General features: G+C 41.7%; 2 protein-coding genes across 3 annotated transcripts; one reads left to right on the top strand and one right to left on the bottom strand.

The window, feature by feature from the left end:
* The first annotated feature begins 731 nt into the window (after nt 1–731).
* LOC135233720 (solute carrier family 53 member 1-like) lies at nt 732–16,359 on the top strand. The gene is made up of 14 exons (XM_064297519.1): nt 732–800; nt 1,278–1,329; nt 5,175–5,270; nt 6,304–6,521; nt 6,654–6,803; nt 8,780–8,860; nt 10,713–10,794; nt 11,134–11,321; nt 12,031–12,210; nt 12,930–13,149; nt 14,735–14,914; nt 15,206–15,363; nt 15,689–15,825; nt 16,146–16,359. The coding sequence occupies exons 1-14, from the start codon at nt 732–734 to the stop codon at nt 16,357–16,359; spliced, it is 2,025 nt and encodes a 674-aa protein (XP_064153589.1).
* A 1,554-nt stretch (nt 16,360–17,913) lies between these two features.
* Nucleotides 17,914–44,288, bottom strand: LOC135233746 (nucleus accumbens-associated protein 2). Of its 2 annotated transcripts, none has more exons than XM_064297594.1 (6): nt 43,962–44,288; nt 27,963–28,808; nt 26,115–26,291; nt 25,638–25,743; nt 25,173–25,270; nt 17,914–25,063 (listed from the first exon to the last, which is right to left on the bottom strand). In XM_064297594.1, the coding sequence occupies exons 2-6, from the start codon at nt 28,771–28,773 to the stop codon at nt 24,504–24,506; spliced, it is 1,752 nt and encodes a 583-aa protein (XP_064153664.1). In that variant the 5' UTR covers nt 28,774–28,808; nt 43,962–44,288; the 3' UTR covers nt 17,914–24,503. The 2 variants fall into 2 exon arrangements, with proteins under 2 accessions (XP_064153664.1, XP_064153665.1); XM_064297595.1 differs by lacking the exon at nt 43,962–44,288 and adding an exon at nt 29,402–30,489.
* Between the last annotated feature and the right edge of the window lie 16,660 nt (nt 44,289–60,948).

Here is a 60,948-nt window from a genome sequence, read left to right as displayed (position 1 = left end):
TGTTGGTTGACTATTCTGTAGCAGATCTGATTTGTTCATTGGCAGATGAGTTTCAGTGTACCTACCAAATACTGTTGGTAATTTCATAGTACTGTTAAAGGGTAAAGCTATAAAAACACAAAAATCCATAAAACTATTCATCCACACAATGTCCCTGTAGCTTTCCCCAGCAGGAAATTTTATAAATGATTAAGGATAAATAACACATAAACACAAATGCTACAGCTATGCCACAGAGCACAAAAACCTGATTAAAAATATATAACCTTCATAAACACATGGAGTCTTGGCTTTTATTAATTGTATCCATGTTCACCATGACATCAGTGCTTGAATGGATTGTTGAGATATGATTGTAAACAATTTATTCTTGATTTCTTGATGCAGAACAATAGTAAGTTTTATATTAAGTTTACTATAAGTTTTATAGTGTGATCATGAGAGTTATGCTCCTAAGGATCAGAATCCTGCAGATGAGGTATTTCACAATTAATAAAAGAACCTGTGTGACTCATTAAATTATAAATGAGGGGAGTAATTCTTTGTGCTCCTGAAGTGTGACTGCCCTGTCAACTACCCCCCCTCTCTCTCTCTCTCTCTGTTTTTCGATCAGTGGTACCCACATGTACCAACACCTGGTAATTCAGATCCCATCATAAGAGGAATGGTTTGGTTCATATTCTAATTCTGCTGTGGGTGCACTTTTGGACTCCCTCTGTTTCGGCCTGCACATGAAGTTTTCACACTACCTGGTGACCCACAGGACCCCGGAATGGGAGAAGCAGTATGTCCGTTATGGGGTGAGCTGATCATTGCATTTGTCTAGATTTCAGAGGCCTTTAAGTTTCATTTTGCAATAATGCTTTTCTAAATACAAGAGGAATTAATTTGACTGCAGGTACAAAATGAAGGGGTTTTGGTCTCAGTGATGAAAATAAACATTCACAAATTGAGAAAATTTAGGGGTCAGTTCATTTTATCTTCAGTTAATTTTATCTGTATGATCAGCTATTAAATGCTTAGATCATAAAGGTTTCAGTTACACTGAAAATTATAAAGGCTTAAATAGCAATGTAGTGGCTAAACAGGCTGTAATGTGAGAACAATTTATTTTATCTGTTAATTTACTTGAATTATAAAGCTGAAATTGATATTTTGCTTTTCTTCCAAGCTTGACAGAAATAGATGTATTTGTATTTCCTTTTCAGTCTCCGCCCCCTAGGTCACAGTCCCAATGTGCTGTACAACTGATCTGAGTACAGTCTCTGTTCCTACAGGTACTGAAGACCATGCTGTCTGCTGGAGAGAAAGGAGCACATTGGAATGAAGGTGAGAGACAGACATGATGAAGAATCTCAAGGAAACCAGAAAACAACCATCCACTGTCAGACACACACGCATGCACACACACGCACACACGCAAGCACGCATGCACGCACACACAGTATTCCAATGAATTTAATCACAATTTAAACGCACATCACACAGTCTCTCTTCCTTTTCGAGAATAATAAATGCCACCCAATATTTCACTTGAGGATTTAAGTTCTGGTTGCTGTTTAAGATGCTGGAGCTGGAATGCCTGAATATGATGGATATACTTGTATCTTGTAACCATAGAAAGTCTTTGTGCCTTCAGTGCAATCCGATGTTTCAGAAGCTGTGCCTTCATTTCTTTAAAATGGAGAACAGGGACCTTAAACATTGCAGTCATCCTCAGGGTGCAGTGGGGACACCAGAACACAGAAGACCTATTGTGTAAGCCTCTGTGACCTCGGTGAGGATTTTCATGAAGCAGGGAGTTATAACCCCCTGAGGGATGGACACAAAGGGGGATGGGCATGGTGAAGGAGTGGTGAAGAAACGGCCATTCAAATGCCCTGTGATACACTATTAGTCCTTTTGTAACACAACACTGCAGCTGCTGATATGAAATATTATCTGCCTGGGATGGGGAGTCTGGTTTAAATAAAGTCAGAATAGGGGAGATGAATAATTGAATACATTATGGGTTGAAAGGAGTTTGTGTAGAGAGAAGAGGTGAAATATGCTGGGACTCCTACTGGTGCACAAAAACAAACCCCCGTCTGCTAATCCTCAGAAATCATCACCAAATTAATTATTTATTTTACTCTTTTTGTGATTCCAAACTTTCCTATGAAATAAGCAGCTACATATAATACCTGACAACCTCTAACCATAGGAAATAATGCAGCATGAATTAAAATGGTTGAATTAGAGCATCCTTTACTGTAAATATTGTATTAAATTAAGCATACAAAAGAAATATATAATTTAAGGCAAAGATCCTCATTTAAGAAAAGAATAATAGTTCAAGATGGGAGGCATAGCTGAACAAGATTCCAGTCCAGAGGGCCACATTGTCTACTGGTTTTCAGTGTGTTTCAGAAGCAGTGATTTATATGCTTTATTGTTCCTAATTGGCTAAAGAATCCAATTGACTTGTTCTCAAAACCTTAACTAGCTGCCAATTGAAAGGAATCCCACAGATAATATGGCCCTCCAGGACTTGAGTTGGACACCCGTGGTTTAGAAAATGAGCAATAATTAAGATGTGAGCCATAGTAAAATCTGGAAATCATTTTAGACATGAGTCATAGTTTAAGACATGGGGAATAATTGCACAGGTGAGTCATCATGTAAGACATGGCGAATAGTTCAAGATATCATAGTTCTTGACATGAGGAATTGTTTACAGGTAAGATGTAAGTTCCATCTTCAATCTATTGTCCATATTCGTTCAAGACATGAAAAGAAGTTTAAATACACCCAGCCGACAGATGCCTGATATTTTGCCAACAACAATTGGGGGGCGGGGGAGGGGGTAAGCGCAAGTCATCATTTTAGGGCAGAGACCGGAATCTCTCTGGATAGGAAATAAACAAAACCACAATGAAGATTGAATAGTTGTCTGGCGTATACACAACAAGAGAATAGACAGTGAAAGAACAGTGAAGATGATGACTGGCTCCAAGTCCAGTTCTGAACATAATCTGCAGTTAGCACTGGTTATCAAGTGCAGTCTTGTATGTAATGTAGAATAAAAAGAAGCAGAGAAATCACAGGCGTTCCATGTGGATTAAACGAAGATTGCTACACCAGCCTTTTCTCATTGTCTTCCACTTCTGCCCCATACCATTTTACCCACGTAAAAACTACACTGCATGCTGATTGCCCTGAAGTGCTGTCCAATGGGGACCCGATTTATTTGTTGAATCAGGACACTGTGTCCAGAGGGTTGGCCCTTGCTTTCTGCAAGGGCCAACCACAGCCGACGACACGCATACACCAGGCAGACTGTACCCCAATGTTCGGCCCCTGCTGTCTATTCCTGGTATAAGACATAAGACATGCTTATGGTGTATGTGCAGCTCTATTTGTCATTGTTCCCTCAGGACAGAAACAGAGACAGAGTCCGGTGATTTGCCTCATTATACATGTTGTTCATTCATACCTCCGCATTAAATACTGCCAGGCAGTTTTTGGAAAAATAAATCCAATGTTTGATAAAAGACTCTCCATGTTTGGCAAAAAAACTTTTCTAATTCAATTGCAATTCTATTTTTACAAAAGACATTGGACATTCACAAAACCTTAAAAATTATTCTTACTTTTGTTCTTTAAAATGTACCTATGAAAAAAAAATGAGATTCATGACATGTGCAGACCATTGTTTTTGTGCATATCCCATGTGTATGAAATGATGAATGGCTGGCTGTTTGTAAATCTTATGCACAGTCCTGTTCATGTGATTTGCATAAGGAAACAGCCATGAATTAATACAGGAAAGAAAAGAATATTGTTCCAATCACCTTGATATGCACTTTTGTACATCGATTTGGATAAAAGTGTCTTCTAAATAAATGTAACCTAATGTAAAAAAAAAATTGAATGCTGAATGTTCTTAAAAATGTTTTTACACGCAGTTTACAATGAAATGTGATTGTGCTCATGTATGTGAATAATCAATACATATTTATAAGATTCACAAGAAAAGCAGTCCGTTGGTAGAGGTACACAGAACTCATGTGCAGGAGTCAGAGACGCTGTCTGTGAGTCGTGTTCCTGTTGGGGCTGAGTTCGTTTTTCTGCCATCACCCTGGGCTGGACCTCTGGGTAATACAGGGCTCTAGGGCTGAGGGGGAACAAGGCATGGGGTGTACAGGATATAGTGTGCAGGCTAGATAATATGCTGAGTAGAGAGAATGGTAGTACACAGTATAGAGGGTACATTATAGGAATGCAAGACACATGGTATGAGGTATACATGGTAGCGTACGTATATACAGGGTTTAGGGTACTGAGCATGGTGTGTACATGAAAGTACATGGTATGGAGCTACAGGTTATGTGAGATAAATGGTATGGGAGGTACAGGATATGGGCCTACAGGGTATAGAGTACAAGGCATGGGGCTGCATGTCATGTGAAAAACAGGGAATGGGTAAATGGTATGCAAGAACAAAGTTATGGGGGACATAGGATATGGAAGGTATGGGGAGCAGGATACAAAGCATGTGGGGTATAGGGTATGGATGCATTGGAAATTCAGGGAATGGTGGTACATAGTATAGTGGTGCTGGAGACACTCCCTTTTCTGATGTAAGCAGAGAGCAGGCCTGTGCTCACAGAGCTGAGAGATATGGCACTCACATTCTCAATATTTAATGAATGATCCCTGGGCTTGTTTGTCAGAGGGAGAATTGTTCTAGGTTGTTAATAGAAAAGAATGTTCCACTCTGTGGAGAGATCTCTAACAGCTAATTGGTTTGCAGACAACTTTCTCTCTCCTCACTCTATTATGATTTCGCTCCTATAAGTGATTTGGAGTCTTACAGTTTAATGGCTGGACAGAAAATGGTGGTAAGCAATACAGGCAGACAGGTATGCACAAAAAATAAGATTAACAATAACTCTAGCATAATAATTCTTTGTTTTACCTTGGCACATGAGAATTTGGAGTACATTTTGTTTCATACAGTACTTACTCTTTCCTAACTGAAGTCGATTAATAGAGATTGTGTTAGGGATGTTAATGTAGGAGCTTGTCCAGGTGGTTTCATAAGAATACACCAGCTACAGGGGCTGGGGCCCAGAGCCAACTGTAAAATGGGGCTCGTGCCCATATGTAAGACCCTGCCCTCTTGCCCACAGATGTGGAGTCCGCCCACAGATATCGCTGGGCTGCACAGGATGGCTTCTTCCAGGCCTGTGATAGAGAACTGGTTAAAGTCAACCTCTTCTACTCAGGTATGTGAAAAGAGAAGAGTGAGAAATTTTTCTGAAATGCTAGAAGTGGGCTGGAACGAACCTGTATGGCGTATCAGGATTTCTACGTTTTGTACATACAAGTACCAGCACTTTATCTAGCATTCCAATGCTTATCATAAGCTGTACATATGCAGTGTTTTTACCCTGTGACAGTCTGTTTCTCTCATTGCCACAACAGTCATTGTATTCTCCACCATAACGATTAATTCAAATGAGCCCACCTAATTGACATGTCATACAAATAAACTTAATTACGCAGATGGTACCTTGTTACCTTGCGTAGTTCCTCAAGTAGGTTCCGGAGTCTTGCACACTGCCACCATGCCGGTTCCCTCTTTTCTACTCCAGCGTTACTGCTTTTTTGTCACTTTTTTCAACAACAGAATCTGTCTTTTCAGCACATTAGCTTGGCTCAAAAATGGGAAGCTCCAGACTGGATCGCTGCAGTTCTACATTTTACTCATATGAGTATTTTTTCCACTTCAAGCACTGGTTTGCAGTACAGGTCCAGGTGGAATCACAGAGAATGGTAGTGGTGATTTACTTACAGACTGAGGTCTTTGATGATACAGGTGGGGAGGGGTGGGGGGGGCAGTTAGGGACAGAGGTAATGTTTGTTGATGGGTTTTACAGTTGTAGTTTCTTGTTGTGTATTGTTTGTGTAGTGAGGCTTCCTACTTCTGTGGTGATTGTGTAGTGAATACTTCCCCCTCTGTGGTGCTTGTATAGTGAGTCTTCCCCCTCTGTGGTGTTTGTGTGGTGAGTCTTCCCCCTCTGTGGTGTTTGCGTAGTGAGTCTTCCCCCTCTGTGGTGTTTGCGTAGTGAGTCTTCCCCCTCTGTGGTGCTTGCGTAATGAATGCTTCCCCCTCTGTGGTGGTTGTGTAGTGAGTCTTCCCCCTCTGTGGTGTTTGTGTAGTGAGTCTTCCCCCTCTGTGGTGTTTGTGTAGTGAGTCTTCCCCCTCTGCCGTGTTTGTGTAGTGAATTTTCCCCCTCTGTGGTGTTTGTTCCACAGAGAAGCAGACGGAGGCTTGCAAGCGACTGTGCTTAGTGAGGGATGTGGTGCAGGTGGTGCCAGAGAGCCGAGGAGGTAGGGCCGGGTGCGGCTCACCATGGAGGCCAGGGGGGCTGCTGCAGGCATACAGACTGGCCAGGAAAAGACAGGCAGAGCAGGAACTCAGACGGGCCATCAGATATGTGCACCTCAGTCTGGTTCTGCTGCAAAACTACAGGGTGGGTGGAGCTTATTTTAAACCACACTGTTGTGTGGTCTTTACAATCTTATTCTAGATTCTAGAGACTCGGGGGAGTATGACCTGTATGTATGAAGTGAACACTGTGTCCTGTGTCTCATGGCTGCATCAGGAGCTGAACTATACAGCTTTCTGTAAGATCGTGAAGAAACATGATGCCAGCTTCGCTTCTACTCGGGGTTTGAAATGGAGGAACGAGAAGCTGGATGTCTCTCCTTTTTACAGTGACATAAAAACCAGTCAGCTGATCTCTGAGCTGGAGGTCTGGGCATGTACAACACACAAGCACATGCATGCGCGTGCACACACACACACATGCATGCATGCATGCATGCACATACGTCCACACTCATCTCTCTCTCTCTTACACATACACACAGTCATATACAATGTGGTTTAAAAATATTTGGAGGGTGGCACAATTTTTGTTGTTTTGGCTCTCTACTCCAGGACATTACATTTGAAATAAAACAATGAATATCAGCGTTGACTGTCAGCTTCAGTCTCATAGTATTTACATCCATATTGAGTGATTAATGTAGGAATTACAGCCATTTTTACACATAGTTCCCCAATTTTAGGGAATGAACAATAATTGGACAATTAGCTACATGGCTGTTTCTTGCCAGATGTATGTCATTGCATCATTAGTTCATGCACAAGAAAGCTAACAAAATGTCTGGAGTTCATTCTAGGCTTGGAATTTGCATTTGGAGTCTGTTGCTGTTGTCTCTCAACATGAGGACCAAAGTGTCAAAGCTGGCTATCATGAGGCTAAACAATCAGAATAAATTAATTGGAGACATAGCTAAAACATTGGGTGCATCAAAATCAAATGTTTGGTACACTGTAAAGAAGTAAGAATGCACTGGTGAGCTCAGCAGTGGAAACCAACCAGGTGGACCATGGAAGACCATTATAGTGGATGACCGATGAATACTTCCAGTTGTGAAAAACAAGCTCCCTTTTAAATGTCAAATCGATCAAGAACACTCTCCAGTATGTAGGCACAGATGTATCAAGACTAAAATAAAGAGAAGAATACACCAGCATAAACAGGAAAGAGATTACCACACATCTACCAATTAACATGCTGATCTGGTGCTTCTCAGAAACAAGATGGTAAGCAAAATGAAGGAACCAGTCTGGTGCTCACAGATATTCAGCCTTATTACAAACGGACTGCAAACAAGGCAGATGTTTGGCACATGTGCCTTCATCAGAGTTAGTGGCTCTGATGAAGGCACAGTAGTCAAAACATCTGTCTTGTTTGCAGTTTGTTTGTAAAAAAAAAAAAAAAAGCTGAATATCTGTGAGACTGATTCCTTCATCTTTGTACACCAGCATAACCTCAGAGGGGTCACTGCAAGATTAAAACCATTGTTAAGAACCCGCAGGTAAGTTTGCTAGAGAAAAAAAGTGAATTAAAAAACTGTGGAGAAACTAGTATTACCCTCTACCAAAAGTGATGGAAAGAGGAAAGCATGGAGCAAGAAAGGACCTGCTCATGATCCAAAGCATACCACCTAATTCTGTGAAACATAATTAGGTGGTATGCTTAGTGGAGGTAGTGTTATAGCTTGGGCATTTATGGCTGCCACTGGAACTGGCTTACATGGCTTTATTGACGATGTGAATCTTTTGACAGCAGCAGGATACATTTTGAAGTGTACAGAAGCATCTTTTCTACTTCAACAAAATGCCTCAAAATTCATTGGGCAGCACTTCACCGTGCAGTAGGAAAATGATGCCAAAGAGTTTTTCAGGGCCACAAAGTAGAATGTTCTTCATTGGCCAAGTAAATCTCTTGTCCTGAATCCAATTGAACATGCATTTTGCTTGCTGAATCCCCTGAAACAAGCAGAAACTGAAGATGACTGCAGTACAGGCCGAGCAGAACATCACCAGGGAATATACCCAGCGTCTATGAGTCACAGACTTTAGACAGTCATCTAATGCAAAGGATTTACAGCCAGGTGCTAAATTTAACAACTTTGTTCATGACTGTTAATTTGTCCAATTAATTTAGGTTCCCTAAAATGGGGAACTATATATAAAAAGGGCTTGCTATTTCTATTTCCAATATGGATGTAAATAACCTCAAATTAAAGCTGAAAGTGTGCACTTGCTGGAGTACAGAGCCAAAGCAACAAAAATTGTGTTACTGTCCAAATATCTATGGATGGCAATTTATATACCAATTTTTAATATGTTGAGATCTGATGTCTCATTTAACAGTCTCTCATGTGTCATCTGACTGGAGGGGACAAACTGGAAGCCATGCAGAGGCTGCAGGTGCCACCTGCAGTGGGAATTCAGGTGAGCGTTCCCGTTTGCTGGAGTTAAAAACCAACCATTACTGAGGTCCCTTCCCTGCAACCTAATGCCTGAACCAGGCTCTATTTATTCAGTTCAGCTTAAGCTTGCTCTATTTCACAGTCAGAGTAGTTTAAATTAAAAATAGTGAAATTTAATCTTCACACGTGCCTAGACTTAAAAAAATAATAATTCCACAACTGTATTTATTCCTACTTTATATATACTAGTTGCACCAGGAGTAAAAGACATTTGTACATTTAAATCACCTGTATCAGTGGCGGCTGGTGATAAAATTTTTTGGGGGGGCGCAGTTTTGGGGGGGACAAACAAACTGAAGCAGCACTTCATAGCTCAGCAAATAAAATTAAATACATTAAATAAATAAATAAATAAATAAATAAATAAATAAATAAATAAATAAATCTAGAAACAACACAACACACTGTAATGTTGCCTAAACACTGGCTAGTAGCACTACTTGAACATATTTTGCCCTCCTTAATAATATAAAATAATATGTAGAGATGAAAAAATTCCCATTTCACCTACATCACATAAAGCTACCAACAGGCAACAGCTCAATTTCTAAATATGGAACTACTAAAGTCATTTTTACTGCCACTGTTAAATTCTATGTCATAAAAAGAGTAGGAAAATATTAGCTAACTCCAATGTCATTTATAGAGCCTTCTGCTGCCATCTGCTGGACAAAATGTGAATATGTGAATTCTGAAGTTTAAAGTTCAACAAAACTCACCAACCCACGGAATATCCCGGGATTATCGGAGCTCTCACTCTCATCGTGGCCACGCAAAGCCAACTCAAAGGCTCCACAAAATTTCACACAGTCTATTATTCTGGACAGGATGTGTCGATTTTGTCATCTCTTCGTTGTGCCTTCTAATGCCAATCCTGTAGCCTTCACCTAGCTGTTCAGCAATGCTAAGCCTGCCAAAAAAATTTAGTCTCATACTATTGTCTAGGTGGCTGCGGCTACTTTCGTGCCGTTTGCATTTTTCAGAAAGATGTTATAGGTCTTGTACCCCCGTCGTTGTCCACAACGCTTTGGTGCCGACACTTTGAAATAGCAAACAGGGAAAGCAATAAAAGGTATTACTTACACCACATCCAGCTAGCCAACTCCGTTTGTCATAACAAGAGTGGGAGAAGCCCCGGGTGTATGCTCGTCGTCGATCACTTGCCTGCTGCTGAATTTTTCCACGGTTCTAGTTGAAGTTGCCATCTCCTGAAAGTACCGGTCAGCTAGCTAAGGAGCAGGAGTGACAGCCGCGCATCCGTAGTAATGGCGGGCGTGAACATGAAAGATAGCGTCAAGAATTGTCCAATCACATTAGATCAAAAAACATAAAAACAATACCAATTCGCTGCCAATAAAAGCAGGAGTGTCTGGGGCGCAGAGAGCTGCACCCCGTGGAAAATCTGAAACAACCATTTAGAGAGCAGCCTCAGGTCACCTGCTTGCCAATAGTTGAAATACTTACATACACGCTCATTTGGCCAGCGCCTTTCACCCAGGAAGTAGGCTATAATCACACAGAAATTAACCAAATACAATTTGATTTTGGAACCAATTTTTAATGAATGCTGTCAGCGCGACAGACTACCAGCCACATTGAACGAGTAAACAATTTTTATTTTATAATTATTTTGGGGGGGCGGCGCCCCAGCGCCCCGCATTAAAGAACCGCCACTGACCTGTATTAAACAAATCCTCCAGTCAAGCAGTGTTCCTGGTCAGTTTGAGATACAATAATTGGACTATGTCCAACGTCTAACTGCGTCCAGGTCACGTAACACATATTATATCACTGAGCTTGTGCTGTCTCCGTAGCCTGCCCCAGTATGGGCTGCTTTTCGGATGGGGGTGACCTGTGGACTGGTTTTAGCTCTCCTGGTCCTCATTATTGTACAAGGTGAGAGCACCTCACATGCATACACACACACACCCACACACATATATAAAAACACACACATTGTTGAGCATGGCCTCATTAACAGGCTGAACTACTGGTGTGTTTACTGTTTTTTTTTTAATTTATTGGAAGGATTCTTTGGAAAATGTGTTTCTAAAATTTATTATTTTTTGTCACCTCACAATAAATATAGTGCCTGGCTGTTGGACACAATTAACAGTCATTCCCTATGGGAGTACATGTGCCACATTCTGTTGCCTGATATTTACTGATTATAGACACTTTAGATCGTTAACTTTAGATCTCCTCATCACTTTCCCAAAGACACTTCTGTTCCAGCTTCACAGGCACCTGAGTGGACAGCACTGAGGCCTTTTTTACAGCTCTACAGAGGTGGCTTCCTGCTCATCCAATTCATCTTCTTGTTGGGGGTCAACATGCACATCTGGAAGAGTGCGGGGGTCAACTACATCCTCATATTTGAGCTGGACCCAAGGGACCACCTCTCAAACCACCATCTTTTTGAGGTCAGAGTGAGAAATAGACATGAATTTTACGAAAGTTTAAGAATTATTATATTGGCCAGGATATTGCATGTGGTATTGAAGTGTTCTGAGGCACCAGTGTTTATGGTTCTACGCTATATGACTGATTCATATAGTTTTGCAAGATAGTGAGAAGTTGTACGCAGAGGTGTCACTAGGGGGGTGCGGGGGGTGCAGACCGCACTGGGTGACACCATCAGAGGGGGGTGACACAGAAATGACTGCCAATATTTTTTTTTGTGCAGTGTTTTGTGTAGCGACGAGTTGAATTTCTCCGAAGCAGTTTACTGCCGATTGATTTAATTAGCGGTATTAATGCGACGAAAAGCGCTCTGAATGCATAACACGCAATTCCTTGAGGCCCCCCCAACTGCACTCACCCCCCCGGTCGACGAACTTCCAACCCCAACCCGAACGTCCAACAGCACGCCCCCTCCCCCCGTTGCTAACTTTGGGTGACACCAACGGTCAACCGCACCGGGTGTCACCAACCCTAGTGACGCATGGTTGTACGCTACGCATAATTGCTTCTGACTTAGATTCTTCTGGTTAAATGCAATTAAATCCAATTCTGAATACAACAGATGCAAATACTGTTTAAATGTTTCCGAATATAGATTATTCAGTTAAATCATGCGCTCAGAAGATGAATGTAGTTGTAAATTTGTAATGTTCTTCTTTTGTGGTGCAGGTCGCAGGATGCTTAGCGCTGTGTTGGGGGGTCAGTTTCCTGGCTTGTCTGCATGCCTCCCTCCAACCAGTCCCACTGCAGCTCCAGCCCCTTGTATTCTACTCTCTCCCTGTTCTACTGCTGCTGAACCCCACGCCCACTTTCCACAGATCCGCCCGCCGCCGGCTCCTCACACTGCTGGTGAGACTGGCTACAGCCCCGCCCACACCCATCTTCCACATCTCCTGCCCCACACCCCTCTTTCTACCCCCAGCCACTTGCTCTTGCTGGTAGTTAGTAAGGTGTGGGTACCCACACCAGATTTCCACAGTCAATAGCAGGATCATCTTACAAAGACTTGTCCATTGCTGGTTCAAACCTAAACTCTAACTCATATCATGATCCCAAGCACCTACAATGAAAAAATTACCCTGTTATTTTTTTTATTTTTATTTTTTTTGAGAAGCAGACTTTTGGGTTTGTACTGGAGCAGAGGGGTGTTCAAGTAGATGGGCTGTGACAAAAAGAGTATGGCAAAATATGCATTCACTCAGAGATGAGGTGCATTGAACTGCCTTCCAGTTGGAGTCTGGTTAAATGCGTATATTGTACAGGGTGTGAAAAATTAAAAAACTGAAATTGAGGATTGATATATACTGAGATTTTAAGTAAAAGCTTGAATATACAGCAATGAAACAAATGACCCAGGTGAATTCTAAAAATGTCTCACCCTCTCCCACCCTCATCCTCTCTATCTCCCCTCCTCTCCTTCTTTTCCTCTCATTGCGCTTCCTGTCTGCCCTCTCCACCCTCTCCCTTTATCCCTTCTTTTCACCTCTCTCTCTATTTCCTCATTAAACTTCCCTCCCTTCCTCTCACCTCCTGCCCCCCACCCCCTCTCTCTCACACACCACCAACAGTGCAGGTTACTCTCCACCCCATTTCGTCCAGTCACGTTTGCTGAGTCCTGGTTGGCCGATCAGCTGAACAGCCTGAATCCGCTGCTCCTAGACCTGTGGGGTCTTCTTTGCTTCTATACGTGTGAAGTGGACTGGGGGGACCCCTCCACCCTTAGCTCGCCCCCCATTGGTGAGAAAGGCAGCTTAAAAAAAAAAAAAGTCTGTATTTTAATAGTGCCTTGAACAACCTCTAAAGCCGCGTTTCCACCGCAGGAACTATACCCCGGAACTAGGAACCTTTTGAGGAACTCAGTGCGTTTCCACCGCAGGAACTAGGGTCTAAATTTAGTTCTGGGGGCTTTGTTTTACCCCCCAAAACGTTCCTGCTCGGGGGGTAGTACTTTCCGAAAGTACAGGAACCTTTTGGGTGGAGCTTGCAGCGCTGAACATTTCTGATTGGTCGAGTACTCGTAGCATTTGTGTTGTATTTATTTTCCGCCATTACCCGCCATGTTTGAAAATATGCAGCGGCAAACCAATTTATTTTCATAATAACTTCAAATCAAACTTGTATGTTATGCGGCGCAGTAGCCTCCTTTTGGTTATAGCCTGTCAACGTCTTGGAATTATAACGTGTGCTCTTCTGTTCTTTTCTTGCTTTAGTATTCGTTTTATAAAATGCTAAGCATTCGTGCTGGGACAGCATATTACGTAGGCTACCAAAACATTCAAACGGATTAATTCGGTTGCTGAATATTTTCTTCCGGATTTTCTTTGTTAGCCCGTTGTAATTGACTCAAAACGTTTGATACAGTTATGTGAGGTATGCGGTAGTTCTGCATAATTAACATTGGTGATACAGTACAAGCACACTGGAAATCACCTTCCGCACTTTTTATCCGGGTAAAATAACAGGTTAATTCTAATAATCTTCCCTTTAGCTTTTTCAGACTGCCGTAATTTTACTCAATGTTACTGCCATTTTTCAATTCCACGAAAAGACCAGGAAGACTATGGACTCATTTATGGTGCATGGTTCGCATCTGGAGGGCACACTTCGCTGCTCGGCTAGCAGTAACTTCGAAGGAAAGCAAACGGTGGCTGTACCAATTTACATTTTCACGCAAGTCCGAGTTTTCGTTCTATTCTTGTCATATTGCGATTAGCCTATATGGAATTGACGACGAGAAAGTAATAAAACAGCTGATTGTTTACAACGTGTGCATGTTTTCTGCTGTTAATGAATGTGTTTGAGAGGATATATGAAAATCAATAAATACAAAAGTAACCATATATAGGCTAGTCATTGTTGGTAACCCGTTGTATATAAGTGGAATAAACCCCTCCGGGCTGTCCCGGTTATTAGAAAATAATGTAGGCTACTTCGGTGGTAGTATGGGGTTACAGAAGAAATTATATGACAGATGGACCGACGACAACGTCAGTGGGCTAATTTGCTTAATCTTCGCGGTATTTTAGACCCCGGTGGAAACGCAGACAACCATTGGCTGAAGGAACCTTTTAGTTCCTGGTAAAGTAGTTCCTGGGACTGAAAGTTCCGGGTAATTTTGGTGGAAACGCGGCTTAAGTGAAGAAGCAAAACTCCCCTCATACAAGTTGTAGCCCTCGTTTGGATGATGCACAGCAGCCATTTTGCACCACACAACAGCCGAGGAGAAAGAAGGAATCTTTAAGCCAACTGAAAGGGTGAAGCAGATTCTGAGACACACATCTGAGATTCGTTCTCTCTCCTCCCACAGGACAAACTGACATGTGTAATTCACTCTTCAGCCTCTCGGTCTGTGTGTCTGTGTTTGATGGTGCAGGGCCCCTGCAGCACAGACTGACGTACCTGATTCAGTGCCTCCCCCCGTGGCTGCGTTTCGCTCAGTGCCTACGCAAATTCTGGGACAGCGGCGAAGCCATGCCACATCTCCTCAACGCTGGCAAATACTCCACCGTCTTCCTCATGGTCACCTTCGCTGGGCTCTACAGCTTAACCAGAGGTAGAACCCCCCCTCCTCTGTGGGGTCTGTGTGTACAGGGAGAGCAAGGTGGCGTGTGGGGTAACGGAGGTGTTCAGAGAGAAGGGAGGGGCTAGATTGAGGAGCAGGGAAGGGGATGGGTTGGGGGATGTGGTTTGGACAGGGGAGGGGTTTATGTGTGGCAGGATAGGATGTGGCTGGGCAAAGTACTGGGAGTTTGCCCTCACACTGGCAACTCCAGTATGAAGGCTAGTATACTCTAAGCCTGGCGTCATTGTTTAACCTCTCACATCCCACCTGCCTTCATATCAGAGCGCCCTCACCTGGCGGGTGTGAGGATGTACCTGTACCTGTGGGCGGTGGCCACATGCCTCAGTGTAGTTGTAACCATCACCTGGGACCTGAGGATGGATTGGGGTCTTCTTCAGGGGTACGGCCTGCTGCGGGAAGAGATGGTGTACCGCAAGCAGGTACCCCTTGCCTGTCTGCACCCCTAAATACACCGCTACCTACCTCTCCACAATGCAGGGAAATGCTAGACCTATTAAGTTATTGCAGGGGTGTCCAATTCTGGTCCTGGAGGACTGCACTGTCTGCAGTCATTTGTGGTTTCCTTTGAATTGGCAGGCCTTGAGAACAAGGTGTGTACTCTAGCCAATCAATGACTTATTAATCGCTCATGTTGAAAAACATCAAAAACCAATATAACTGTGGCCCTCCAGAAATGGAATTTGACACACCTGAGGAACTGTCACATGAATTTTCACTTTTTCACATTTTTGGGGGGCGCATTAGGGCTTCTACTACAGCGCCATGCTGGGGGATGTTATCTTGAGGGTGACCTGGGCGCTCAACATCATCCTGGCCCAGATGGGCAACTCAGACTCTGTGGCTACTATCTCCACCGTGCTGGCACCTCTGGAGGTCTTCAGGTGAAACTGACACCTGTCCCAGCACACCAAAAATTAGAAATTCAGTCTGCCAGGACATTTTGATTCATTCTTTTTGAATCAGTGGTGAATAGCAAACACAGAAAAACTTAGAACAGGGTGCCAGGCTGGTGGAAAGCTAACTGTCATAACGGTCTTTAATTTTTCTTTGATATTCTTTCATGATTAACAAGAAGCCAGCTGTAAACATTTTTTTCTTATATTACTAAAATAATTCCACATGAAGCTAACTAAAAGGTAACATTACTACATTAGATTTACTCAGCAATTAAGGCTCACTTTTACCTCTTGTGATGATGCAGAAGATTCATTTGGAACATCTTTCGGTTGGAATATGAGCACCTGAACAACTGCAACCAATTACGAGTGGTACCAGACCTACATCTGACCCAACTGACCCTGAACAGCCACTCCCTCCTGGAGAGGATCATGGACCAGGAAGACCTAGCAAAGGATCATGGGAAATGTAGTACAGTAAAGAGGAAGCCTAATCTGATGCTCTGGTGTCCAAGGTGAAGCCATGACAGAAGCATGTCTACTGAGTGTGGCAGAAGGCTAGGAATTTCATCACTTTCCTGAATAAACCACATGCAGTATACTGAATAGTGATTCAATCCTTTTCTTCCTCAATAATTAACACCATACAGGAAGCAGACATACTCTTTTATCACTTTCATAATACAGACATTCTACAGGCCCTATAATAGAAATCAAGGCAGTAATTTCTTATATACTTCCTGAGCTTAAAACTCCATACAGCAGAGACCCCGGTTCAATCCCCGGCAGCGGTACCTCCGGGTTGGTCAGGACTCATACCCTCACCGGCTTCCCACCCGCGAACACAATTGGGAAGCTGGCGAGGGTATGAGTCCTGATCGTTGCATTAGCGACTCCTACTGGTTGGTAGGGGCGCCTGTTCAGCAGGGAGGGGATCTGGAGGAGATAGCGTGAACCTCCACACGTGCTACGCTCTCCCAGTGAATCTCCTCGCTGTCAGGTGAAAAGAAGCGGCTGGAGAGTCCACATGTATCGGAGGAGGCATGTGGTAGTCTACACCCTCTCCAGACCGACAGAGGATAGCGCATCGACCAGGAATGTGATACACACAGGGAATTGGTATAATGACTAAAATCTGGGAGACAAATGGGGGAAAAATGGCTAAAAAAAAACTCCATACAGCAAACAGACTAGTGCTTTGATTGACTTCATCAATTATAAACCGTGTACAGGAAACAGTCAAGTGCTTTTGTCACATCCTCTATCAAATAAACCGACCACACAGGGAAACAATTAAGTGAATCCCATCTGGTTGAAAAAAGGAGTTCTGGTTCTCTTCAGTTTTGTTAAGTCCAGTTGTTCCTGATACTATCCTCTTAATTTCCTATTTGATTGCAGAACCCAGTGCAAAAAGACTGAAGTCTCATTGGATGGTGCAGAGGAAGGCCGTATGTCTGTCTGAGGTGCCGGAATCCGCATGGACCCTGATTTATCTCACACATCACACACCTGCTTACCAAGATGGAGGGTCTGTGTGAAACACAGAGCTTTTGAGAAAATATTAAAGGTTTAATTGCAACCTATAAATATATATATCATATAATTTTAACAGTACAAACAAAAAGATTGAAAGAAACAGGCTAAATCTTTCTGAAACAACTAAAATAGAACATCATTTCAACCCCATATTCAAAGCCAGGCCAACCCAATAATGCGATTGTTTAGAAGGGCTGTAATTCATACATGGGTCACTCAATATGGATGTAAAATACCCACAAATTAAAGCTTTCAGTCTGTACTTTAACCTCATATGCATTGTTTTATTCTAAATCTAATCTGATGGAATACAGAGCCAAAATAACAAAAATTGTGTCACTGTCACAATACTTTTACATACAAAATATACCATCTATATAATTATATATAATATATATTACTGTATAGATTATATATAATTTACTGGGTGGGTGAGCTGGAGGGTCCCAAATCATATCCTGCTCATTATTTTTAACAATTAAAAAAAGATAAAACCATGAATTGATTAAGAGAATCGATACAGTAAGACGCAAGAGCTGACTGCTGCAGTAAGTTTTATTAAAAAGCAAATGAGTATTGCATTTGAAATAATACACTGCTCTCTCACCCCCATCACGCTGTGACTAAACCAGAGAGGTTGAAGGCTTCTTTGAAATAAACACAAAGGCAGGAGATAACAATAAATTGCTCTGTATTTATGATGCATGACAGGTAGAATTTTTGCTCTTTTTTTCCACTGCTCTTGCTTATGATGTGTTTTGTCTGGCCAAGCGCATCAGTGACATCCTCGCTGGTCCGGGGAAGTGTCCAGCGGCAGGAAACTCTCCTAAAAATTGATATTTCGGTTCTTCTGGCCCCCGCTGAATTCAAAAAGTCTCTTTGAAAGTCTTGCTCAAAAGTGGAAAGTCTCTCACTCCTCTTCGTTCGCTCGGTCAATCGTATGTGAGGATCAGTCCACTGGTGTCTGACAGTCACAGGCACAATGAAAGCACCAAACTTTAAGGGTGAGGTGGCTCTCTCAAACACCAGCATCTGCCAGACTGACTCATATGCTGTTCACAGCTGCATTGCCCACAATGCAATGGGCCTCCTTTCTCCTCCTGATTTTCATTGCTCTGAGCACTTTCTTCAGGGCTCCTCTCATATCTCTCTCACTAAAAACTGTAAAGTGCATTACATTGTTATTAACGTTCAATACAGACTTCATTCTGTGATATCTGATTATGGTACATAAATACATACGGAAGATTAATTCTCACACGGAGGTGCATGCACGCACATTAGAGACATAAGTGGATGCATACATACACACATACATTCATCCATACATTTTTACTGCTATCTCCATAACCCTGGAGATTCTATGTACAAAGCTCATAACCTGGGGATCATATAAACTGTCTGAACTTGATGTCATATTTACACTTGATTTTGCATTGGGTGGTTCACCTCACATGTCGGCAGCAATTACAGTCAGATATATCCAGACATAGTGCAAGCTCTGAAAAAAATCAATTCCCAGTATTCCCTATGTCTGCAGCTATTCCCAAAATCCATGAGCTATTCTGCTACCTTGAAGGGAATATGAAGCACTCAGTAATATGATTCCGGTTCATTTTTTTTACGAGACCACACCTGCGCTGCTGGCTGGCTGCTCTGAAATGGGTCCAACTGTGGGACGGGGTGACGAGTCTGCAGTGACCACTTTATTATTCACATTGTTATTAAGACAGATTATGTGGAGAAGAAGGTTTTTTATGAATGCGGATGATTTGTTCTACAGACCACAAACCGCAAGCCAGAAACTGTGGTTGGGTGGGAGGGCAAAACTACTATGGTCTATGAGTAGAAGAGACAGGCTTGCTGGCTGATAGTTGGCTACCTGCTATGAGGAACTGATGCATCCAGGTGGGCAGTTTTGAATGCGTTTTGTTTAGTAATACTCATTTTCAGCTCATTGACAGTCAGCAGTCTAGTAATAGGAATAGCTCAGACAAATCAACCAAGTGGTGTCACAACCTAGTATCTGCAAAAAAAAATTTTTCAAGCAAATACGGGTTCATATTTGTGTGCAGGGCTTGGTCTTATCCATGGTAAAAAGCAAATGAACCAAGTCATATTAAGTGCTTCATGTCCCCTTATACAATATACAGTATTTCTAACCCAAGTAAAACCAGTTCTAACTCTGTGGGTCCCAGGTCAAATAATGGGTACTCCAAGGCCTGTATAGAGTCAAGGAGAAGCAATTCTATAACTTCTAACTCTCTCTTTGACTCCTCTTTCTTCTCCTTTTATTTTGGGTATACAAACTGAGAATGTGTCTTAAGGTGACAGGGCCTAGCTCCTTTCATACTTGCTGGTGAGAAATTGTGATTTTGTGCAGAGAACATCATGATACACAGCACACAACTGCCTGCCAAGTCTGTCTCATCAAGTCTAATCTCCTCCAGTTTATATAGAGTAATCCATAAATATGCTTTGAATGCCCACAGCACTAAACTTGGCTCCCCTTGAACACACAGGCCAAGGGACTTCAGGCACAACATGGATATGAACACACAAGCACACATGCACACGCGGGCATACACACAAACACACACACACACAGATACAAACACTCCAGGGTTTGCCTGTGGGTGGCAGAAAGGTCAATTTCCCTCTTTCTGTTGATAGAACATTCTGTGATTCTAATCAGCCTAAATAGTAATAGCGATTAAGAGTATTGCACCTGTGTCCCTCCAAGTGTATTGTTTTAAGGACAAGTTCAGTTTAGTTTTGAGTAAAAGAGGACTGGAGGTATTAAAGCATTTAGCGTCTTAGGGACCGTATTTGACAAATTACATTGGAAGACCTGTTCACTGACATGACAACAACTAACAAACATGCAGGGAACTTAGCACAAACTCCTCAGAAAGAAGGAATGATCCAGGACTGTCAACCTCTGGGAAATTTTGGCAATGAAGCAATCCTTCAGTCAGGCATGCACACAAACAATGCCCTCCAAAATTATTCACATGCTTCATAAAGATGAGCAAAAAAAAAGCTATACAGCTATACAATAAACAATACTTATAATTAGTTGTATGTTCAAAAGAATGGGAAGAAGTATATTTGTGTATACAATTGCTCACAGAAAAACGTTCTTCCAAAAAGATATTTGTCAATTATTAATACCCCTAATAATTCTTTTTAATAAAATCCAATAAAAATAAATGGGCATTAACATCTGTGGGAACCGTAACATGGCCTCCTATGGCTTTCTGGTCCACTAAAAACAAGGTAACACAAATGTAGAAATCCATATGTTATCCATCTGACATAAAGAAATCTCAGAAGAAACTAAATTAAAGGTTGCTGAACATTGCAAGTCAGGAGATGGTTGCAAATAAAAATGGCACAGCTATAGATAGCACTTTCTGCTGTTAGGTCAATTAATTAAGCTGTAAAAGTGGTAAACCTGCCCAGTTGAGGACACAAGTGTATCTGCACCATTGCACAGTGAGGCTCATGGTTTGGAAGCAAAGGAACATTCAAGATGGTAAATGGACTGCAATTATATAGCTCTTTTATCCAAAGCGCTTTACAATTGATGCCTCTCATTCACCCATTCACACACACACTCACACACCAACGGTGAAAGGCTGCGAAGCAAGATACCAATCAGCTTGGTGGGAGCAATTAGGGGTTAGGTGTCTTGCTCAGGGACACTTTGACACGCCCAGGGTGGGGGATCGAACCGGCAACCCTCCAACTGCCAGACAACCGCTCTTACCTCCTGAGCTATGTCTCCCCTATATAAGAGCTAGAGATTTACAGAACGTGGTTTCATCTTAGGCTCACAATCTCCACATTTACTGTCAGACACCACCTCCAAGTCAGTTGGCTTTTTGGAAGGATTGCCAGAAAGAGGCCTCTTTTCAAAAATCTGGAGTTTGCTAAATGAAAAGGTCTGACTGGAATTGCACGTTTTTGACAGATTAGATCAAATTCAAGCTTTTCGATCATTTAAGACCAGCAGTGGGTTTGGCATAGAAAGAAGAGTGCTTAAGTCATAAAGGATGTAATACCTACATGGAAATATCATGATGGATCATTGATTGTATGGGGTTATTTTGCATCTCCTAGCTCTGATGCTCCTGTTATGGTCAATGGAATCTTGAACTCCAGCAAGACACTTTGGCCAAAAACCTGATTTGTCCTGCCCAAAGGCTCCAACTAGGTTGAAAATTGATCTTTCGGCAAGGACTATCAGAATTCAAGAATACAGAATTAACTGACCAAGCTCCAGTTAATATACAAGATTAACTGTCAGTTGAATTGTTTTGCAATGGTCATCTCAGTCTCCAGACTTGAGCCTAATAAAAAGGTTGTGGTTCGAATTGAAAAGTAGTCCAAGTCTGGGTACCAATGTGTTCAACAACCTCATAGAACACTATAGAAGAGGAGTGTAAAAGTAGGGATGGTAGAATATTGAAAACTAGGGTGTAAATATTTCTGACATTTAAGAAAATAAAGGTTTTAAAAAATCATACATTTATTTTAATTTCATAATTAACGTGGAATATTTCCCATGTTTGAGACTTAAATACAGATCAGTACTTGTATTATGTATTTTATACTGTCTTTTTTGTTCATGTATATCATGGGTATGGATCATTTTGGAGGGCATTGTATAAAGATATTTTAAAAACACACACACACACACACACACTTTTACAGCCAACATTTAAACTGTCATTTCTCTGACACTGCTATACATGTTTTTCCCTCGGTGCAATAAAAACCTGTCTAGCTCATGACAGTGCTACTTCCTACAGGAGGAAAACTGGCCTAATAATATGGGACATTTTCAGCACAAGTTATGGAATTTAACAATCACGTGCATCATAACTGAACGACCCCCCCCCCCCCAACACACACACACACACATGCATGCACACACACACAGACATACACGCGCACACACAGACAAGTAAAGTATTATGCGACAAGTAAAATTTTATGTGACTTCAGAAAAATTCTACCCTTGTAAATAGAAGGCAAATGTGCAAATTGAAGCATTCTCAAAGTAAAACAGCTACTGGGTCATTCCCTCTGAGCAGAAATCATAGTATATAAATACAATATAATGGTATTTGGGAGAAAGCAAAGTACAGATGTACGTCAGAGTTTACATTAGGTTAAAAATGGGGGAGCGTGGTGGGCAGAGTAAGGCAGAAAGAACACAGGAACTACGTTTGTCGTACAAATAACTTGAAGCATTTAAGCATTAATTATGCCCCTGGATCTTCTGATAAATAGAAAAATGCCTTTGAAAGATACTCCAAACAAACTGCTTGGCCAGTACATATCCCTGCGCATGGCCTCAAGGGCAGGAAACCGAAAGTGACCCTTCGAGAGTAAACATTTGTGGTGCCCTACCCCACAATCCATTCACAAAGACTTCACCTCTCATAGTGCAAATGCTATTGGCCAATGGGATTTCTGAGGGTATTTTTTTATCAATAGAGTCCAAAGTTCAAACACACAGAGCGTGCTCAGTTTAAAAGCCTCTGAGTCTGCTTCAGCTCTGGGGTTTGACACTTTGACACGCTAAACCTTAGCTTCCTCACCTGAATCTTTCCTCATCTGTAAGTTTCAACTGAAAAAAGGGGGGCTCATAATCATTGACAATAATTAATAGCACATCTTCAGGCAACTGCAGCACTTTTTCTTTTCTCTTGAACATTAGTTAATGGCTTGATTCTTTTATTCTTGATTAGCTTTGCATGCAAAAGTTTGTCTTTTGGAGACTGTGTGCACTTGTGTATAAGTGGGATCTGAGAAGGCATGAGTAGTGATGGGAGAATGAGGTTTTCCATCCATCCATTATCTATACCCGCTTATCCTGAGCAGGGTCACGGGGGGTGCTGGAGCCTATCCCAGCGTGCAAGAGGCAGGAATACACCCTGGACAGGCCGCCAATCTATTGCAGGGCACACACACCATTCACTCACACACTCATACCTATGAGCAATTTAGAGTCTCCAATCAGCATACCAGAATGACGTTTTGTTAACCCCATATTGGGGTGGAACTACAGTACCTCACTCATTGGCTTTAAACAATCAATGTTCCCTCCACACAATGATTTAAAAAGTTTTAAATCAGTGAGTCACTGTTAGTAAATGGTAGCTCTGAATATTTTTTCAAAGTTTCATTCTCCACTCACTAGGCATGAGTGTGTATGTGTATGCACATGTGTTTGTATGTGTGTGTATGTGTCAGTATATTTCAGGTCATGTGTGAGTGTGTGTTTCAGAAAGTCAGAATGGGCGTGCGTTCGTGTGTGTGCGGGTGTGTGTTTGCATGCGTGTGTGTGTGTTTGTGTGTGTGTGTGTGAGTGTGTTTGGGGGAGAGGGAAGTTCCCACACACTAACAGCATTAATTCTCTCCACACTGAGACAGTGCTTTTCTGACAAGGGATTAAACACACAAAAGCTGCCAGTCCAGTCCTCTATGCATCGCCTCAAACTTTTAAAGCAAAAACATTATAAGGCAGTCTGCTGAGGAAATGCTACGGCAGCCATCTCTCACTGTTTTCACTGGCAAACCTTTGTTGACCCTTAAGTGTCAAGTAATTCTGCTTTAGACCAAAGTTTCTCATCCTCCACTAAGCAGAGCAATTTCCCTTCTTTCTTCAGAATGCTGTGCTCTGCCACGTAAATGCAGAAAAAAACATGCGATTGTGTTCTCCCGACTTCAGTCCGCCCAGTTTACTGCATTTCAGTATAATATCTACAGTCAATGAAGTCAGTTTCATCATTATTACTGTCGCTGTACACATTATGAAATCCGTGTGTAGATGGACGGATACTTCAGTCCACTGATCTTGTAGAAGTAGTAACTTCTTACAAGCTCCAATCTATTCTGGGTACTGTCCTGCTGTTTGTTTTTCACAGTGTTTTCCATGAACTAGTATTCATCTCTCTGCCCATTTCTCAGAAACTTTCCTAACCCCCCAAACTGTGTGTGTGTGCGTATGAGTGTTTCTGCTCCTTAGTGTGGTTATGCGTGTATCATCTGTATTTATAAGGTTGCAAGGCCCTTTTGATGGGCAGAACAGTGAGTTGGGCAGACAGGGGGACTCACTGGACATTTACCCTCAGCCCCTCTCCAGTCTGCTCCCCCTGCTGTCCCTCAGGGGAGGAGGGCTGGCAGCCCCTACCCCCCGCCCTGTCCCCCACCTCTTCCTTGGGACTAGGCAGATTCACACCCGCCGAACCCTCTGCACCCTCCAAGGGAGCCTCATCTTCCCCCTCCCGCTCTTCCTCCACCTGGGCTGCATTCAGCTCAGGCTCCACCCCTTCCATCGCAGGCCCTACCCCTGGGCTGACCCTGCTAAGCTGCAGGTGAGTTCTATGGGTCTCTTTGCGATCCCTGTACAGCTGCTGCTCGAAGTTTAGGCCAGATGGCACCAGGGCTTTGAAGTCGGCCTCGAAGGGCAAGGCCAACCCGGCCTGGCTGGCGATCACGTGTGCCACATTCGTGGAGGCCCCGCCCCTGCACACCTCCATTCCGTCAGGCAGCATGGACTTGATCTTGGGAAGCCAGCGCTTCCGCACGCGTCGTGCGTTGGTGCACATGTCCGCTGCAATCACGTTCATCTCGCTCTCCTTGAAGTTGGGGGCGAAGTTTTGACAGTAAACTGCAGCAGTGAAAGAGGAGAGGAGGGGCTTTTAATGTGTGTGTGTGTGTGTGTGTGTGTGCATGTGTGTGTGTGTGCATGTCTTAAGCAGAGACCAGAGGAGACTCACGTTTTACAGCGTTGAGCACACGGCTGTCGAGTGGTTTTCTGCTGGGATCGCAGGTGGAGGAACGTATTCCTGTCCCACAGCTATTAGCTAGTGTGTTCCTGAATGGGACAGTGCCTCCATCAACCACCAGAGACTGCTGCATGTGCCACTTTAGAACCCCCCTCTCCCCTACAGCCCCTACAGTCACACAAACACACACGCACACAAAAACACACACACACGTGAAAAAAAAAAAAAACATATATACATATATATATATATATATATATATATATACAAATACACACAATCACACACATACTCACGCGCATACACACACACACACACACACACACACACAGTTCCAATTGGAGCTGCATGCCTGGTTTACCCCAACACAACAAGCCCAGAACCCGCCCCTCTCTTAGAACCAAACCTTGTCCAGCAGAACCCCACGCCCTTGACTGAGCTGGATGTTCCCCTCACCTGTCAAAGAAGGTGGCCAGAAGTCGGCGCAGTAACACCTTGTGCTTGATTCCAGCACACAGGTGGCAGTTCATGAGCTGGCCCCGGGTCATGAATACGCCAGTGCCTGAGACACACAGGGGCACATCTTACACAGAGGCCTGACAAATACCAGGCTTACTGGACCTAAACTCCCCATTGGGTAGCATTGCTTTGGAATACATCTTCTTTAATTTCGGTGAGGCAAGATAGCCTATATTATTTGTAGTACAGTAACTTGGCCTCATTTTGATATCAATACTTTTAATGGCAGGCCTAGATTTTGCCAGTTTAAATGAATGACTTATAGATAGTGGTTTGTATGTGTGAGTATGTGTATGTTTTTCATGAGATACACATACACACGTACTGCACCACACTAATGCATCACTGCATTGTGTGCACTGTACCACACTGGACTGCTCAAGAACTTTTGTATCACACTGCGCTGTGCCATACCTCCCACCAGCTCCAGTTTCTCCCCAGGGTCCCCCTCGGTGTAGAGTTTGGGGTGACAGCGGTAACCAATCTGGCTGATGAGGCTGGCTGGCAGTGACACCAGGTCCCGGCGAAGCAGCACGCAGGAGCGGCTCTCCAGCGACAGGGGCATGCCCGACACCTCCAGTTTGTCCTGGACTAAGGGGCGACAGAGTGAGACTAACCAATCACACCATCTCTTATAAACTCTACGGACAATCACACATGATCTGTTAAACTTGAGAACCAACCCCATGGTGTCTCTCACAGGCACATTAATAGCCGGTACAGATGCAAGGCATTGATGCAATCTTGTTTAGTACTGTAGTACTAGTAGTACTGTATGTGTGAGCCATACTTTAGCAAACAGGTTAAAGTTACAGTTGTGAAATATGACAAAGAACACAGGTCTGCCCCCCATCTCCCCGATTCACACAACTCTACAAATGAGTACACTACACACACTAATCCAATATCTCACAGTCACCCTCTGACATCACAAATAATTAGAAAAATGAAGCAGTTCATAGTTAATGAAATGACTCCCTGTCAGAAGAGGTTGGTTGGACATCTTACACTGTTGATATCTTCAGATCAGAAGGAAGATTCATAGCTGGAATAAATACTGACTAGGCTGGGGATATTGTCAACGTGACTGTTCATATTTCCGAAAGGTCGCAGGTTTGATTCCCGGGTAGGACACTGCCGTTGTACCCTTGAGCAAGGTACTTAACCGAAATTGCTTCAGTATATATCCAGCTGTATAAATGGATACAATGTAAAAATGCTATGTAAAAGTTGTGCAAGTCGCTCTGGATAAATGCCTGTAATGCAATGTAATGTAATGTAATACACACAGTAACATTACTATTTTTAACATTCTGGAGCCAACTCATTTTGGCACTCCCAAACTTTTGTCATAAATTTGTTTTCATAAACTCTGGAGTTTTTTGAAAGACGCTTGGTGTGAATGTATTAACCTGATGTTGACTCGTAACAGATAAATATCATTTTGGTATAAACAAGAATGCACAACCTAAATTTAAGCTCCTTGACTACTTCATCTTATGGGCTGCAGCATGTCCCTGTGACTGTACGTTCTCACTCTGAGTGATAAACATTTTTTCCTACACATGAACATTTTTTCATGACACATTCTTTCTAACGCCTTCACTTCTTTCCAATTTAAAGTTTACTCTGTGGCTGAAAATAGAACACACTTTACCCTGAACTTTTCTTGTGAGGTTAACATTCCCTTTAATCAGATGTTGACTGACTTGTTTCAGTTTTTCCTGAGATCCATTGTGTCCAGAGTAAAACTTTTAAAATTATTTTGTCCATTTTACAAGGTTTTATAAATTTCTCTTTCAAGCAGAAAATGTGTGGGAATGTAATTGTTTCTTGTCAATCACATTTTCATTTGTATGGATAGTACTTTGAACTGGATTCACTTGTATGAAAAGTAAAGTTTGATTGATCTTAGATTGTTATTAGTTTTACTAATAACAATTTTAATTTTAATCATTTTACACTGCGGGCATTTAGCAGATGCTCTTATGCAGAGAAACTTACACCACAACTTTTAGAATTTTTTTCAAAGTATCTATTCATATGGCTGGATATATACTAAAGCAATGCTGGTTAAGCACCTTGCTCAAGGTTACAATGGTAGTATCCTACCTGGGAATCAAACCTGCAACCATTAGGTTATAAGACCAGGTCCTTAACCATTTTACTACACTGCACCCCCGGCCCCCCACCCTTCGTAGTTAGAATCGGCGTTGCAATCGGGGGGGTAAAAGCTCATTGGTGTTTTTCTGAAGGACTCACTGGCATATGTGCTGGCAGAGCGGCTATAGAGTTGTCCGTACGCGTCCTCGGCCAAGCTGTCATATGACTCTTCCTCAAACTCCTCATCCTCGTTCTGGTAGGAGGTGGGGCTGTCGGTGGGGGGCAGGCTGGAGGCTCCCGGACTTGAGCCCTCCCCAGGGGTGAGGGGATATGGCTGCAGGCCCCCCACCCCCGTGTAAAACAGTGAGCCACTCCTCTGAGGCCGGGCCCCCATGGCCCCTTCGCCCCGCCTGACCCCGGTCCCCTGCGCCGTCACGGGGGCTTCGGCTGCCTCCTGCTTGATCCTGCGGATGCCTGCCGTTGCCAATGGCGCCGACAGTGACCAGCCAGGAGGGCCCAGGGTGGGTGCCGGGGGGGGGCTGTGGGGCTCAGAACCAGGGTCATCCTGCGCGGTGCTCTGGGAGTCGCAGTGTGGGGAGTTAGCCTTGAACATGAGTTCCATGCCCCTCTCCACGATGTGCTGCACCTGCAGGTACCCCGCCGTGTACATCACCACCAGCTGCTCGCTGGCCGCCATAGTCAGGCGCCCTGTGTAGCAGAAGGACAGGATCTGCGCAAAGCAGGCAGGCGCCACTGACGACGGCAGCTCGAACTGCTCCTTGGAGCTGCCGCTGAACAGGTCGCGGAAGTATAGGCTGCTGGCGGCCAGCACCGAGCGGTGGGCCTGGAAGCTCTGCCCGTTCACCACGATGGAGACGTCACAATGCTGTCCCAGCAGCCTCTGCTCATTCAGGCTACCCAGCACTGTGCTGCCGAAGTTTGGGATCTCAACCTGCAGGAGCTGGGACATGATTTCACCAGGGACTGGACCAGCTGGGGGGGGATCTGCGGAAGCCAAGAGAAAAGCAGAGGGTGGACAGAGGGGTGGGAGATGAGGGGAGAGTTACTGAGATAGCCAGGTCCACACTCATATAATCACATGAGCACATGCCATCCCCTAATTTCAGTGTCCATTAGACTTTGAATGAGACCTCTGACAGAAGAAAAGTGCAGCATTGACACAAGCATGTCAATGATAAACATCATCCCTGCTGCTACTGCCTCCCATTAATTCCCAGCAGCGTGCTGCTCACTCATGCTCACATGATTAAGCATCACAACCACTATGTGAACTGTGAACGCACCCCCTCCCTCCCCAGAGCTCCTTTTCAACACCCCCATCATTATCACCTCTACCATCATCATCACCTTCATCATCATCATTATCATCCCAACTATCATTACATTACATCATCCTCATCATCACCACTACCATCATCTTCACCTTTGTTATCATCATCATCACAGCTATCATCACTTTCATCATCATCATCATCACAACTATCATCACTTTCATCATGAACATTATCATCATCATCATCACCATCAACATCACCAGTACCATCATCATCATCATCATAATCACCATACAATCTGACCTGTGGTCCTCAGTTTGTAGGAAGATGTATCGCCAGGCACGGATAATATAGATTTTTCATGTTCATGCACCCCAGAAAATCATACCCAAATCCTCACTTTCTCTCCCTCTCTGTCTCTAACCCCCCTCTCTCTCCAGCTGTTTCTTGCCCCCTTTCTCCCACTCTGTCTATCATTCCTTCTATCCCCAGCTCTGTTTCTCTCTCTCCTGCTCACTATCTATCTTTCCCTTCCTGTCCAGTTCTGTCTCTTTGTTGCTCACTATCTGTCCCTCCCTCCCTCTCCAGTTTCCCGTCTCTTCTGCTTTCTTTCTATCTCTCCCTCCCTCCCTTTCCTTGTCTTCCTTTCAAGGCTGAAATTAAGAAGTTCTGCAGCTGAGAGCATATCAGTGATGGGGGGTGGTTTGTGTGGAATCAATGCAGCATCTATACATCAGAGAGAGAGAGAGAGAGAGAGAGAGTGTGTGAGATAGAGAGAGAGAGTGTGAGAAAGAGAGAGAGATAGAGAGAGAGAGGCTACAGTTACAGCCTGACAAGAGACTGGGAGAAAGGGAGGGGAAGGAAGGAGTCAGTTAAGGACAGAGAGAAAGCTGCCCAACAGAGATGGAAGTGGGTCATATAGCAATGAGACAGAGACAGGTGTGCTAAGATGAGGCTTCACAAGAGCAGGCTTTAGAAACAGTGAGATTACTGACAGCATGCTTATTGAAAGTGAAAATGCCTGCGAGCGTGCGTATCCCTGAAAGTGGTTTTGAGCACCTATTTTTAGTATAGTAATATATGTGTACCTTAGTACAGTAATCTATGTGATGTGCATTTGTGTCTGAGTGTGTGCATATGTATGTATGTGTGTTTGTGTGTGTGTGTATTCCCATTCCACTCAGGTGTGTTTCCAACTGAGACACACCAGCTCTAACACTCTCACCAGTCATAGCTTAGTGTCAACCCAAGCATACACAACCACCCCTAGACTAGCAATTCATGTCACAAAAAATGCTAAGAACAGACTTGAAAGACATGAGTTTTAAAAAATAAACATAATTGTGTTTAGGAAGGTTCTGATGGTAGGCTAGGGACTGCCACCCTCCTGTTTAAAACTAAATCTCCATCCTCTCCTGCTCCAGAGCACTAAAATGAGTCATGTGCCCACAGCCTCGCCCCCCCCCCTTTTCTTCCCCCAAGGCTGCTGCCTCTCTACCAATGAGTGCACAACGCTGCAATGCAGTCCCTGCTGCCGCTCAGCATGCTGGGAAAGGAGCCCGTAGACATGTATGTGTGAGGCGTCCGACCACCAGGAGCCGCGGTGCAGGGTGTGATGAGTCAGGCCCGTGGAATAACATGCTAAATATAGACCCTAAAACTACACATCCAGCACCGCTCCGCCGAGTAACACACCCCTGCAAAACTAGACATCGTTCTATAGGAAATTACACATTCCACAAGCAAAAAGTCTTTGTTAAAACTACACCTCACGCTATTTTTCTAAACAACCTGCACCACACACACCCATCCTAAAACTATACACCACAACATCAGTTTTGTGTTGTGTGAATCTTAATTGAGTGTATGAATGATGTGAACTAAATGTGTTTACATGGAGTAGTTACCAGGACCTTTTTTGTGTATGTCTGTGTGTGTTGGGGGGGCTGCACCTCTGAAAATCTTGTTTCTGAACTGCTGTGGAAAAAAGACCAAGATAAGCCATAAAAGATATATTGTGCTAAACGAGGTAAAGCACATACAAAAAGAGAGGGAGAAAGAAATGAAGAGTTGTCTGTGGAATAGCCTCCCTCCCTCTTTATCTGAATGCTGCTGCTGTGCTTACGTCTGACTGCACAGACACAACACATTCCACCCAGGCTCCCTAGAAACAGGGCAGCCAATCAGGGCTCAGGATCTTCTGCCTCACACTGGCTGCAATCTGTACCAGACAGACAGGGGCTCCGAACTCAAATCCAAGAGTGCAGCTGCGTAGGAAAGACAACCTTTTACAGCACTAAGCATTCTCTACCACTTAAATTGTTTTTAAAAATGTCAGTTTTCATTAAGGATCTCCCATCTGCACCAGTTCCCTTTTTTGCTCAGCAGGATCCTCATTAAAATGACACAGGCATTAATCATGCATACCAGTCCAGAGCTATTCACTTGGCTTATGATGCACAGGTGAGTCTGGGCTAAAAACTATTTCAGCTGGAAATCCTGTTCAGGGAGTTGGACTTACGATGCATTCTAATTGACAACTTCCAGATCAGAGTCCACTAGGTCAGCTCCATTGGCCGTGGGGTATCTCTGACCTCCCCTCCCTCACTTTAGCCCTCACAGAGTTACAAGACAGTGTCAGATAGTCTGTATGTGGGAGACTGAGAAATAAATCACTAAATCACACTTCAGGTCACAATTACTTCCACCATCCTGCTAGTCAGACTAAGATCTGTGACTGTGACTTTTTTGGAGCAAGTTAACAAAACAAAAAAGCAAACATTTCTCTGTGGCATTTGTACATGTGAAGGACAACATTAAAATCCAGAATTCCACAGTAAACACTCCAGGATCACATCAATGTCAAATCAAAGGAGCTGAGAGAGATTCTGCCCGTATCTCTTGCAGTGAGGCACAGTATCTTAGAGTATGCTTTATAGTGACAGGTGCAGCGTATGCAAGCAAAAAAAGCAAAGTCAGGGTGAGCACAAGTGCCTAATTATGTGCTAAACTGCTTCAGAACAAAGGCATCGGGGTCTGCTCCGCCCTGAAATCTACCTTTCCTTCAACACTGGTTGGGTTACAGGCCAGCCAGCCCGTGCAATGCGGCAGTCACCATCTTAGGCTCACAGAGATCAACATGAATAAATAAAGAGTAAGAACCTGATACCGAGATGAAAAATTAATTTTCTGTTTTGGGCAGAAGTTCGATTCTGGCCCGCACCCCAGAGTGAACCACCTCTTTCACTCTTCCAAGCCCACCCCCAGAACACAGGCCGCTTCCAACATCCAGACTTCAGGAAAATTTGCCAGACTACATCAGCAGGCTTTCTGCTCACTCCATCTATAGAAAAATCACCCTGGAGCTGTTTGGTGGATGGAAAGAAAAGCCAAATAAAAGCTTTGTGATTATTTTTGGGAGGGTATTGAACTTGACTTCAGACATGGCGCAGCTGACAACTGTCTGCAGACTACATCTATTACAGGAGCTTGCTTCAGCTTGGAGGGGCACAGAGGCAAGGAGAGGGTGAGAGGAAGTGTGTGAGAAGCTGAGACAGACACTGGAATGTCGTAGTTTCATTTTATAGACAGAAGCAGGGAACAGACTGCTCTCCTGAGGCCGAGTGGTGGTTTCTGTGAGTGAAGAGATTTCATCAGATTTTTTTACCCTTTAAGACTGATGCAGCCTCTTCTCTTTTCTGTAGACACAGCCCAGCATGGGAAACCCTGCTAAAGAAACTGCTGTGCCTGAGAAAGCTTACTGTGGATGTGTGCAAATGTACATTAATATTCATGGCGATGCAGCAAATCAGAACATGTTTAGCATTGTGATGGGCATCGGAGAATCTCAAACGTTAAGCACATGAGGCTGAACATATGAGCATTAAATACAGTATCTGTGTTAATACTCTTCTGATGTGATGTAACTCAGGGTCATAGCAGGTCACTTATTCCAACTCCCCAATTTGAGGGTGTTTACATCCATATTGGGTAATATGTATAGGAACTACAGCCCGTGTTATATAGGCTCCATTTTAGGGGAGCAAAAGTAAATGGACTAATTAATACAATCTGAAACAAGTAATTATATTTAGTACATTCAAGGACTGCCTTAAGTCTGCGACCCATAGACATCACCAGACATTAGTTATCCCACCCTGGTCATGCCTTCAGCAAGTGAACACATGTTCAGTTGGATTCCGAATGGGGGATTGATAGGCCAGGCAAGAATATTCCACTTTTTTGGCCATGAAAAACTGTACAATGACTTTTGAAACATTTGGTTGGATCAGAGAAGATATGTTTTTGTACACTTCAGAATTCATCTTTCTGTTGCTGACAGCAGTTACATCATCAATGAAGACAAGTGAGCCAGTTCCACTGATGAGGGGGTGTTCTTTCGATTGTGAGCAGTTCCTTCCTTTCTCCACTCCATCCTCGTTCAATCACTTTGGTACAGGTTAATACTCATATCATCCCTCCATAAGACTTTGTTCTAAAACTCTACCATTTTTATGCACTCTAATCTATGTTTTTGAGGATTATGCGTGGTTTGCATCTGGCAGTAAACCCTCTGATCGGTTCGACAGTTGAAAAGGGGTTTTTCTTCACAACTGATTCTTATTCTTCAGTCATCCGTGTTCTTCGGTTATCCACTTCTGTGGTCTTTTGTGGCCTACCAGGTTGTTTGTTATTGCTCAGCTCACCAGTGCATCCTTACCAAATGGTTGATTTTTGACACACTCAGGGCTTTTCCTATGTCTCTCTTTTCCATCCCACAATGGCCTGCTTTACTGGCTGTTTTGGGTCCTCATGTTGAGATACAACAAGATTAGGACTCCAATTGCAAATTCCTAGAATCAACACTGGACCTTTTGCAGCTTTATTGTGTTTAAACTAATGATGGAAAGACACAAAACTGACCAAGAAACAGCTGAGCAGCCAATTTCCAATTAGGTTTCCTCACCTAAAATAGCAGGACCTGGTATGAAAGGACTCTAATTCCTACATGGATGACCTGATATGGATGTAAATGTCCTAAAATTAATCTGACAGTTTGCACTAAATCTCATATTCAATGTTTTATTTCAAATCAAATGTGCTGGAGTACAGAACTAAAATGACAAAAATTGTGTCACTGTCCAAATACATTTGCATTTAACTGTATATGGACCGTTTCAGGTATAATTATGGCATTGTGGTTAAAATCCTGGGCTTGCAACCAAATGTTACCAGGCATTACTTTAGATCTGAATAAGTTGCAATAGTTTATTAATTATAAATGTATTCAAAAATGAAAGGCTCCATGGATTAGACTGTCTGCAAACACTGTTTGAATTACTAGTGCTATAATAATGAATAATGATTAAAAAAACAATTAATAAATGAAACAAAGTATGGGGATAGAAAGTCTCATATGCAGTTCACAGTCTAGCTCTTTTTTCACAGTGTACTCTGAGTATCTCACACACACACACACACAGCCACACGACTCATATCTAACACTTCCTGCACTAATATTTAATGTTTCCTACTTCAATGTAAAACTACTTCTCTCATTTAAATCGGGCATTGACAGGCTCTCTGTATCAGAAGCCGGACAGCCTGGCCTGGTGGTGCAAGCCCAGAGACATGCCCTTCCTGGGGGTCAGGGGGGGACAGTTGGACAGACTCAGCCACACAGCATCCGCAGTCAGCCTGTCAGTGCGTTTCAGTTCTCTGGAAGTGCAGTGTGTTCTGCATGGGGATAGGGGATGGGAGGGGGGCACTTGTGCTGTACAGCACTGCCACTCAACACCATAAAAAGGGAATTTATAAAGCTGCAGCACTCTGCCTTTAAAGGACAAGGCTCTCCACTTCCTATATGAGTCAGCATAACTGCAGAGAGAGAAAGAGTGAGAGAGCAAGAGATACAGCGGGTAAACAAATGAAAAATGACATGTGTACTGCATGCTATATGAGGTATGTATAACTGTTTGTTTATTATTATTATTATTATTATTATTACTTCAATGACAGGTCTGTGTACTTCCCTTCTCATTATTCTTAATTCTTTTTATTAGCATTTAATTAGCATTATTAATTCATGTATTATTAATGCCAGCAAAGGATATTTATATTATTATCAAGCCAAAAAAGGATTATTGATTTGAATTCAATTGAATTGAAACAGAGAAAGAGACAGAGAGAGAGAGATAGATGGAGGGGGAAGGAAGATTTCTTATCCCCAAACCCTTTGGGCTACTGCCATTAATCATTCATAGAGCAGGGTATTTATTGTAGCTTTAGAGGTGAAGCGCCTTACCCCAGGGTTCCAAAGAAATATACCAATCTGGGCAGTGAATTGTGAGCCCACTACTCCACCCTGCTGTCCCAGAACACTGACATGGCCAAGGGTGTATAATACAATAATTATGAGATGTTCTGAATCATTTTCATATATTTTTCCTTTTTATGTGCCCAGAGTGACTGAGTGATCACCAAGGGCTCTGCTGGGCTCACCAAGCCTTACACGTGGGCAGCAGCAAAGGCAACTAATTCTCCTGTTGCTCATATCATGGCTCATCACCATTTTTGCTTGATGTGAATGTTTTTTTGTTTATTTTCATAATGAAACACAAGAATCCAGTCCACTGTTGTACTTGCAAGTGTTCATTGGTTCCTCATAAACACAACTTGATGAGATCAGCAATCAAAATAAGCTAAAAATTAAGTGTGAATTAACTAATCAAACTGCAATTTAAAGGCAAATTTGCATCCATTTGTATTTTAACAAACCAAATCCTGGCCAAAGAGGTGATTTGCTAATCAGAAATAGAAAAATTTGTGCCTTCGAAACATATGAGAGAAAAAAAACAGTATTATTTTATCACTACAGTCTATGCTTTCTTTCCACATTGATTTATGAAAAATGCACACCATTTCATTGATTCACAACGGCAGCAGATACATAATTTACTAATTTGCTGCTTTGAAGTCTCTTTAACCCTGTAAGGTAGTTTCCAGGCCACTTTTAGCTGTGATGCATTTAAATGAGTGAGCCACCAGTAAAAGAAAGTTTAGCCTTAGCAAGCCTGTGTGGATGAAAGGTAATCTTTTTGTTTTCTTATTAAAGTGGTCCTAAGTGTTAACTGCCCCCTCTGGTCACATGTTTTCTGTTACACCTGGCAATAATGTTGGCTATTATCTCACAAAAACTCTCTCTATGGCCCACAAATTATGTGACCCAATGCCGAATCTGTAGTCCTTACATAAAGATGAAACTTAAGATGTCTTGCTGTGGGAGCAATTTTTTAAATGATTTCCCACAGAAACAAATAAGACTCCCACAAACATGTCCATGCGTAAACCATTTAGGACCTCCAATTCCAAATCTAGGGGGCACCATCACTGTCTGTAGCTGAAGGATGTTCCTCACACTGCTCAGTGTATGCATGTGCTCTCTCTCTCTCTCTCTCTCTCTCTGCTTATCTCTGTCACACACACTAACAAAGATCATTAACATCCCTTTCTTGATTGTCCGCTATGCAATGATCCAATCTATTCAGTGGATAGAAATACCCCTGCAGCCCAAAGGTACCTTTCCGTCTTTGGGTGTGTAGTGCAGTCATGCGTTAGTCATACGTTCTTTGCCAGGCAACACACAGCATTTTCCTGCTGAAACTGCTCAGCAATGATAGTGGCTCTTTATCCTGATATTTCAAGCAAAAAACGATGCACCATGAATCATGACTCTACACCAGATGGGATATATTGTATACGAGACAGACCTTAGTGGGTGGAGGGGTACTGGTCTGTACAAACAGTACAGAATAAGAATCTAAACTGTGAAAAAATTACAGAATAAATAATACCCCCATTTGGCTTGGCTATGTTACTGCCTCCTGTTTTATATTGTTTATATGCTTATTGTTTATATAGTGTGTATATGTATCTGTGTGTATATGTATGTGTATGTATATGGATATGTGGGCACTCTTGTTAAGGGACTGTAAGGGAGGGAATATTCACTGTTTCTTTGCAGCTCAAATAGTAATGTGTGGTAGAGTGAGTCACTGTGTATTTGAACTGATGTCTAACTGTAAAACCCATGCTAGTATATGCTGCCATATATACAGTACAAGCCAAAGGTATTAGGCCACCTGTGTTTTTTATTTATTTTTTAAACCTTAGGTAGAGAATTCAGTTAATATATGTGCGTTTATTGAATGATGAACCAAAGTATACATTTTTTTTCAATTTCTACCTATAATAACATAAAAAGGGGAGTTGTACTTAAAAAAATAATCTTTCCTCAAAATTACAATTAAACCAATTATTGAAAATCTATCCAATCATTTTGCAAACTGGGGGTGGGAGGGAGGCAGAGGGGTAATTAAATTGAGTAAAATATTATTATTAAACCGCACGTAGCCTAATACTGTTGGCCTGTGCTGTAAATAAAATACACCACAAGCCAATGGTATTTATTTGATTTCATTAAAGCTACAAGAAATACAGCAAAGAAGAAGGCATTTGGCTTAGCGATCAGCTTTAATGTACGGGGCCAGGGAATCATGTTGTGGCAAGGTTTTGCAAAGAATTTGCAAAGAAGCGTAAGACTTCCAGGTGGAGTGTTTAGTACATACTCTGAAGGGTCCAGCTGATAGGCAGTAATGCTAACAGGAAAAAAACAGGAAGATCAAGAGGCAATGGACAAATATCTTGTGGTGTCTAGCAAAAGAGACCATTGTAAAATTGCACCACAAATACAAGAAGAACTGATTATAGCTAGAGAGAAACCAGTTTCCCTGAATACAATAAAAGGGCAACTATGATCGGCTGGTCTAAAAATGATGTGCATCTGCCTTTTCCCAATCCTTCTGGTCCAGTGTTGATGTCTACGTTTATTCTAAGCAAAATAAATCTTCTTGTTATTGTAAATAGAAATGTGGAAAAAATGGTTGTACTTTGGTTTATAATTCAATAAATGTGCACATATTTACTGAATTCTTCTCTACCTAAAGACTACAGGTGGCCTAATACTTTTGACCTGTACTGTATACTGTAACTTATACTGCCATATACATTCATTTTCCTTAATTTTTTAAAACAAAATATGGAAGTGCTGGAATGACTGGATGTGTTCAGTCATGATTTCATTTATCACTGCGAAACACCAAAAATAAAATACCCCCCCCCCCCCCAAAAAAAAAGAGACCTAAATTAAATAATATTTTAAGAAAATATTCAAGTAAACAGAACTTTCCATTATTCCTTGATGTTAAATACCACAGGCACAGCCATACTCTTAAACAGCGCTTAAGCCCCACAGCCAGAATGAAAATGACACCAGAGGTGGATTTCCCTCCTTGTTCTGAAGCGCCTCACACACAGTCTGGCCACATGAAACAGGAAATAGAAACAGTGAAAGTAATAATGAAGTCCCCGTAATGACTGCCACTCCCCCCTGGAGCCAGCATGAGCACATGCTCTGATCTCCACATGAGACCAAATCACCCGAAATAAATAAATGAAATGATTCTGCCATAGATTTATTTCAGAATGTGAATTCAATTCAAAGTGCAGGTGTAACCAGTTAAAGCAACGATGGAGTTTTTCAGGGCTAAAAAAATGGAATGTTCTTGACTGGGTAATTTAATCACCTAAACATGGCATGGCAGAGCATTGCCAGAGAAAATACCCAGCACCCCGTGATGTCTATGGGTCGCAGACTTCAGGCAGTCATAGAATGCAAAGGATTTCCAACTTAGAATTAAATTTGATGAATTTACTTGATATTACGTTAATTTGTCCAATTACTTATGTCCCCCTAAAATAGAGGGGACTACATATAAAAAGGCTGTAATTCTTACACAGATCACCCAATATGAATACTGAAAACCCTCAAATTAAAGCTGGCAGTCAGTGTTTTATCAAATCAAATGTGCTAGAGTAGAGCCAAAACAACAAAAAAATTATGTTACTGTCCATATATTTACAAACCACACTGTATATACAGTATGTACCAAAGAGTTTTACACCCATTCAAGAGACAGGAGATAAGGGGCCAGTCTCATGTAAGTCACAGATTAGGAACCAACATGCTGATCCATACACAAAGTCACAATGTATGCATACAATGGCAGAACATTAAGTCTAGATTTAGAACTTTCAATTCATACTGATATGGCACACCAGCTAATGGCACACCTGTGAAAACTTTGATCACAGTTTATTAATATTCTTGTAAACCTGCTAGTGTGACACAAAACTACATTTTCACATTTCCCACAGACTGCCTGTCTAATACAATAAAAATAAAACAAATAAAATCCAATATCAAGCACAAAAACGGGATTGTGAGGAAAAGATAACAGACTTAACACCAACCCTGTGAGGGAGAAGCTACAGTAGCAGCCTAACAGGGTGGGTGGTGATAAAACCTTAACTGTGGCTTTATTATGAATCTCTCTTATTCTCTGTGACATTCTGCACCAAATTTATATAACATGAATCCAATGGCATGCATCTAGCCCTAATGTTTTCAGAGAAGACAATTCAGACACTGTTTTCTACGGGGAGACTGAATGACAGACAACAACATTAAAGTAGAAAGATTTCTATAAGAAAATAAGCAAACAAACACATCAAAAAATTTGGCAAACACTAAAAAATACAAACATGAAGTTACATAACAAAGACCCACTTTATCAGTGCTACAAAGAAATTTAAGACATAAATTTAAAAAGAGATTTGAGATTCTAACAGGGAACATGTGAAAAAAAGCACATTCACAGTGAACATCAGGCAACTGAGACAGAGAGTAACCCCATGTAGGGGAATCGCAGTGCAAATTTTCCACACCATCTTCAACTGAGAAGTGGATGGGGGGAAACATCTGGCAATCTGTTTCTGCATACTGCAATGGGAAGCTTTCTTATTGTTATTTGATGCTATATTCATGTCCTATTATTCCATTTGTGGTGCTATAGTGGCAGTAATGTAGCTATATCGAGAGAGAGAGAGAAATCTGTATGGGTGCTAAGAGAGAGAGAGAATATTTCCTGATGCACCACACGGCCACAGCCTTACTCAAGGGAACAAAAAAGTGTGACATTCAAGCATTCAATGTAAAAATGCAATCCATAATCCATTGATCCACACTGCTGCACCACACCAGTGGTACTGCACATCTGGCCTCAAGATATGCAGTTAAAGAAAAGCATTTGGTGCCTGTTCCCTCAGGGTCTGGGAATGAGAAAGTGGCCAGTGAGGCAGTCTTGTTTACATGCCTCACATGCAGCACTGTCCAAGAGCACAAGACTGCAACAGATCTGGGGTCTAATTAGCTGCAAGGACAAGGAACACTCAAATAGTTTAATAAATGAAGGAAGAAAATATGGCCTGTCCTGGTTCACCTCCTTGGGTGAAAGGCAAATCCTTTGCAGAAGCGATTTGGATGAGACATACTGCAATTTTCGAAACGCTTTACTTCAAACAAGCAATTAAAAGGTTGAGACAGAAGTAGATGCATATGCGTAACTAATGAGGAAGGAATGGAGGAAAGATTCTGCAAATGTATGTAAATCACAATGACAAGTCACAACTCACAAAGAGTGATGCTGTACAGAAATTTGTGATAACATCAATAAATAGCTTGTAGCGATGGAAATAGCAAATAAGTAGCAAACCAAAATAAGGTAAATTATACTAACTGAACCTTTAACCAAATCTTACAGTAAATAGTAATAACTTTTTAACATTCCATACAAAATTCCATTCCATTACAAAATACTATTTATGATTTACATCTGGTCAAAATATATTCGAATCAAACATATGCACTGGGAGGTTTCAACGTCACACCTGATCAATGTTACAGCAGAATGACAGTGGAGTGAAAGAAGACATTCAAATTCTTTTGAAAACTATCCACTGCCCTCTCTTGCATGTTTCCTTGCATCGTGTTCAGAAGGAATTAAGGAAACAAAGCAAGGTAAGAAAACAAATAAACCTTACAAAGAATTTAAGCGCAGCCCATATTAAACAGGACCGGCCCAAATGTCCACGGCAACCTCCCTAACCCCCATCTTTATGTCATGCCAGGCTGTACAGTTCCTCTCACTCTGCCTACACAGTAACTGGTGGGGTAGAGTCGAGGAGAGATGCAGCGCTCAGACCAGTAATGAAGCAGGGGGAATCGTCAGAGTTACAGACAGATTTGTTATGCAAAGCATGTCTGTCTAGCGCTAGGCAAATTGACAATCAGCTCAAGACCTTACACTGTTTTTTTTCCACTTTCCTTAGACTCGAGCCAGATGCTGCAGAAATCTGAGAATAAGTGAGGGTGCTTGAGTGTTAATGTGTGTGTATGTTTCTATGCGTATGCGTGCGCAGGTTTGCATGTCCATGTCTAAGTCTGTGTATGTGCATCCGTATGTGCTAGTGTGAACATGCACATGTCAGTGTACATCTGCATGTGAGTGACCAACCGTGTGCTTGTGTATGTGCATGAGCGTTTGTATGTTCCTGTGTATGTGTGTTTCATATGTATGTGTGTATGTGTGTGAGAGACAGAGAGATAGAGAGAGAGGCAGAGGCAGACAGAGAGAGAAAGAGAGAAAGAGACAAAGAGAGAGAGTCAGAGAGAGATTGAGAAACTCAGTGACACTGATCCATGAATAATGAGACTGAGGGAAGATACATACTGATCACAGCAGAGCTGTGAATGTGGCTACACCCCAGGCTTTGGCAATGGGGCTGTTCCCCAAAACTAACACATATTTAACTTATATATCATATGATCGATTTAGTCCCACTGCATATAAAGAAACAGATGCAAAAAACATGAAAATAGCAACACATTTCACACATGAAATAGCAAGTTCTCCTAATACAGAAGAGAGGATTAATTAACCCCATTAGAAAAGCATTTCAGACTTTTTAAAAAAACTTAATTATTAGCCAAAATAGATGAATACATATTTAATTCCTTATCTTTAAGAGAGTGCATTCTTGTAACCTAATTATTTCATGTCATGTATTGAACCTGCTGATCAAGAGCCCAGGGACTTTTTCAAAGGGTCTGTTCCTCATAGGAAAAGCTGAGTCACTGATCTTTGTGACCCTATATGACTCATCCCAGACTCAGACTGTCCATCCGATCCACACAGAGGCCCATCTGTCCCTCCAGGCACACCGATCAGCACACCTGCCCAGTTTCTTGTGTGAGCTTTTTGTCTAGGTGACAGACAGACTTTGAGGATAAAAGCATATTCAAGATTATCAGGTTCAATGTATGATGTGAAATATGATATCAGCTTCTAGAGACTTCCCTGATCATTTTTCATTCTTTACTCCTCCCTTTGGCCACTGAATCTACACGCAAATTCCTTATTAGAGCACTGAAATGCATGAATTGCTGATACGAATAATTTCAAACGATGATCACTGATTTAACATGCACATCACAGCATTTCTGTACAGTATGCAGATGTGAAATGCACTAATTTGAACAGGATTTCATAAGAAAAACTAAATAGAAATAAATTATATTTGCAGTTCATTCTCACGTTTTATTATCCTAAAGTCCAGCAGCACAACACTAAAGTCAAAGTAAGGCTATGTTTTGAGAACACTGTCTTTTCAGAGTCCTTCACATTAATTGCTTAAGGCAGAAAAGTACGAGTCGTACACGGTGAAATGTTCAATGTTCCGCATAAAATCAGCTCTTACAGAGTTTATATGAGACCACTATGGAGTGGAGTGGACTTATACAGACTCCGTTCGTGTAGAATGAACACTGGACATTTTACTCAGTAGGACTGGCATCTATCTCAACTACGATAGTCAACCCAAAATATTTCTTTAAGTTCTGATTTATAAACATTTAAAATTGCTTTCTATTGTTTACAAGTAGCTGCACTGATATAATTTAGTTAACGTCTTCATTCACGAGTTGTAGCTACACCTTACAATCATTTCTACTTCTTTTTTTGTTTTTGACTCCATCAAAGTAGGGAAGATGTTCCGAATTAATAGTGCTTTATTTTGACCGTAGGTGCGAATGTACGCGTTGTCTTTTATGTGTTCAAGTATTTCCCACAGAGACCTACCTTGTTCGTGCATCACGTTGGATAGTACTATAATCACATTTTAATTTGGACTGAATACAAATTTGGTGGTTGAGCGGTCCCTGAGAAAATCCAATACTCTTAAACCCATTCTTGGACAATCGAAATGCAGTAAAATCACATATTCTAGCAATGCACCCAATAACACCTGACATTCCACTTATACGAAGAGGTTAAGTTAACTTTTGATCGTACTACAAATATATTTGATAGTAGTTAAAATCGTTTAGGTTTTCAGGGCATACTGATTTCGATCGTGTCTCTGTTCTGTGTGTGTACGACAGGGACTCGTGCGTGTATGACGTTTCCATGAACTTGTGAGCGACAGTCTGAGTACACTATACCAGTGTAAAACGTAAACACTAATTCGTTTCACCGTCATGAATATCATCCGAAAAATCACAATATCCCTTCTTTACAGATGAACATTACAGCAAGTGTTTAATTTCTGCTTTGGACAGGCATCACATAAGTCCCCCGCTTTTTATGGCCACGAATAAAGTTGCTTTATCAAATCAATGTCAAACGAGGAAACACCGCAGAGCAGACCTAATGCAAAGAACAATGGGCTGCGCGTATCTGTCGTTAAACAAATAATAGATCAACATATTTGAACAATCCCGTTCATATATTTTAAATGTATATTTATTATTCTTAAATCGCTCAATTTGCATTAAAATTAAACTATAATCAAGGTAAAACGTTAAACAATATAGATTCCGCGTGATGCAGTTCTGAAAAGAAATTACCCGTTATGTCTTTCCTCCATAAAAGCAGACAGCTCTCGTCCTTGGCGTTCCGATATTTCTTCGGATGCAATCACGCGAAGTTGTGGAGTCTGAAATTCCTAGGGCCCTACTCTTGTTTGCGGGCTTGCCTGATCTCTCACTCTCTCTCTCTGCCTATTTGTCTGTCGGTTCCCCTGTCCAGGAAGTGAGTGCATTTAGTAAGAACGGCAGCTGAACTACGCTCTCTCGGACATCACTTCGAATTTTAAAGGAAAACACTCAATGTCCTCAAGCAGTATTGCGGAAACAAGAATAAGTAATATATCTTTCTTAAGATAGGCTACGGCATTATATAGTACCTGCACTGAAATACGTAGTAGAAGTGGACTATGGAATCCTAAAATAAGAAGCCTGCCAAAATCGACATTATGCATTCAATAAAAAGCTCAAATAGCCTATGCTCCATCAGCCATCTGATAAAGTAATAGATCAGTAGGCAGTAGGTAGGTACTGCGTGGTGATGATGATAGGTGGTAAGATAACATTTGCACAACTCAAAATAACTTAAATGTTGTGTAAACAAGTGATGTGAGTAAATGGGTTTCTGAAAGTTACTTGTAAAAAAAAAAAATTTAGTAGGCCCAATACACATAAGTTGGTCATCTTATTGGGAGCAATTCACTGTTCAACTGATTGATTAACTTTATCAATTAAATTGATTTGTTTTATTCAGAATGTTTTGTACCATATCCAACACAGATATTCGAGTACAGCTGTTAAACAATTTGAATGAATATTACATTAACAAAAACACACCTCCAACAACAAATTTCTTTCACTCAGAAATTGTAGCAGTTATAAGCAATATATTGTCTATGTTCATTTGAGAGACCGATGCTAACAAAACAGGCAGAATGATTATTTCTGTCTTTTCATTAACACAGACATAACTCCAATAGTGAATGTCTTCCATGGGTAGTTTGTTGCAGATAAAATCCATGGTATGTGTCAATGAAAGCAATGGCTTATGGCTGATCTTATGAGAGCTTATGGGATTCATCTATTTTAATTTGCTCAGTGCTCATCTGTGATGTCATGTACAGTTGAGGCCAAAAGTTTACATACACCTAAGCTAAAGACATCCAAACTCAATTTTTCACAACTCCACACATTTCATGTTATACCATACATTTCCTGTTTTAATTCAATTAAGGTATGTACTTTATTTCCACAAGAGGTAATTTCAAAATAATAGCTAAAAGATTTATTTTAGCTTTTATGCACTATATCAGATTTTCAGTGGGTCAAAAGTTTACATACACTTTTATTAGTATTTGGTGGCATTGCCTTTTAATTGTTTAACTTGAGTCATATGCTTGGGGTGGCCTTCCACAAGCTTCTCACAATAGTTCGCTGGAATGTTTGCCCATTCCTCCTGACAGAACTGGTGTAACTCAGTTAGGTTTTTGGGCCTCCTTGCCCGGACATGCTTTTTCAGTTCAGTCCACAAATTTTCTTTGGGATTCAGGTCAGGGCTTTGTGATGGCCAGTCCAATACTTTCAGATCTATAGATGAAATGCAATATTAGAAAAAGGGAACCTGAGTAAACACAAAACATTTTAAAAATGATTTCATTTATTTAATGAAAAAGTTATCAAACACCCACATTTCCCATGTGAAAAAGTTATTGCCCCCTTGTACTTAATAACTGGTTGCACTACTTTTAGCAGCAATAACTGCTACCATATGTGTCCTATAATTTGATATCAGTCTTTCACATTGCTGTGGAAGAATTTTAGCCCTTTTTTTTTTTTTTTGAAGAACTGTTTTAATTCAGACGAATTGATGCTTGTTTCAGGTCCTACCACAGCATCTCTATTGGGTTCATGTCAACCTTTCAGATGTTAATTTGCTCTTGTGTTTTGGATTATTGTCTTGTTGCATAACTCAGTAATGCTTCAGCTTCAGTTCAATTTTTTTTTGGTACAGAGCAGAATTAATTGTTCCTTCAGTAATGGCAAGTTGTTCAGGTCCCAAGGCAACAAAGCATCCTCACACCATCACACATCCACCACCATGTTTGACTATTGGTATGATGTTCTTTTTATGAAATGCTGTATTTGCTATGTGCGACAAGCATTAATGTTTCTCTTGGTTAGCAGTGGTTTCCATCTTGATACTCTCCCATGAATCCCATTTTTTCCCATTCTCTTTCATATTGTGAGTTCATGAACACTGACCTTAGCCGAAGCTAGATATGCCTGCAGTTCTTTAGATGTTCTTCTGGGTTTTTTGTGACTTTCTGGATGAGCTGTCGCTGCACCTTTGGAGAAAATTTGGCAGGCCGGCCTTTCCTGGAAAGATTCACCACGGTTCCAAGTGTTCTCCATTTGAAGATAATGGCTGTCACTGTTGTTCAGTGGAGTCCCAGAGCCTTAGAAATGGCTTTGTTAGACATATGTTTCAATAACTTTTTTGCATCTCTTCAGGAATTTCTTTTGATCATGGCCTACTGTAGTGTGCTCGTAGAAACTTTGTGGTGACTACTTCACTCTGATGGTAAGGTTCAGTATGAGTGGAATTTTGATTCAGCTGGGCTGGCTGCAAACAGGCCTGGCTATGTTCTATCAGCTGAATTTAATTATCCATTTAATTTGGTTAATTGGTTGATTGAGTAGGGAAATTGCTTGGATGTTAGTTAACTTTTTTCATGAAATAAATGAAATTCTAATTTTAAAAATGTGTTTTGTGTTTACTCGGTTTCCATTTGTCTGTATTAATATTACATTTTATCTAAAAATCTGAAACCATTCAGAATGACAAATATGCAATACTAGAGGAAATCAGGAAGGGGCAAATACTTTTTCATGGCACTGTATATCACTAGCCTCTTATGCAGCACAAAGCATTCTCTATTTAGGAGCGGCAATGCTGCCACCTATTTAAATATAAATGGATCTCAACAAAAACACTTTTTAAACAAACAAAAATGGCAAGTTGCTCATGGATACAGAGCACTGTCTATAAGCCATTAATTAAACTTTATAAATCTAGGTCTATCTTTAAAAGTACTGATTTCAACTTTCCAACTTACAACAAACAATACTGGCTATCTTATCTCACACACGTTAAAAAGCTCTATTCCAAAGCAATGCTACACAATGTTTTCTAAATTACACTACATGGCCACAAGTATGTGGACACCTGACATTCAACATTTCATCCGAAATTTTCAGTATTAATACAGAGTTGATCTAGCTTTTCATGCTATAACAACCTCCACTCTTCTGGGAAGGCAACTATACTATTATACTAGATGTTGGAGCATTGCTGCAGGGATTTGTTTCCATTCAGCTAGAAGAGCATTAGTGAGGTCAGGCACTGATTGTGCAATTAGGCCGGGCTTGCAGTTGGCTTTCCAGTTGATCCGAAAGGTGTTGAATGGGGTTGAGATCAGGACTCTCTGCAGGCCGGTCAATTTCTTCCACACTATTCTCAAAAAAAAAACATTTCTATATGGACCTGGCTGTACGCCTGGGGGCACTGTCATGCTGAATCAGGAAAGGGCCTTCCCCAGGCTGTAGGGGAAACACAGAATTGTCTAGATGTGATTATATGCTGTAGCATTAAGATTTGCCTTCACTGGAACTAAGGGGCCTAGCCCAAACAATGAAAACCAGCCCCTGACCAAGGGGTGTCCAGTTACTTACCATCTGAAGATAATGTGGTCATTCAAACTAATGTGTCATATCAATGTGTCAAATAACAAAAAATGGCTCATGGAAGGAGACAAAATTTAAAAGAATGTTTTAAACAGCTGACAAAAACTTACACTCCAGAAATCATTTGTTTCCACTCAGTTGTCAAGTAAATTTTACAAAAATGTTCAAGTTCTTGACATAAAATAAATACAGATTTTAACCAAATATAAAATAGGTACTGCAGATAGAATGCTTCTTTATCTCCATGGGGACATTTTTAGCAGCACATAACATTCACATTTACAAACAAACATTTATAGCCAGAAACAAAAAATTATAAAGAAATACACATAAAAATGACTAATATTTTGGCCTATTAAATTAATATTTAATCTTAAAAACCAATCCAGACATTTGTTTGCTCTATCTGCTGCTTTGAGTGTATGAAAATGACATCATGAATAAAATTCATCATCATTATTATTATTATTATTATTGAAATAATTTTGTTTCATTTGTTTAAATTTTTGTAAATGTGAATGTTATATGTTGCCAGAAAAATTACCCTATGGGGATGATAATGTATTCTCTATAGTTATGCTTTGGCGAGGCTGCATGCCCCATACCTACACCGAGAGTTTGGCACTTATTGGGTTTCCTACAGAAGTAACACAATGACCACAGACTATATTATACAGCTGTAAAAGCAACATTTTTGCAAATTTTTGGGCAATTATTATTAGATAGAAAGCTAGCTAGCTTCCATTCCACACAGAACCAAGGTGGTAACCACAAAGCTTTACAATGCCTTTTGCCTGTGCATTAGAGTGTTCCGCAATTGGCTACTTTGATTAGATTTTGTTATTGGTCATTGGCAGATACAAGCTAAATGTCCAATGGGGAGAATTATTGATTGTGGGAGTGTAGCAATTGTGATGATGTAATCGGCAGGAAAAAGAGAAAAGAGAAGAAATGCAAAATAACACAAGTTTGGGGCTTTATTGTGTGGACCTGTGAAGTTGTTTGTGAATTCTTTCTGTTTACATGAGGTCAAAAGGTAGAGACGTTTATGTTTTTAAGGGCAGAGAGTCTGTGGTCATTGGTGATATTTTTGTCGGAAACCCTGAGAAGTGCCAACATCTCAGTGCTGTATAAGTATGGGGCATACAGCCTCACCAAGCCATAACTTGGTTGGATGGCATACATGCTATCCCAGATTTAAATTCTGAATACCCACCCTCACATTTTTAAAACTTTTCTGTACCACACAGAAATTCACCACATACTGTACATCAGAAGCATGAGATCTTTTCATGGACTCATTTCAGCCAACTCCACATGCAATCCCATAATTCAATGCAACAACGAGGACACCATTGCTCAGCCCTAGTTTGTAGTAATGCATAGTTTGCATAATATGGCATGCATTGCATTTGTACTTTGAGGGTGGTAGTTGCATATCCAGTGTTATGCAATATGTAATGAGTGCAACTGAAGGATATGGACCTAAGGCTTCAATAGAACTCTATGTATGGTAGAAATGTTGGGTTAATCAAAACAGTAGACCCATACAATGGTGATGCAGGAGAGAAGAATGCATTGCACTGTTTCTATGGTGACTATTCAAAAGTCTCAGTCAGTACATAACTTATAGTCATATTCTGACAGGAAATACACCCACACACTTTAAAAACAAACTCTAAAAGCTGGACTTTATTCCAAAATGTGTATTTTACAGGTGAGCAATGCAGGCTTTTTCTAGACACTGAATTGGTTTCTACACAGCTTTGTCAAATCACCACCTGGAACATTTTTGCTCTGACAGAATACTTCAGAGGTGCGTGTTTCCTTTATTGACCATTGGTTGAAAAATGATTCATTCTGGTCACACAAACTCAAAAGCCATGATTGACGGTAAAGAGAATGATTTGCAGAATGTGTTGCTGTACTCTGTACACATGGGCTGGACCCAGAACACAATGGGCTGGTGTTTACAGGGGTGAGTGGATCAGAGATGCTGCTGATTCCCACACAGCTTTTTTGGAGAGGGGAAACAACTATGCATTGATTCCATTCTATCTGTGTCTCTAGAGAGTGGAGTACGGTTGGTACACCCCTGTCTTGTTTATAGAGTGTGAGTGTGGGAATGTGTGTTCAGATGAAGTTAAGACACATGAAGGAACTTAATTGTTAAAACCTATCAATAGACAAAAAAATAAAAATAAATGGCCATCCTGAAATTTAAAGCCCATAGATTTTGCACAAAATATGGAAATATCTCTCATTTTAAAGGATATTTAAAATTATGCTATTTGCTATGGATTAAAAATTAATTGAGACATACACACTATAGTAAACAGTGCTACAGTAAAACTTTCACAGTAAGAGTTTTAAATCCTCCATTGTACCCAACCTTATCCTCAAACACCCTGGGACAGGGAGTACATGTAATTTACACCCTCACAACTCTGGTGTGTATAAATTATTATTCTGGCTACCAGCTCCGGAATGACACAATGATTAAAGCCCATGCCAATTGCACCGATGCTAGATGCACTCACACAGCTGTGACTGCAGCAGAGGTGCATTCTTGTTATCTGCGTAGTTTATAGCAAATACAATCTACTATAGTTAGCACAAGTCAATTTTTAAATCAACCACAAAATAAATGAATCAGTCATTTATCAATAAAATAAACTGCCTTTGATTTGGCTCCCTGCACAATGGGAATGTCACACAAGCAGTGTGCAAAGCACAACTGAAAGATGTCATTTAGATACATACTGACACACACCAGCGTGATACCCCTGGGAGGGAGATCCGGCAGATCTCCAAATGTACATGAATGCATCTATGTTATCCGTCAGTTTATAATACACAAATTCCAGCCTGAGATGGGCTGCCAGCCATCCACTCATCATCAGGACTGGGTCCACGGACCCCTGACCCTGGATGCAGTTCTTTTTCGTCTTCCAGATAGATAGTTTGGCCACTCCTGATAAAAAATTGAGGAGAACATGTACAGACCTTTCAGCAGCCGAATACAGTCGACCACAAATAAATAACTCAAAAGAAAAACTTGTCACCAAACCCTGAAACCACTCCTCTAACTGCCTAAATAATCCCTTAATTTAGGGACACAGAATAAAAAGGTGTTGTAAGGATTCCCCCCTGAACAAAAAGGACAACCCTCCCCTATACTGGGATCCAGGTGCACCAGATGTCTATTTGTGGCTATGGCCCCATGCACAATCCTCCACTGGAGGTCACCTGTCCGTTTATCAATGGGGGGCTTGTACAAGGACCGCCAAAAGCCTTTCAGGGAACAGTCTGGATCCAAAATCTCAGTCCACCTCGACGCCTCTATCCCTGCTAAAGAGCGTGAGTGTGACACTTTAACACAGGTGTAATAAGCTGCTTTCTTGCCTACAGTCTCAAACTCCCCCAACTCTGGGGTTGTAAAAGACAGTAAGCGCCCCCCCCCCCCCTTCCTGCCACTCCCCAACAGCAGGATAGACAGTCAAAGGAGGAAATACATACTCACACTCATCATCCTATTAGTCAGACAGAATACGGTTCTCAACAAATGCTCTTAGGGGCCCTGGCAGGGATGCACAGACCTCTTCCACCAACCTCTCCAGCAGTCTAGAGGATCTGATGCTTGTTTTCTCTGCAAGTTTCTCCACAGATGTCTTCATCAAATGGCCCAGCTTGACACAACCAGCCTCTCTCAAGCTGGACCGCAGGCTGGCAGAGGACAAGATCTGAGTTTTTATGAGGGCAGTGTAGAACAGTGGCTCCTCAAACAGCCACACCCTTGGTGTCATTTTCGGTTCCCGGTAGACCTTGAAGACCTGCCAGGACTGTAGGACTGACAGGTAGAAAGGTGTCAACCCAGTCAGGTCCACCAACACAAGCAGGAGCAGGAACAGTTGCTTGTCGTAGCCAAGGTGACCAGCCCTCTTCAGCAACAGTCGAGCCATATCCTGTCAGCTCAGACCGAAGTTGTAAAGCAGCCTCTGTGCTGCCTGCAGCCTGAAAGCCCTTATCCTGTTGGGAATGTCAATGAGGCCCTGCCCCCCCTCCTCAACTGGAAGGTACAGTGCAGACGCCCCTATCTAGTGCTGGCTGGACCAGAAAAAGTCCACAATAGTCCTCTGTACCTCCTCAACTAGGCCCCTTGGTGGAGATCAGACGATCAGTCTGTGCCATAAGGTCGAGGCGACCAAGTTATTGATGACCAGAACTCTCCCCCTGTATGACAGCTGGAGTAGCAGCCACTTCCACCTAGACAGTCTTGCACACACCTTCTCCACGATACCCTCCCAGTTCTGCAACTGAACATCTTCTGTCCCTTTCATTCCTGCCCTTCCCCACCCGAGACCCCCTGGCAGACTGGGAGCTGCCCTCTCCTGCCACTGTCCTACCTGTAAGGCCTCACTCTTCTCCCAGTTTACTCTTGCAGAGGAGGCCTTTTCATGAAGACCTAAACACTCAACTAAACCATCCACATCCAGCTGCTCCTTTATAAAAATATTAACATCATCGGCATATGGTGCCGATGGTGGGCTCTGTGTTATCCCTGGTAGGGAGAGCCCTGTGAGCCTATTTCTGAGCCTATTTAAAATTGGTTTGATTGTGAGAGAGTATAACTGTCCAGAGATTGGGCAGCCCTGTCTGATCCCTCTCTCAACAGGAATTGGACAACTCAGCCCACCCCCCACCTTAACCATACATTATGCCCCATTATATAACAACCCTAACCATGCCATAAAGCCCTCCCCAAAACCAAAAAACAGCCCTCAAAGTAGAAAAAAGAAAAACATGGTCAACGTGATCAAAAGCCTTTTCCTGGTCAAGGGATAAAACACCAACATCAAGGTTATACATTTTACACACATAAAACAAATCTCTCATTAAAAAAAGACTGTCCATGATAGACCTATCTGGGATACAATAAGACTGGTCTTTATGAACCAGTATTTCCAGATAGTCTTTCAGTCTATTACCCAGGACCTTGGAAAGCAGCTTGTAATCTGTGCATAAGAATTCCACAGGTCTCCAGTTCTTAAGTAAGGCTAGGTCTCCTTTTTTTGGAAGACGAGAGAGAGCTGCATGCTGACAGGAAGTCGGTAATGAACCCCTCTTAGCACACTCCTGTAGCACTTCCAGTAAGTCAGTCCCTAAGCAGCTCCAGAAATGTATATAGAAGTCTGCAGGTAGCCCATCTATGCCTGGAGCGCGATCGGATGCCAACTGTCCTACTGCAGTAGTAAGCTCATCCAGGCTGATGACAGTGTCCAAAGAAGCGCGCTCCGCCGTCCCCAGCTGAGGGAGCCCCTGAAGAAGCTCAGCAGCACACTCTGCATCAGAGTCCTCCGCCCCGTAGAGGGCAGTATAGAAAGCCACTGCATGTCTCCTCTTCTCAGCTCGGTTGGTGGTCACCCTTCCATCTGGAAGCTGAAGACACGCCATCTGCTTGGTTTGGGATACAGACTTCTCTAAATTGAAGAAAAAGGAGCTAGGTGCATCCATGTCCTTGATACTAATAAAACATGCCCTAACCATATCCCCCTTCACCCTCTCATGTAAAAACATGCTGAGCTCCTGTCTGTTCCTCTGTAATGTGTCTCCATCAAGGCTATTGTGTGTTATAAGAACACACTCAATATCCCTAATCTCTTGCTCTAGAGTCTGCATGGCTGTCCTGACCCTGCTGGTAGAATGAGCAGTGTACTGTTGACAGAAGAGACGGATGTGTATGGCAAGCCGTTTTAGCTTTAATTCATTTCTAGAGGATAACGCAAATTCAAATTCTAACTAGTTAGAATGCAAATTCTTGATATCAGAAATTCAATTGTAGCTAGTTAAAATGAATATTATTGATATCGGAAATTACATTTTAACTAGTTAAAATGCCAATTCTTGATATCGGAAATTCTATTGTAACCAGTCAGATTGAAAACGTTTTTCTCATTCATTTCAATGGGACTTGGAATTTGACCTAGTTAAAATGCCAATTTCTGATATCAGAAAATCAACTACTGATATCGACAATATAATTTCAACTAGTTAAAATACCTATTTCTGATATCATGAATTCAATTTCAACTAGTTAAAATAGGAATTCTTATATCAATAATAGAATTTTAACTAGTTGTAATTAGAATGTCCAATTTTAACTAGTTAAAATACAATTCTTGATATCAATAATAGAATTTTAACTAATTGTAATTAGAATGTCCAATTTTAACTAGTTAAAATACAATTATTGATCAAAAATGAAAGGTCCCATTGAAATGAATGGGGAAAACGCTTGAATTATAACTAGTTACAATTGAATTTCTGATATCAAGAATTTGCATTCTAACTAGTTAGAATTGTATTTGCGATATCCTCTAGAAATGAATTAAAGCTAAAACGGCTTGCCATAGATGTGCGTCTTTCCCACCTCCCACTATTGGCTCAAGGAGTCAAACTCCCCTTTCCCGTTCCTCCAGACCTCCCAAAAAGAACCAAACCTTTCACAAAAAATTTATCTTGTAGTAATTTTACATTGAAATGCCAATATGAGCTGACCTTTTTGTTAGGTGAGAGGTGAAAATCCACTGTGACAAGGTGATGATCAGTGAAACCAACGGGGTGAATGAAACTATTTAGAAATCTAGCGCTAAAAACTTATGATACGTAAACCCTATCTAATCTGGCTGCACTTACCCTGCTATTTAATATCTTTACCCATGTATACTGTCTGACTTGTGGATGTTGGGCCCTCCATGCATCTACTAAATCTGATTGAGTAATGAGCCGAGATAAACAAGTGGATGATTGTAAATGAGGTTCCTCACTTGTCCTAACCAAAGTAACATTTATTGTGCAATTCCAGTCCCCCCCCCCCCCCCCCATCACAGTACATTCCCTTTGACCACACTGCTGTAGTGATTCCCTCAATTTCGTAAAAATTTCCAGCCACTCTGAACTTTGGTTCAGAGCATAGACATTAATAAAACAAAAAACATTTCGAAGATCTCAGCCCTGACCATCTGCACCATGCCCTTCACTATCTCAGTAGTGGATACGACTTTTAAACCCACACTAGGTGAAAAAAGAATAGCTATCCCTGTGCTAAAATTAGTCCCATGGCTGAGGAAATTCTGACCCCTCCACCATAAACCCCATTCTACTTCATTTGTTATATTACTGTGCGTTTCTTGTAGGAAAATTATGTGGGCAATAAGTCAGCTGCTGACCATTGAGCAAAGCAATTTCTGAAATGTACTGTAAGATGTTAAGGTTTTCTATGCGTTTCTCAGGTGAAACTGTTCATTTATTGTTAACTTTGGGGAGGATGTTATTTTTGTTATATTCATTGTTTATTTTAGCAGAGTAGTACCAGTATATCACCAGCAGGTAGAAGTATTGCTACGTGAACAGCATGTGTGCGTTAAGGAAAACGGGACTCTTTTATAATTTAACCAAATAATGAGACTTCCTGTGTTGCATGAACGCATATATTTCAGGAGTAGCGATTGTCAACCTAAACCGATATTTCAATATTTTACAGCTGAAAAATAAATGTGTAGCACCAGTTTGAGCCAGCGTGAGCATCATTCTGTGGCCTCGCTACAATTACATCTTAATCCTTTCTGTTGACACAATTCAGAAACTAAAGCCCTCTTTGTCTATTCCTCCCTCCATTAATGTTTAAAGACCCAACCCTTAAACTCTGCATGGAAAAATTAGAGATTAGAAACAGAAAAACAGATTTTAAAAAAAGACAGATAGAAGAGAAACAACACCCTGTGGAACACCATCATCATTCATTCATTTAGTTATTTTCCGCTTTTTCAGAGTTTTTCCTTTCTTTGGCTCAAACCCAGTGGTGGTTCATTAATGCGGGCGCTGGGGCACCGCCCCCCAAACGCGAAATAATTATAAAATAAAAATTGTTTACTCACTGTTGTTCAATGCGGCTGGTAGTCTGTCAGCGCCTGCCAGCATTCATTAAAAATTGGTTCCAAAATAAAATTGTATTTGGTTAATTTCTGTGTGATTATAGCCTACTTCCTGGGTGAAAGGCACTGGCCAAATGAGCGTGTATGTAAGTATTTCAACTTTTGGCAAGCAGGTGACCTGAGGCTGCTCTCTAAATGGTTGCTTCAGATTTTCCACGGGGCGCAGCTCTCTGCGCCCCAGACACTCCTACTTTTATTGGCAGCAAATTGGTATTGTTTTTATGTTTTTTGATCTAATGTGATTGGACAATTCTTGACGTTATCTTTCATGTTCACGCCCGCCATTACTACGGATGCGCGGCTGTCACTCCTGGTCCTTAGCTAGCTGACCGGTACTTTCAGGAGATGGCAACTTCAACTAGAACCGCGGAAAAATTCAGCAGCAGGCAAGTGATCGACGACGAGCATACACCCGGGGCTTCTCCCGCTCTTGTTATGACAAACGGAGTTGGCTAGCTGGATGTGGTGTAAGTAATGCCTTTTATTGCTTTCCCTGTTTGCTATTTCAAAGTGTCGGCACCAAAGCGTTGTGGACAACGACGGGGGTACAAGACCTATAACATCTTTCTGAAAAATGCAAACGGCACGAAAGTAGCCGCAGCCACCTAGACAATAGTATGAGACTAAATTTTTTAGGTGATGTAGGTGAAATGGGAATTTTGTTATCTCTACATATTATTTTATATTATTAAGGAGGGCAAAATATGTTCAAGTAGTGCTACTGGCCAGTGTTTAGGCAACATTACAGTGTGTTGTGTTGTTTTTAGATTTATTTATTTATTTATTTAATTTTATTTCATTTGCTGAGCTATGAAGTGCTGCTTCAGTTTGTTTGTCCTCCCCAAAACTGCGCCCCCCCAAAAAATTTTATCACCAGCCGCCACTGCTCAAACCCCTTCCTCAAAACAGTGACATGTTTTCTTAATCTGTAGCGCTTTTTTCATCTACAACATCTAAAACAAACCAGTTTTTGCAAAGCTGAAACAGTCTTAATAAATTTCTCTCTATCAGGAAAATAGTCTTCTACTCTGACCAATTTTCCAAAAGTGTAATCAAGGAACATATTAATTTCCTCAAGCGTATACACATCGCCACTTAGCTGTGAATCTGTCACTGACATGCCGTCTGAATCGGAATCATAATCCATTTCGTCATTTCCCTGGCTCTTGGTGACAGGCGGCTCAGCCACCGCTCCCTCTCCGTTTGCTTACCTAGGCCTGCTTACCTAGGCCGGGCCCAGTCACTGCCCCTTGTGCCTGCTCTGCCTGATGTGGCTCAGCTAACTCCACAGCCGGCAAATGTGTAACTACAGTCCTGCATCCTACACCGCTCGGGGCTGGGCAGTCTACAACTGTTGCAGTCTCATCTAAACTAGCCTGATCCTTCTGAACCTGTTTCTCTGATGTTTCAAATGCATTTGCATTAGAGGACAATGTTTTAGTGGCTGCGTCTCCTTTTCTCCCTGCCCACTCCTTCGTTCTCCTGCATCGGTCTCCGGTGGCTGAGCACCACCGGCCTCTGCGTTTTCTGACGCTCGCTGTCTGTGAAGACAGGTGGAGCGTTTGTGACCAACATCCCCATATTCAAAACACTTCATACTGCCAGAGCTCGCATAAACCATGTAATATCCATTTTCGTACTTTACCCTAAAAGACACATCTAGGGACTGTGTAGGGGAAATCAGAAACATAAACACCTGTCTCCTTAAAGACTGGATATGTTTAAGTTTTTTGTTTTTACACCCTAAGCCAATACTTTTAAAACCACTCACCATTTTTCCAAAACACTGAAGCTCTCGCTCCAGCGCCTCATTGGGGATGAACGGGGGGACTCCTGATATTGTAACCCAAGTCGATGGCATAGCCAGCGAGGAAACGGGCACAAACAAATCATTAAGAAAAATGCCGTTTTCAATCAACTGCAAAAAAAGGGTACCTCTTTCAAAAATACAACCACCGCTTTATTCATCCTCGAGGCGTATGACAGGTTATCGTGCCCAACTGAATCACCCACAGCGAGGAGAACCTCCTCCACCATGACACCTGGATCGGCCAGAATTCGCACTCCATGTCTACCCGACACCTACCAACACCAAACTACCGACCAACGAACCAGCACAAACTGCAAAATAACTAGCTATATCATAAAGTGAAACAAGCAAATTCAAAAAAAGAGAAAAGCTACAAAAAGCTTTTAAACAAGCAACACTCGCTCCAACTAAACACACGCTGTCACTCACCCAACTCGCAGCATGCAGAGAGAGAGAGAGAGAGATAGAGAGAGAGAGAGAAAGAGAGAAAGAGAGAGAGAGCACCCACACAAACATGAAATAATATAAATGGCATCTTCACCCTTCCCTCTCACGGGTTTGAGGCAAAAACAATTAACTAAAACAACAAACTAAAATAATAAACACAAAAAAAAAAAAACGAGTGGCAAATTTCAGTTCCCCGCTTGTAGCTGGCCAGATTTTCACCTAGCCAGCTCCTCCCACTTTACAGCAGTTTTTTTAAAAAAGAAACCAAACTGAAATTAAGCGCAACTCAAAAAAAGAAACTCGCTCTCGGTGTGAGGTCTCGGCCCCAAATTGTGGGGAGCAGCAGACTTTTAAGCACCTGGGCTGATTAGCTAACGCAACCCAGGTGCGTGTGCTCTCTCCACCAGCCGGTGCAACTGAGACCAATCCGCTTCTCTGGCAGACTGAATACTACACATACACTCCTGAGCAAAAGAAAATGGCCCAAGCCCAAAATGGCAAAATATTAAGCTTTTAATGGTCTTAACAACACATCATTGGTCAGAAAATTAGCAAGAATTAAACAAATGTACTCCTGAGACCTCCTGTGCCACCATTTGCTTGTTTACTTTTGCTGCAGTGAACTGTTTGGGGAAAAGCTAGAAACAGGGAAATTCACTTATACAGTAGACAAATTAACATAATGTCAAATAAAAGAGTCATGTTTTGTATTTGGTTGCACATCAATTGCATGCCATGACTTCCTGATGTCTGTGACCTATCAACATCATCAGAGTCTGGATATCTTATTTTCAGGTTGTCCTACAAGCAATATAAAATCTCTTTGCATTTGAATGGATCTCTATGGGAATTGGGGGGTGGGACTAGATTCAGCTGTAAATTATGCTGTTACAGTATGGAACACATTTGTTGGCTAAATGGCTTTAAGTCATCAAGGGTTCAAGGTGTCAAATGAGCCTCAAACCACCGTGCTGCTGCCAGATATGCAGTAGATACTACAAGCATTGTTTCTCCTGAATATTTATTCCATTGAGTTCAACAGGAAAATCAATCAGGAGAAACAATGTTTTTTTTGCCTAGCAGTATACATTCAATATTTTAAAATGTGAAGAAAGGACAAAATGTCAAAGAAGAAAATTATTACCAGTTAAGGACAGGGCTGTGCAGAAACCTTTTTAGGGGTGGGTGCTCAAAATGAGAAAAGGGCACATCAACCTAAAAAACTGTTTTACAGCTCCCCGTTGTTGTACAGAATATATTTTATCAAAATGAATTAATGAAAATGAATGACATCAACAATAATAATACAAATATTACATTTTTTATCAAATCAAAGGGGCACTTTGGGCACTTGGGGCAAAATGGGCAGGTGTTTAAGCGCCCAGAGTCCTCCTGTATGTGCCTGGTCAAGGAATACCTAGATTAGCATCTATGTAAAGCAAATGAAATAATGCATGTGTCACATAACTTTTTGTCATTTTTTGCCATTGTACAAAATGATAAATGTGACTACAAGAAGTGATTTTCGTGGGTGAAAAGTTTTTTTTTTTTAATCCTTCTTAGATGCATTTACTTTTTGTAATAGCATCTGCTCAATGTAAATGCACATCTGGCTTGTAGTCACCATCAGCAGTAAAGTTATGACCCAACAGAGCCTTAGTCTGGTTGGTACTAACCTGTGATAGATTATTCACCACCATTTCCACTATTTAAAATATTTGTTGGACTAACAACAACTGCCCCTGCCCTATGGTACCTTCAATCAAGCTGTAGGCCAGGGATCATCAACACTGGCCCTCAAATCCAAATCCAGCCCTGGTTTTCTTTTCTCCCGGGTAATTAATGCTACTGATTGGCCTGACTGTCTTCACACCTGACTCCCAGGCAAAGGGAGGGTGGAAAACCAGCAGTTCTCGGCCCTCGAGGACCGTGAGTTTCTGATCCCTGCTGTACGCTAAGGGTTTAGTAATGCAGAATTCATCTTGCAGCATTTCCTCTACCCCACACATGAAACACAGTGCCCACTGCTGGTCACAACCCTGGTATCCAGGAACACAGTGATATTACAGTGACAGGCTAGGGGCTTTTTCAGGTGGTTTGAGCCCAGGTGATGTGTCCCAGCATCAGGGTAGTCTAAGGATGCTCACTGTAACCTGCGGCAGGAGAAGGCAGACGGCTCCACCCAAAGGAAGGGTGTTTTCAGGCTGCAGGTGAAGAGGGGCGGGAGGTAGATGAAGCAGTGTGTCCAGTGGGGAGTTCAGGTAGAGGCTGAGGCTGCTGTAATTGGTGCACAGCAGCTGGCCTGTGGAAGATTCACACCTGTGAGAAGATTGCAGGCATGAGTGGGAATCAAGCCCCAGGATGTGGGCTGTCCTAGCTGTGGATCCTGCCCTCCCCTTCTGGACCACAGTCCAGCATCATCTGTTAACCATAACCATGGAAACTACAAGATTGCCTGCAGATGGGTACTGTCCATTTAAGCAGTAGGGCGCTGAGAAGTCCTCAGTATCAGGAAGTCTGCACAAACAAACAGGCGCATCTGTGTTTTTCACTGTGCCTGAAATACAAACCAATCAGCAGAGATAACACAGAAATAACCACCTGGTGTTAGTATCAGTGATATCATCTGGATACGATATTAAAACTGGATGAGAACAATGGGGACTGTCAGAAAGTGTAGACCTAACAATTGTGCAAAAAAACATAGGCCTTAATGTGTTTTGTAGGCTGAGTGTTACATGTTTAATTTACCTAACTAAATATTACCAATAATAATAGAATAATAATCATGTTGAATTCAAAATATTTGTTATCTTGTTACAATTGTAATAATCTTTGAATTCAAAACATTCATTATCTTCATTATCTGCACAAAAACAGCGTTGAGCCCAAGCTGCGTTGTCATGGAAAAATCGCAAATGAATAAAAGTAGTGTTATAAAGCGGTATCACGCTGCTACTTATGATCAATGTTTAGATGAATAATCTATTATTGGCACAAGTATAGGAGATCAGGGGCTCTATCTTACACCCGG

This window comes from Anguilla rostrata, chromosome 10 (genome assembly GCF_018555375.3).
Source record: "Anguilla rostrata isolate EN2019 chromosome 10, ASM1855537v3, whole genome shotgun sequence".
Classification (NCBI taxonomy): Eukaryota; Metazoa; Chordata; class Actinopteri; order Anguilliformes; family Anguillidae; genus Anguilla; species Anguilla rostrata.
Note: the sequence above shows the minus strand (reverse complement) of the source record. Positions and strands in the feature narration are given on the sequence as shown.

What these genes read in the sequence shown, in the direction of transcription:
- LOC135233720 (XM_064297519.1), top strand. Translation starts at nt 732, where the DNA reads ATGAAGTTTTCACACTACCTGGTGACCCACAGGACCCCGGAATGGGAG. An exon ending in TTCTGCTGCAAAACTACAGG is followed by an intron (nt 6,522 to 6,653) that starts GTGGGTGGAGCT and finishes TGGCTGCATCAG; the next exon opens with GAGCTGAACTATACAGCTTT. An exon ending in CTGTATTTTAATAGTGCCTT is followed by an intron (nt 13,150 to 14,734) that starts GAACAACCTCTA and finishes TTGATGGTGCAG; the next exon opens with GGCCCCTGCAGCACAGACTG.
- LOC135233746 (XM_064297594.1), bottom strand. Translation starts at nt 28,773, where the DNA reads ATGTCCCAGCTCCTGCAGGTTGAGATCCCAAACTTCGGCAGCACAGTG. An exon ending in CTGGCCACCTTCTTTGACAG is followed by an intron (nt 25,271 to 25,637) that starts GTGAGGGGAACA and finishes TGTCCCATTCAG; the next exon opens with GAACACACTAGCTAATAGCT. An exon ending in TGTGCTCAACGCTGTAAAAC is followed by an intron (nt 25,064 to 25,172) that starts GTGAGTCTCCTC and finishes TCACTGCTGCAG; the next exon opens with TTTACTGTCAAAACTTCGCC.